The following is a 71,678-nucleotide window of genomic DNA, read 5'->3' on the forward strand; positions in this document are numbered from 1 at the left end:
ACAGTATTTTCAGTTTTTAGCAAAATAAACGGTATCCAAACACACTCTAAGTGTAGGTATTAACTATTGTTGTTAGCTAGAGTAGGGAGGTTTAGCAAAAAGATTTTCAGTTTGTCAGTAGGACGCCCATGTTGGAGGGTTTGACAACATTATAATAGTACATTTTTGGAATGATAATAAACCTTTTTTTTTTCATTTGAACCATGGATGTTATTCCCATGACTAGATCTCTTTGCAATGATTTTGTAATGCACAAATTGGCCATGGTGGGTTCGTAGCCAGGATTTATACCACTACTAGCTGCCACTCATCTTAAGCAACAATTTGCTCAACCTTATTTATCAATCCGTTGGCTTGTAGCAAAATATCAATATGATTAAATAGTATTTCAATATAGTGAATTGATTTTTAAAATTACACACCACAACAGTTTTCCATTTGATAGCTCAAAAAACCACCACAAAAGGAGTAATTTTATACAATAAGGCTACAAATTTACACCATCTTTTGCAATTCTCATCACCCACAGAGAGAGAGAGAGAGAGAGAGAGAGAGAGAGAGAGAGAGAGTTCCATTAACACCTTTCTATATCATTCTATTGTGTGTCACTGTCTAAATGTTTTTTTGAACAACACTATACACTATTTGTATATGTCCATTTGATTTCACCTAAATCCCATAGGGATTAGTTTCAAGTATACTTCCATTTAACCAGCTGCTACTTTGCTACATAGCACAACTAACCCACTCCCCTCATTCTCAATCAACATTTCTAGGGTGAGCCCTGGTGTGGACAATGGCATATCCTTTTCCTTGTAACTTTGACTATCATTCCCATTGCAGCATGACACAATCATAAATTTCAGGACTTTCTGCAATGTTAAAAGTATGAGATAATTTGGCCCAGAATGCAGTGATATGATAATAACAAAAATTGCTTCCATTGTCATCAATTGCACTTGCATGATGCATCTAAAGGCGTGCAGCAAGAATTTGAATATTGCTGCTATCATCAGTGCTTCCTCCAAATCTTCTTGGCTTTTCTTGAAAAATTTCTAACCATAACTGTGTCAGAGAATGTTAATGGAAGTTCTTCATCAACAGTCTCTCTTTGATCAGACCAGCCTGTGGAACTACTTTCTTCTTTTGAGTTGCCCCCACTAGATTCCGCAGGTGAGTTGGGGTCTTCAGGTATATCTCGATACAAGTGTTTTAATATGAAAAGAGCGGTATCATGATCCCTCCAATAGTTTCTGTATGCCAAGATTCACATATTAAAAGAAAATCAAGGCACAAAAGCAACACAACAAGCAGGCTCAAGTTACTTGTCTGTTATTATATTCCCCACTACAAAGAATGGGGATAAAAGAGAAGAGAACTATTAAATTTTTAAACCCCACAATCAAACCCCCAAATCAAACTCAAGAGGCCCAGAGTTTAAAGTGATATGATTTTAAAAGTCCAAAATTCAATTTGAAACTAACAAAACTATAAGGTTTAATTTGTAACAATCTTAAACTTCACGATTTAAATTAAAACTTTTGAAATTATAGGATTTATTTTGAAACCATAATTATTGGGTTTGATTTGAAAGAACCCCAAAAATATATGGTGTAAAATGTAATTTTCCCTAATCTTTTTCTCCAATTCTGCAACTTAATCTCTTTCTGACTAAAATTATGGATTTGCGACAATTTTTGTTGCCTACGGATTTTGCTGTTGTACTCATGTTATTAATTCAAGCCGGTGCTGCGTCTGTTCTTTATAGTTCTGTTATTAATTCAGTTTCTTTAGTCATAAAACAAGATTACTATTAGAAGTATATGGTTAAATGATTAAATTTACCATATCCTAATAGCTTAATCTTTTGGGACAATCGGTAATTTAACATGGTATCAGAGCGGGACGTCCTGAGTTTGATCTCTGTCTCCTCCATTCCACCTCCGATTTAAATTCTCATGTGTTGGGTCTCACCTATTAAAAGGTAGTTTCGGCTCACAAGCGAGGGAGAGTGTTAAAAGTATATGGTTAAATGATTAAATCTACCATATCTTAATAGCTTAAGCTTTTAGGACAATCAGTAATGTAACAATTACAAACAGATGAAAAAGATTAGTGTAATTTATCAAATGATTACGAACAGATGAAAAAAAAAAAAAAATTCTGAGAACATAAATATCCTAAACTCAATCCGACATTTTGTTAAAATATTTTAACCCTTTTGTGGTGTAAGAATAAGAAAGAGAAACGAAAAAAGAAAAACTTTTTAGCAACTGCAAGTTTATAGTAATCATTGACATTGTGAAAACCTTATGGTTAGCATAAACAGATTATAAGACAAAAACCAAATAGGATAGCTTGAAAAAACGCAAAAAAGGCCAATAAATGTAAACACATAAGAAGAATCATAGTGATAGTTGTTGCTTAAACATGGTTTGGTGGGATCAGATACATTAATCATTACATGCTAATTGCATGAACATTTTGTGCCAAATGTTCAAACGAGAAGTTAATGATGGAAGGCAGATGATAATAGTTGCACACAATGTAGAGAGTGAGTACTTGCCCAATAACAAAAAATACTTGACAGAACCAAAATTGTGTATAAAATGACTTTTTTTATAAAGTAGAAAGCGGGTACTTACGTATGTGCTCCAAGGGCTTGTAAGTATGGATGCTCAAATGTTTTATCCTGCATGAACAACATCAAACTATTATTGGAAAAACATATTTCAACATGCAAATACAACTCAAGTTCAACTTAATCTTAATCACAACATTGATATCAGTTACATGAGTCTTTTTCCACTTCAACACTTCAAAAGTCATGTTCTTTTCTAACTCTTTGGAAATCTTCTTACAACTACCCACGTATTTTTTTAATCCCCTTACCGGCTTACTCTTAACATTCCTTCCACTTGTATCAACTTTTTTAAACTAGTGCATCTGTAGATCTTCATTACACATAATGAACCATCTGAGGTGACTCCCGCATCTTATCCTTGATTGATGCAATGCCAATCTTTGCATCAATATCTCAACTCCTCATTGATTTTCCTTATGTTGTGAGTCATCCATCTGAACCCTCTTAACATTCACATCATGGCATTTATCTTAATGCTGCCATGTCTAAGACCTACATGAGCTGGGTACACAGCACCATGTCCATATCCTTGCTTTAAGATTAGCATGCAACAAGGTGGGGATACATACAAAGAATCTAGCAAGAAAGCTGCTCCGATGATCAGATTAGGTCCTTGTATGTTGAACTGGTACTACCTTATCCATTTTTAATGACTTCTAACAAGTAACAAATGCAAGATGCTAATCCCAGTTATCATTAGAAATATATGTGCAGTATCAGTATGTGCATGTGCATGACCATGTACATGGTTGTAAGATTTAGCATCAAATTGGTAAAACAACGCACTTGAAGCATGTAATCAATCCGTCCTTCTTCACTTCCAGTTAATCTCCGAATCATAAGAGAACCATATGATCTCCCCTCTTTTTCTTGGGAATCCTCTCCCTCTTCTGCAATATAAACATTATAATTTTTACACGTATTAATAATATAGATCAAAGAATATAAGATTGATTAAAATACTTCTCCACACAACCGTAGATAGGCTTAAATAGCAAAAAATGGATTTCCATAATAAATACGGATTAGTTTGAGCCACCACTCAGTGGAGCTGGATTATAGTATCAAAATTATTTTTTGGTCGTGGGGCAACAGTTTGATTTATTTTTCTCTGTTTTTCTTGTTTCTTATTTGTAAAAAAAGCAGGGGCCTGGGGAAAGGGGGGTGGGGGTTGATGTAGATACTTGGAAGAGGACCACTCTGTTAAGATATATTCCCCCAATCCTCCTTACATTTATGAACAGGAGGAGAATATGAAGTAACAATGAAAGGGGGGAAACAGGAAAAGTAATGCAAAACAGAAGGGTGAAAGATTATGTTACCTTCTAGGCTATCCCTGCTTCTGGATTGGCAAACTGTGAGTACTTTGACCTGTTTAAACAGCATACAGCTTAGAACTTAACATCTTGCATGAGTAAAAATCAAACACCACAGACATATAATATGGTAAAATGTAACAGAGCGATTGAGGGGCCCTACTGAAGCTCAACGTCACTTAGTACTATAAATGAATACGAGAACAGTTAATCATAAACAGAAACGATACGTGATTATTTATGTTTACATGATTACTTATTGTGCAAGCATTCTATCCTCCCAAACTGGAAACCAGCCCAACCAGTGTAGTCAATTTGGATGCACATACACACTACTTCATTCAAAGTTGAGAGAAATGGGAACCTGACAATGGCCATGCTAAATTATGGGTCAAGCCAAAATCGAACCCACCAATCAAGTAGAAGCTTTAGTATATGTGACAATCCTAAGATTAATTTGGAAAATATTTCAACTTCTAGGATTAGAAGAGGACGAATGTTTACTTGTAACTATTTAGCAAAAATAAACCATTTAAAAGTCACATACATAAGTATATAAGAGTTGTATTCCCAGATTAAGGCATTTCTTCCAGATTTAAATTTATAACAAGTGGTGTACAAGTGCCATTGTACTTGAAACCAACAGATTCAAGAGCTCAAACTCCAACTTTATTTTTATAGGCGGCAAGTTATACGTGCGTCTAGTGGATTTCAAAATCTGTCCACCCCATTCTAAGGGGCAAGGAAGTGCCAATTGAGCCACAGCTCATTGGCAAATCCACCTTTAAATTTCACCAAATACCATAGCCACAATTTCAAAGAAATGAAACCCCGGCCCCAGGCACATGCCCCTTTAAAATTACTAAAGAATACTCTATTTCATTTTCAATCTCACGTACCTTCAAAGAGACATTTGATTCCCCACTAATAAGTTGGGAATTATAATCCCAGTTATTGATATTAAAAGGAAAAAGAAAAATGCAAAGGGAAGGTTAAACCAAAGCAACCTTCCCCCACCCAAAGCTTTCCATATCTAGATTCTTTTTGAAGCCCCACTCAAAATGTTGTCAGCTCCTTTATGAGCCCTTTTCTGACTCCTCTCTGCCAACTTCATGTACAAGAACCGTTTAACCTATTTCCTTAATGCACCCTAAACTGTAATTAACCTAGTAATATGTCTAAAGCGAAACCATATGATCACCTAAAATCTGCTTGCTCAAAGCAGGCACAAAGGATAGAAAACTTGGTCAAAAGGCAGGTGCTGATCAATCACCAAGAGAAATAAAACCAAAGTTTCAGACAACAACAAAAAATTTTGAAGCAGAAGGGAGCATCTCCAAGCCATAGCCACATATCTACTACAATATTCTTTATCTTCCACTATTAATTTGTAATCAAGGAAGTTATATTATCTTACAGCTCTTCAGAATGTAATGCTACTACGCATTTGAAATTAAAACTTGTGGCTGACATAAAGCTTAGAAAAGAAGTTAAAGAATGTGTGTAAAGATCTAGTGACCCTGTTAAAAAGAAGTGATGTAGAGAGCACAATCAAATTTATTCAAAGTTTATTGTCAAGTTACTGATTCTCCTAAAAGCTTAAGCTATTAGGAAATGATGAATTTAATCATAATTCTAATACTCCCCTTCACATGTGGGCTTAGAATCCCCCTTGATAAATGGGACCCAACATACGAGATTTTAAAATTTTAAATAAGAGGTAGAGCGGAGACAACGATCAAACTTAGGACCTCCTTCTCTAATACCATGTTGAATTACTAATTCTCCAAAAGCTTAAGATGTTAGAAAATAGTTAATTTAATCATTTAACCATAATTCTAACATTTATTTATTACATATATTTTTCTTATTTAAGATACAAGATTTCATTTTTGAATTTTGAATTTTAAGTGTGCGTTTGGGAACCAATTAAAAATTAAAATTATTTTACTATTCAGCTTATTTTTGCTACTATTCATGAACTCTATTGCACTTTTTGGTACTATTCATAGGCCCCACTGTACTATTTCAACTAACTTTTACCTTTATCTACAATACTTTCAGCAATAAGTTTTCAGTATCAGCAAAATAAGTTTTCATTTTTGAATTTTGAATTTTAAGTGTGCATTTGGGAACCGATTAAAAATTAAAATTATTTTACTATTCAGCTTATTTTTGCTACTATTCATGGGCTCCACTGCACTTTTTGATACTATTCATAGGCTCCACTGTACTATTTCAACTAACTTTTATCTTTATCTACAATACTTTCAGCAATAAGTTTTTAGTATCAGCAAAATAAGCGGTATCTAAACATACCCTAAATTTGGCTTTAATTTTGTTGAGGATTTCATGGGATGTAATTGTAACGTGATGTAAGCCTTGAAGCCTATTAAAAAGAGATTCTAAGAATAGTTTGAGACAGTTCAATTTGAATAAGTAAATAAATAAATTTGAGTTAAGAGTTTTCTCTACAAGTTGGTGGTGATTCTAAGCACCCTTAGATGGTGAAGTTCTAGGATTTTTTTTCCCTTTTATTTATTATTCATGAAAATCCATTCTGCATCGAGAACTCTCAAAGAAGAATGGAATCACATGCCAATTATGACACAGGACTTGCATATTAGACTCGTTCTTTAAGTTCTATATCTGAAAAATAAAACTCTTGCATGTAAGAAATTAGAGAGATATATTAAATTTGGAACGGTTAATAGAGCCCACCCTTATGGAGTGTAGATGATCCATGATTGCATGAGAACGAGTTGCCAAATCTTCAGTAAATTCCTACACCACAGACCATGAGCATATTAAAAACAGGGAGAGAACGAGACTTTAATCCACATTTATGTGTTGTTAAAGAGCCGTACCTGGAATCCAATATGCAACCGCCTTCCACCCTTGTGGTAAGGTATAAGAACAGGCCGTTTATTGGTGTATTCTTTGCAGACAAGTGGTTCTATTCTGTAAGAAATTTCAAAAAATATTCTTTAATGTGTTGTAATGTTGCCATAGATTACCAAATTCAAATAAATAATATAAAAGGGAAAAATGGTAACAATTATAACAAAACTTATAGCTGATTTATACCACCATGGTTTGATGTGTATGTTTATGCAAAGTAAAAAAGGGGTAGGTGTGCGTGCGTTTGTATCAGTTTGTAGAAAGAGCAAGAGAGTAGAGGAGGAAAGAGGGCCCTTCTCCATTTCCAGCAGTCGAGTTAAAATTTATTAAATAGCACACTTATATATATATGTCTTGCTTACATCATTTTCCCTTAAAAGTAAGCAATGCAATGCCTTACATGCACCATTTTCTCTTTTCTTTTGTTAATATTCAATACGAGAAAACTTGTAATTTTACTTCATAAATGATATATAAAAGAGAAAGCAGCCACTCTAGAGTTAAGCTCACACAATCTTTTTATATTCTCTCCTCTCTAGCCATCAACACTACATCTTTTACGCAGATCTAATTAAAAGTACTTACCAAATAAGTTCATTGGAAGGTTGCAAGTTGCAACCCAAGTACACATCTAAGTATGCAAGAGGAATCAAATAATGATGAATAAATCAATAAAAATGGAACCAGAAACTAGCACACAGAAATCAATCCACCAACAAAATCAAGAAGAGGAAAGAAAAACTAGCTGGTTGAAACCACATCCGGCCCTTCATACACCCAATTCTAACAAAATACAATGTCTACTAAGCAAATGAAAACAAAACAAAAACGATAAACATCAATGTAATAGAGGAATTATGACTGACCTGTATGCCACAGGATCAAACGGGTGAAAAATGTTAAACATTTGCCGACAGGCTGGCATCTCTTCACTTATATTTTCTTCTTCCCAATATTCCTTTCCTTTTCCTGGGATGAAGACAAACAGCAAGTCATTAAATCTGGAACACGTATCTGAAACTACTAAATTTTATAAAAGAGTGACAGAAATTCAAAACTAAAGAAAAAGACACAGCCTAAAGCTACAAAGCAAATTAGGAACCCCAAGAGAAAAGACTGACACCTACCAAAATTCACCAAATCCTGAACAAACCTATGCCCATTACTAGGAGAACACAAACCACAAACTCATTTATAGATAACTAACTTTCCGCACAGACCTCTGCATATTTATCAGGTAGATTATATTTAAATAAAGTAAAAAAATAGTCAGAGCCCAACTCAAAATTAAGAAATACGGAAGCTCTTGTCCACAAATAAGTATTTGAATGAACATTGATTAGAAACTTTGAGCATCAAGTTCAGTTACATTTTAGTCTCTAAAAAAGCAGAAATTTTACATGGAAGTATAAACACATGATGTTAAACACTTTAGCTCATACTAGAAAAGAAAGTTATACTATCAGTACAAACTAAATATCTAGACTAATTAATCATAAGATAATTATAACCATTTAAGAACTTTGGAAGATTTCAGAGAGATATCAACATTCTTAGTAAAAAGGATATTCATGCACCCATACACATACAGGGTCTTAAATCCATATGCATATTAACTCTTACCAATGCCAATGCGAATATTTCGAAGGGCGAGGAATACTCCAAGAGGCGATCCAACTGCAAAGAATGTGTCAACCTGATGTAAAAGATTTTAGTCATATGAGAAAATATAACCATTCCAAAATATGAGCAGATCTGATTTGCAACTAAACATAGAACCAATTTCATTCTTCTTCAGAGATGCAAGCATTTACTTTTGAAAATCCACAAGCACTAGATAAAGTAAAGAACAAGGTACTCCATTATGCAAAAAGGAACAAAGAAATTGCACAATAAAGGATCCAGAAATCTCGCTTCTTTACCTTAAATTCAAGCTTCGTGTACTTAATATATGGGGTGTAATTCATTGGTGCATCATCTTGCCCAGATGGCAGCTTCTCATCTATGTGTTGCTCTTGAATAGTTGTAAGATCCTCCTTAGTTCCTGTATATTTTACACATCAAAACTCAGACATAAACAAAAAAAAAGGGGGGAAAATTTTATGTGAAGATTGGAGGTCACCTTGATGCAACCTTGTATCTCCACCGCCACATTGCTTTTCCAATTCCACTATTTTGGTCTTTAACGAATCAATCTGAAGCAGCAAATATTACATGTTATACAAAAGGTTCCATAGAAACCCATGAAGAAAAATGATCATTTTTTATAGTCACACCTCTTTCTTCAGCAATTTGATTGCTTTGTTTTTATTGCCTTCATCTTCACACATGTCCTCAGTCATTTTCTCCAAACCCTCAATCTGGATGCCAGAATCCATGTTCGTAGTTTCACTCAAGGCATCCCTCTTCTGAGAAAGTATGTCACTAGAATCACAAAGTAATTCATCAACATCTTTCTCACCACCTGGTTGCTTGGAGTCCATAGCCTTTGCAGTAAGTTCGTCTAAATCTGAAGTGATAGGACCCACGATTATTGAGGAATCTTCAGTATCTCCTTCCTCATTTTCAGCATCTAAATCTGTTTGTGAAGTAATCTTGTCCTCAAAGTGATCCACCCTGTCCTTAGTTTCATTAACAACCGTGAAATCTTTATCCTCCAGCTTTGTCAAAGAGTCACACAGAGAAGACTGGTTGTTCACATCAGGAGATGATTCTTCATTTCTAGCATGTTCTTTGTACATCCATTCCATTGGAAATGGGGAGGATAAATTCTCCTGATGACAGAGAATATCATAGGAAAGGACACTTCCCAACGAATGCCCATATATTGAAACCTATATAAATGTTAGCATGACTCATATCATTCTATGCACATAACTTATATTTCATTTTAAAAAATTAGAAAAACCAGGGATGCATTCCGCTGCAAACCTTTCCATCATAGCCTGGATTCCTCTTCAGAAACTTCAAGTATAACCGATTTAATTGGATGGATACCTGGAGGAGGAAGTATTTTTATCAATTCAAGCACTAATCATGCTGTTACCTCCAATGTCCTTAATAGCTTGAGTTGGTCACTACTAATTAAAAAATTTTACTTTTTCAAAGCAACAGCTGAAGTTGCTGAGGAAGAAAATAAATAGTTATAAAATATTTAATACAAATATATCTATTAATGTCATTTCAAAATAAGAATACAAATCAATGTAATCTTATATGCTCAAGATATCTCCAACAAAAGGTAATGCATGAAGAATTCCTTAATCAATAACTATGATCAGCAAATCCCTTGCAACTGTTGCATATGTATACATATGTATGCATAAAATCCTCTAATGATCCTCTCATTGATCATAACCAAATTCTTATGAGAGCAAACCCAGAACACATCTTCAGTGTACACCTTACCCAAAAAAATCCTACAAGGCTGATATGAATCTGTTTATCGAAAAAAAAAAAAAAAAAAAAAAAAAAAAAACCTGTTTATTTGTCTTCTAAGCGCCTTATGAACACAGTTTTTTTTTTTCTTTTTTCATATGATATCTGAAATTTAAGACTTAAAAAATCTCTTGTGCCTCTAGATCCTGGAGACCCAAACTCTTATACCTCTCCCTACCTTTTGCTATAATCTGGTTCTTTACTGTAAATCTGCCTCGTCATGACTGGTATTGCATCAGCTTTATGCTGCACCAGCCAGTTCTTTCTAATCTTGTTTACCTACAGTCATATGGTGCAATTGATACCCATTTGACACTTGGATGTTAGAATATCATGAATACTCTTAAATTGATTGGATCTTAATCTGATCACTGTCCCACTTCTTAAATAGAGAATAATTTCCCAAACAGTTTTTTTGGGACTAAAGCTTTGGTGGTGTAGCTATTTTAAGGAAGCCCCAACATTTGTTTATCAGGGTATTGTAGAACTTGCTGTATGATAATGTAGACCAACCTTCCTTAATAGTCTAATAAAGGAATATAAAGTTTCGATTTTTTATTTTATTTTTTTTATCAGGTAATGTTTCATTATTTTTATGGAATGAAATTTCCTCCTCTCCCACTACTTAAATAAGAATAATTGCCCAAACAGTAGAGTTTTTTTTTTTTTTAAGGAAACCCCAACAGTTGTTTATCATGGTATTTTAGTTCTTGATGTATGATCATGTATACTACTTTTAATAAAAGAACTAGTCAATAACCCATGTAATGCAAAGAAAAATAAAACAAAATATAACTCTCTCTCTCTCTCTCTCTCTCTCTCTCTCCACTAACTATGAAATTTGATATTTATGGTAACTATTAATAGGCATTTATTAGTATGGTGTTTCTATATAGAACTATATTATACTATTTAAAAAAAATATGATGTGGCAAGATTTTAACGGAGGATGTAAATAAAGAAGGTTTGTAGAATTTAAATTCAAAAAAAATATATATATTAGAATAATGACAATGAAAAAATTGTAGGCTTTCAAAAGCTTATGTAGCAACATTAGAGTTTCATTATTTCCATATAATGAAATCCCCCCAACAATTAAAAGGAAGCAAAGAACTGAGTTAATGTACCTATGTATTAATATACTTATGAATTAACCTTACTTGTACCGTTTTAGAATATTAATGTACAAAAGAATTAAGCCTCCAACAACTTAACTCAGTACATGAATTCCTATTTACCCCCCACTGGAAGGAGAAAAATTCCTATGATATAGACAGATTAATAGAAATAAAGTGTCCCTAATAAAATATGTATTATGAAGATGCTTAAGAATTGCCAATAGTGAACATGATATCTCCAACAGAATATTATAAAATGGATGGATAGTTAGAAGTGTGGAGTTGAAAAAATCCTTTTCCAATAAGTGATGATTTTACAGAAATTAAATAGATTCAACCTAATTATACATAAAGAACTAAAAAATAGAAACATAAATGACTACAAGAGTACACAAGAGCCATACCGAGTCAATTATATCCTGACAATAAATGGGGCTCATGTAGTATAAGACATCATGAACAGTTGCACTCAACGTGACACGCAAACCTCGAACTCCATCTAAAGTAATTTTGTCAACTGCAGCTTCACCACTAAGCTTCAAACCCTTTCTCCACTAGAATACAAATACCATCAAGTTAGTTAGAGTACATACAAACACCAAAAACTCCAATTAACAAGATATACACCCCAACCCAAGCACTCAAATCTTTCAAAAAAGGAGACAGAAGAACCATTATCCTTTTTGAAAACAATTTGAATTCCTTAAAACTTGCACCACTTAACATAGGGTACTATCCTGCTAACAACTTTATTTAAAGAATTTTTCTTGCTTTAAAACATTGCAAATTCTGTCCTCCAAAGATTTTTTTAAAAGCAAACCCAAAAATACTTTCAGCTTCAATCTACTTCTTACGTTGCTTCTATATTTCAGAAAATGGTATAAACATGCTCACACCAATAGATTGCTAGGACCATTGTTATCAATGTTTGCTACAATCAATGAATCAATTTGTTTTCCTTACAGGAATAGCTTAAATATTTAGGGACCATGTTTTCTGCTAATTGCATAGCCATCTCTATGAAAGTAGACAACTAATGGTGAATCTGTTAATGGCATAAATCTCTACAATGAAAACACAATGCCCAAGACAGATTGTGGAATACTACAGAGCAGTAACAAGTGACCTATAATAGAATTTGCAGCTTAAGAAACCCCTATAATTTGATGATAAATGTGCTATAATGCTCTAAGTTGAAGGAGAGTGCTTCCACCTTTTGAATGGCATATCAATTTGAGAAGATTATAAGCACATTCACTCCCCATTCATCTCAAATTACGTGACTGATTCAATATAGTCTAAACATTATGATAATCTCACATTTACCCACCAAAGAAAGAAAGAAAGAAAGAGAGAGAGAAATTGAACAGCTTTGGCTCAAATTGCACATCCTCCTCCACAAGAATGGGTGGAGGGTGAGTTTGTGAATTCAAAACCCATAGGGTTTTAAATTACCAATAAAAAGAATTTGAAAAAAAAAAGGAAAGGAGGAAGATAGTTATCACCATAACAAATAGCTTGTCCAACCTCATCCACACATTCATATTTTCTATATCCTATTTTCCTCAAATAAACAAAGGTTGATCTTGTCAATATCACAGGAAACTAAATGCCTAGGAATTCTTTATTCATGTAACCAAAAAAATATCCACAAAATAAATTGGCAGCATTTACCTGGCATGGGATGAAAAGGACTCTCTGAGTGCCACGTTGGTGTGAAGTAAGGTGCCGTTCAGCAAGACTTGATGTGACATGGCGAAAATTAGTAACATCATCAACCAAATTAGACTTCTCCAACCTTTGACCAATACCATGAATCATAAAAACTAAGTGTTGAACAGGTACCTAGAACAATTTCAGTCAGACAAAGATCATTTAAATGATATGGTAGTTTATTGTGTTGCATACTAAAGAGGAAGATGAGTTTCTGGGTCCAATACATGAAATCTAGTTATGCATATGGACTTGTCCCTTAACACACCTTTCTCAACAAAACAAGCTGGTAACATTTGCATGGAACATGTCTTTGGACATGGTTGCCATACCATGGATCCAAAAGAAGAAAGGAAAAGTTGAAACAAAGAAAATAAATATAAATAAATAATGTAATCTTTTCCCTTTTTGTCTATCACAGAAGAGTTATTGAAGGCTGCAACTGAGTCAAGCCATTTGCAAACAACTGATGCTCAGCTGGTCTCATTTCATATAAAAAACATGCAAATCCCAAGCTCAATAAAAGCAGGTCAAACTCGAACATAGTACAACTTCGCTTATGAACCTGCTCTTTAAGAAGGACATAAATAGTCACAAGCAAGCCCCAGATTAGAAAGTGACACTGAAAGCCCAAGGAAACCCAATAGCTCAAGCGATCACAAGGTCCACTTAAACCTGCTAAGGAATGGCTAATTCAATCTTACTCTTTCCTGATCAGGTTAGAATGATGCAAAGATGTAAAATTGTGGGAGCTCTCAAACTACCTTCCCATATACCCCCAAAAAAATATGAAGTACCTGAGCGAGGTTCTATCCTCTGATTCTTAAAACTTCTGTGCTTAACCTAATCCCCGCCCTACTTATGTGACCGACATTGACCAAGAGCAGATAATAGGGGGGTGACACTTTCTATAAAAACAGATAAATACTGGAAGAAAAAATGCTTAACCAAATTCCCTTGGGTGACATGGGCCCCTAAATGGTGACTGAACCTAGCTAGAGCTTAAGTTGAAGTGTTCAAGTGGAGCTCGAGCCTAGCATAAACAAGAAGTTCAATCAGCTCCATTACAGCCTACAAAGGAAGATCAGGCCATCTACGAATAAAAAACATCAAGCATGGTGTACTGCCATAATCAAATATTTGGCTTTCTAATTTGAAGTTGCTTTTAATAATTGAAACAGACCTTATCTTCAAATTAAAGAGACAATACAGACAGCCCTCCAAATATGCTGTAGAACAAATTAAGCCCAAGATAATATTCTTTACAAAATATCTCTTAAAATTATAATTTTATGCAACAATTGTGGAAAAACACAGACGAAACTATCTAATAGCCAAAATGTAAGTTGATTATAAGGTTCTGGCCACATAACTTTATGTTACATTGGATGGCCCAAATTATTAGATATGCAGCCCACAGGTTTAAAAATTGTGTTCAACATCTAATCACATTAACTATAAACATGCACAGTTTCTTTAGTTAGAAATAAAACACTAGTTGCTTAGCTACCACGGTAACACCACACCCAATTCGTTGTCCATACGCATAAAAAATAAAAAAACTGTTGTCCATTGAACTGAGGAAATGCTTAAGACTACTTAAAAGATATCACTCATATATTTATCCTCCCACACCTCATATTTGTAATATCAAAACCATTACAAGATTCTTTAGAGTTTTAATGAAGACAACATGTCTAAATTAGAAGAGGGGGGAAAAATATAGGGACAAACATACAAATATTACAAGCAAAGTGCATTAAAAAAAACGAACAAACTCATAACAAGAAGAATGCTATGGTGCATACCTGTGAACAGTAATCATCCATTTCCTCCTCCTTTTGCTGACGTAATTCATCCTAAAGAGAAATAGAGGAGGAAGATCAAATGATTGTTAAAGGAGATAAAGGAGGGGGAGGCAACCCTTATATAAATGGAAACAACTGTTCCCATATACATGCATACAAGCATAACATATGTGGGGGGTTTTCCTTTTGTTTGTGTGTGTGTGTGTGTTTTGGGGGGGGGGGGGGGGGGGGGCGCGGGGCGGTTTGTCGATGTCTGTGTTTGTATGTAAAGTATGAACACAACTCACACCCCCATACAGGAACCCTCCACCCTTATTTTCAAGGGGGAATGAGTCCAAAGACCATTGGCATAAGCCATATATGTTGTACAAACATATAACAGGAAATAAAAAGGAAGGCTATAAAGTTACTACAAAACTAAAGAGGAGAAAATTTAGAAACCTGGGTAGGTTTTGGTGAGTGAGATGGGGAATAGCCACGCCTTATCTTAATTCCACTTCCACTAAAACCCATTACACCAGAAAAACCAGAAGCATCAACATTGAGCCAAGCCTCCCAAGTATCATCTTCTCCAGTAAAAAGTGCATGCAACCACTACAAGAACGTCCCCAAGATGTATTCATGCACCAGATATTAACAATGAGTTAAATAAGGCTCTTGCTTTACAAAAACAATACACATACTGGGGTAGAGCCTTGCAAATCAACTCGAGCTGCAAAAAGACCCGATGGTTGAAATGTTCGACGATGCCAAACCTGGATACAAGAAATTCATTTTTATCATCTGTTTATAACTTAAAAAAATAATAATAATAAAAAACAAACAAACAAACAAACAAACAAATGCTCGAATCTCCGCTTAACCAAAGGGTGCAAAGATCTTATATTAACTTTCAACATTTTAAAATCTTAAAAATCTTTAAAAAGGAATATGCAGACTGCAACAACTGAAAGTTATACCATGGACCTGAAATTATGTACTCTTTAGGCTTAAAGAAGAAATCACAATCTTCAACATCCAGGTAAACTTCAAATTTTCTTACTCTAGTGTCGTACAATTACATATACATGCTTTAATATAACAGACAACTAGTAGTAATGAATAGAATACATATAAAATCCTCGTAGTCAAAAGACATAATAATCCAAAATGTCAAAACCCAGTATTGTAGCAAACCTGGCTACGATATGCAATCTCCAGTTGTTCAGCTACGTCTTCACGAAGTGGAAGCCAATCAAGGCCCCCCTTACGGGCAAACCAATGACCTCTTAAAACACGCCGATTTTCTCCATTCCAATAAACAGGGAAACAATGTCTTTTCACTAAATCTACCTGCATAAATATTGTAATTTCACTTTTACAAACAGTGATTTAAGTTAAACAATAACAACAAAGTTCTTCAAAATGCCTATAAAACCATAGAATATCATTTCGAAGAAATTTTTCAGACACTAAAAATAAATACATCAAAATTGTAAAATTAATTTAAGGTAATTGTCTATAATTACCTACAAATAATATACGAAACAAAATCAGATTCAGAGTTCGGGGGGAGGCTGGTGGATGCTACAAATTATATAAGAAACAAATTCAGACTCAGAGTTGAGGGACAGCCAATGGTTCTTGAGAGGATCCTGTTGTGAACCTTGCCATAGACAGTTGGCATTAAGGAAGCCTATCACACCAATTTTAAAGTTTGAACTGGACAGACCAAAATAGAAAATACAACTAATATAACCAGTGGAATCCACCACAATTCCCCATCACTAAGAATGGGTCCAGACAAAGCTCATTTAAAAATATGTAACTGCGTACACCTGAAGAATATGGTGACCTGATGAACCCTATTGCCCCCATCCTAACCCCACCCAAACCCACCAAAAAACAAAACTGCAGTTGGGAGCAGGTACTTAATTTAGTAAAATGTATAAAGGTGGCCCAAGGCAACCAATCAACAGGTTCAAGGGTTTCTTCCTAACCTATTCCAAACAAAATGCTCGTATAATATCATCATGGCCTCAAAGTGGTGAATGTGAGAGCTGCGTAAATTTACAATTATACCTAAAAAGCTTTACCTAGCCAAATAAACGAATAAGCTAAAAATAAGTTTAGCAAAACAAAACCTCAGATCCTTGGTCCTGATTCAAGGAAGGAACAGCGGTTCCGCCATATATCAGTCCTCTCTTCTCATTGGCATCTAATAGATCTCCACTATATACCTCTTTGATGATTGCTAATGACATAATTACACAAACCCAAATTTGATTTCAATTATGAATGAAAAAGGTCACTCTGTACTCAAAACAGTGTTACAAAAGATGGCCTTGGTCACTTCAGTCAACCACCTTCCTCTAAGCATGAGCCCAAAACAATTTTTTTGTGATGACTTGTGAGATTTATGAGTCTCCACCTCTGCAGAGATTTATGAGGGTTTGAATTATAGATAAAAGTTCAATTGAGCTCAAAAGTGACAACTATCACCAAATAAGATACAGGTCAAGTAAACAAAGCTTTGTCATCTAAAAAGGCACACTGATATCATAAGGTAGGCACACTGACATATCATAAGGTAAAACAATCTTCTGCATGATTTTCATTCCCTTTCCCCCTCCATTTTTGCCATTTTCCCCGAGAGCAACATGGTTTCTCAAATGTTAACAAAGCATTAGACCTGAATTGGTGTTTTCCGATTTTCTATAGGATCCCTTCTGTAGGTCTTCAATTTACTTCATTGAGAGAGGTGCTAAGAAATTAAAGACTCGGACAATCTTTTCCTCTTTTTCAATCATTCTATTAAGTTCTCATCTACATTGATCAAAGAACAAATATATGCTTCAAATTAAGTAGTTGTCTCAATTCAAAATGGAATTTTCAAAAAAGAAGTCACCAGAAAAAGAAAAATATTAAGATAGATTGCTCACTGAAAACTATTAATATATATATATATAGAAAGATAGAATATCTTAAAGCAGAAACAATTTTTTTTAAAGATACCTCATAGAGTCCTCCCTTTACAGGGACACCAACTCTCTCTTCAACTTCATATAGTTGGGCTGCTCGAGCACCCTCCAAAGAAGATCCACTTTGTTGCTTATCCACCTTACTAGAGCTGGGTTGTCCTCTTGGACCTTCACTACATTCTGCATATTCTTTCCACCAACTAGAGAGCAAGTCTTCTTCTTGCTGTAAATGTATATTCAAGAAGTGATTCATTTAATAGAGAAAATCATTTAGATTAGCTGCCAACTCAACAAATAACAATCTTCCGGCTTAAACCAATCACTATCAACAGATACTATCAAGCAGTTTCTGAAAGATATCCAGCAATCCAAGATGAACATGAAGGGAAAAGCTTATTATTAAACTAACTAAAAAGTCTAAAAAGATTACCTGCAAGAAAGATGCTTCTATCGCAAGAGAATCCCTCATCCCAAAACGAAAATAATCGCTCTTGCCCACTATCTCAGTGCGAGGGACCGAGGCAGCTAGCTCTGTAGAAACAAGAGCACCAAAATGTCATCAAGATGTATACTTGACCTTGATGTGCTAATGCTCATGAAGTACATTAAAGAAGGAACGAAATGAAAGTAAATATATAAAGAAGTGTTAAGGCTATTAAGCAAGCAATGCAGTTATTTGATCATAAATTAGCAGAGAATAACAGGGAGAAATATCAATCATCTCATGAATTTAGAAGCACCATGATTATTCTCTCCTTTTTTTTTTCCTAAGCATGACTAGTGAATTTGTGTTAAACAACACACACACACATATATGCTTTTTTATTCCAGACATACAGCAGAATGAGTTATGTTAAAGGGACTCCTACCACACTATTCTCCCACTCATCAAGCAAGCAAACCTGGATTAATATGTATAGGCCATATCAAACAAAAGCAAGGCACTTGCACATAGGGGTGGCAAGATTGGACACTACCCGCGAACCCGACACGACACGACACGAAATTATGGGTTGAGGCTTAATGGGTTCGTGTCATATTCGGGTTGACACGACGAACCCGTTTGATAAACGGGTTGGGTTAGGGTTCAACTTATGGAACCCGTTTGACCCGTCTAACCCGTTTAATTAAATGAAATTTTACCAATATACCATTCAAACTATAGGTATATAAACTTATTAGTTGTTGTAGTTTATTTTCTTTGACGTATTGTGATTGATTATTTATGATATTGAGATATGCTTTAATTTTGAATGATTATTTGTGATATAATTACTCATTAGTTCTAAATTTTATATTTAAAATATTTATTTGCTTGTTTTTCCATAAATGTTTTTCTTCATTTTGATAAAATCAGATAAATAGGTCGACACGACTGACCCGTTTAATAAATGAGTTGTGTTAGGGTTGAGGAATCTTGACCCGTTTAATAAACATGTCGGGTTAGTGTTGACCCATATAGTCGAATATGTATGAGTTGACACGACACGAACCCAACACGCGAACACGAATTGCCACTCCTACTTGCACAGGTAAGCATAGAGAATTTTTCAGGTAATGTACAAGCATACTATGAGGAATTTTTAGCTCATAGCATCTAATGTTTAGCTCAATTGGTAAAATCCCTAATCTTCGAATAAGGGACTTGGGTTTGAATCCCACTTACTGACCTACTCCAAAAGTGAATTGATTTCTTGGCCTAATAATAAAAAGCAATCATCATGGAGCGATGTGTAAAGAAGAGCAACTAATGCACCAGTAAGAAATAGTGAGTTTATCAAAGTTGAGGGAACGAAAACAAGTAGAGGAAGATTAAAAATCACATTACTAGAAGTAATAAAAAAGGATATGTCAATTAAAAGAGTAACATATAATATGACTTCAGATATAGTAGAATGGAGGCAAAGAATCCATATGGCTGACCCTAACTAATATGTTGAGAATCCATACCCGACCCCAAAATGAGGATCCATACCATCTTCTTATAGGTAAATACAACAAAATGATATTTCAGTGCTACGTTGAGCATCAAAGATTAAACTTGCTAGTAATTGAAGCCAATCAGCTCCTACATCTGCCATGAAACTCGAAACTCCAACGTCATGCAAGGATTAAACCATTAAAATCTACAGCATGCCATGAATCTACCTTATACTCAAGATATTCTGAACATGTCGCCTTTAATTTTTCATTTCTCTTTTCCTTTTTTTCTTTTTTAAATAAACAAACCCTTCAACTTAGATAAACTGCGGAAAGAATTTTGCTTATTAAAAAGGTGCAGAAGCTACAACTTTGTAATTATGCAATAAAGCATATAAAGACTCGAACAAAGCCATTTCACAAACTTCAAAATTTTCCACAAACATTCTCCTTCAACTTTATCCCTTTTTTCAACCAACATTAATTCCACTCTAAGAACCACCAAATCAGATGGCAAACAGAACCACCTCACATTACTTTCTAAACTATGTTAAAAAAAAGGAGGGAAAAATAACACAGTCTAGCCCATATCTCTCAGTTCACCAAGCAACTGAGGAACTAGAATGAACATCAAATTTTAGATGTTATTTTTGGCATTGTTAAACGTTTCCAAGAAATAAAAGGTATATGAAATAAGGAAGGAAATGAACTATTAGTAAGATTCTTAAGCCTAAATTTCTTTACATGTTTTTCCATTGGTAATTAAACACATTAAGTGGATCCCCACGACCTCATCCTCCACTTTGTTCATTTCCTTTTTTTTCTTTTCATGATTGGTAAGTTACACAAGCACTCAGTAGGTCTTGAACCCACAACCTCACCCTTCAACCAGTTATTATGGGAGAAGAAAATACCAGTTGCTATAGCTCATAGACCATCCTCCACTAGTGATGACATATGAGCTATAGTTCATATGCCAGGTAAGTTTGTTATCACTATGTTCTTACAAGGAGAGGGGAGATGTGCATTTGCCCATTTGAGCTAGAGCTCATTGACTTTAAGTTCTTTACATTTTCTACTCTTAACAACAAAATCAAGCATTTTGGGCTCAAACCATGCACCAGATAAACCATATGCTTCCAAAATTATTTGAAAATAAGAAAAATCTCACCATTCTCAGCCAAAGGGACCTTGTAAAAGTACCACCGAACATCACCTCCATCAGAAGGACTCCTAGTCTGCGCAAGATACTTCTGCCTGCCCTTACTGTGTTCAATCTCAACCTCCAACCTCTTAATATTTGATGGGGTGTTCCTCAACAAATCAGGGTGTGCCTCAGAACTCGCCATGATTACAAAGCAACTTCTCTAGGTGTTGAAACGCAAAATTTGTCAAAAATATCCAAAAGGGCCTTCTCCTATGAACTCCCAACCGAGTTTACCACAAAAACAACGATTAAATCCATTCTAAACCAAGAACATGCATTCTCTTAGGCAATTTATCAAATGGGTGGTGTTCAAAATGGCCAAAATCCAATCTTGGACTAAATTTTGTGAGAATTAGAGGAACCCCACAAAGAAAAAAGAGGGTATGGAAGAGAATTGCAAATGGAAGAAAGTAAAACTCGAAAAAAGCAATGATTTTGGGTAAGGAATATAAGGGAATTTGGATAACCAAGATTGAAAGTAAAGGTCTTTTTTAGAAAAAACCCAGAACCCAGACGAACGGAAGAATTGCTTTGAGATTGAAGAATGAATGACAGCTCGGTGTTGAATGTCAGGTAGGAAATAAACAACAACCACTTCGAAATGGCGGTTGCTGTGTTTTCTTTTTAGTTTTTACTCTCTTTTATATATTATTATTATTATTATTATTTATTTGACTATTTAATATTGAAATCCTCTAAGCTTACTCAATGTGTGGGATGAAAATGAAAACAAGCCGTTGTGGCAAGGGATCTCTTAAATAATATTCTTTCTTGTTAAACAAATCTCTTAGCCAAGAGTCACGTTGAATGAAGTACAAGATTGATAATTTTTTTAATTAAAAAAATATTATATCTAATTAACTCAAATAATATAATTTTAATTAGAATTTATTTAATAATTATTAGCATAATTTTTTTAAAATGATTAAAAAAAAGTCATGGTGTTGTCATGGTAAAGAATAACTTGATCATGTAACTCATAACAATCTCAAACTTATTCTATAAAAAAATGTAATGAAGAATTTTTTTTTTTTTTTTGGTTTTTATGTAATGAAGAATATAAAACTTCTATAGTTGCACCTTCTAATAAAAATTAAACTTGCTAGAAAATATTGGGGTTTCCCGAGGCCATCCTTCAACCTCATCTCCTAAATGAAAATTCTTAGTTTAAACTTGTGGCACCTCCAAACTCCAACAAGATATATCCTTTGAAACTCGATTAAATTCTTGACGACATTTTCATAATTTTTGAAAATTTTAGGTTCATTTATTTTGTTAGTGAGCCATTAAATATAATAGAGTTGATCTGGGTTATCTAATTCTTGTTAATATTATTAAAGAGAATAAAAAGATCATTGTTTGGCTTGTAAACCTAGACATTGAATGAATAAATACATCTTTCATTTTTTTTTTATTAAAAAAAAACCCAAAATATGTTTGGTAATTAAAAACAATTTTAAAAAATCTGCAAAAATAATTTCTAAGTATATAACTAGCAACAATCCCATTTATCCATTCAAGGCCCAAAATTATGACTAATAAATGGACATTTTCAGAACCCAAAGCAATCAATCTAATGGGCCCAACAAAAGGCCCACTATACCATATCCATACCCACAACCCACAAACCACAAACCCATTCCCAAAAACCCTAACCCTAAAAAAACAAAGGGGACAAAAATTGAGTCTCTTTCATACACACAGAAAAATATCTCATTCTAATATATAAAGCCTTAAACCTCTCTCAAATCTCTCATCTCATTCTAGCTCTCCCAAAAAAAAAAAAAACTCACTCGCTCACTCAATCACTGACACGCAAGCACCAAAAAAAAAAAAAAAAAAAAAATCATCAGAGAGAGCTAGCTCAGGTAGCACAGAGTTTCCGTGCACCCTATAATGGCGGAGGAAGGGTTTGTTGTTGTTGGTGGTTCGGAGGCGGAGGAGGTGGTGGTGGCGGCCGACCCGAACCCGAATTCGCAGCCGGATCACCACAAGCGGAAGCTTGAGGATCTGGAGCTCGGAGCTCCGGAGCACGGCCACATCGCCGATTTGAATGCCGACCCCGAAGAAGTTCCGGCCGACGGAGGCGGCGACGGCGACGGCGACGACGATGATGACGAGGACGACGACGGCGCTGACGTGGCGGAGCACGTGAAGCGGCAGCGGCTTGATGAGAAATCTGACGGCTCAGGTGTGTTGTTGTTGTTGTTGTAATTAGGGTTTTATTAGGTTTTGGTTTTTGTGTGATTTTTTTTCTTTGGTGTTGAATTTGTTCTCTTTTTTGTAATTAGGGTTTTTTCTAATCAATGTCTGTGATTGATTTTTTTTTTCAAAGATTTGATTTTTAAATTTAGTTTGTGTTTTTTCTTGAAAAAAAAAGGATTACATTTTGATGTTTTAAGCTGGAAAATCAATGTCTCCCAATTAGATTAAAGGAAAATGAGATGGGAAAATTGTTGGGTAAAGTATATTCCAGTTTAGGAAAATGTAAAGAAATGTAAGCACACTTTTCAAGAACTTAAGAAAGAAGAAATAGAAGAAAAAAAATTAAGAGTGAAAGAAATAAAAGAAATTTAGCTCAGGTAGAAAATGGAATCTTTGAAAAGTGATAGAATTTTTTATAATGTGTTTTTTTATACAACATATTTACTGTGGGCGAATTTGGTTCCGTGTTTTCGATTAAGTAATGCCCAAATTTTCGTGTTATAGCTAATGAAAATGGGTACCAACAAAAGGAAGAGAATGGGGATGAGCCTGTTGGTGAGAACAATGAGGAACCTAATGTGGAGGGTTTGCAGTCAGAGGATGCCCAACCTCTTGCTGAGGAAGTTCGGCAAACAGTGGCTGATGGTGAGGAAGCACCCTCTGTGGAAAATCCCGAGATGGGTGATGCCCAACAACCATCTGTTGAGGATTCTGTGACGGAAAATGCTCAAGACCCATCTAAAGTGCAGAATCAGGAACCATTTACTGAGGGTGCTGATACTACATCACGCAAAATGGAGGTGCCTAATAATAAGGTGTGTTGACTAATCATGCATCTTCTGAAAGATAGCCCTCCAAAGAGTTGAATAAGTTTATGACTGATAGATTGTATTATGCATGCTGGTGCAGGTTGGAGTTCTTATTGGAAAGGCCGGGGATACTATTCGTTACTTGCAGTACAATTCAGGGGCAAAAATTCAAATCACAAGGGATGCTGATGCTGATCCACAATCTGCAACAAGGCCTGTGGAAATAATAGGAACTTTGGATAGTATAACTAAGGCTGAGAAGCTTATAAATGCTGTCATTGCAGAGGTTTCCTACTGTCTGAATTTTAGTTTTATTTTCCCACTGTTACTCCTTTTTCATCTCACAATGTGCAATGTTTTGGTATTTTGGTTGTTTCTTTTGGTGATTGCTTGATTTGGATGTGTTTTTCTGCAGGCTGATGCAGGGGGTTCTCCTTCCCTTATAGCCAGGGGCCTCACTACTGCACAGGCTGCTGCAGCATCTGAACAAGTACAGATACAAGTTCCAAACGAGAAGGTTGACAGTTAGTCTTTTGATGACTAATGTATTAATTAATTTGAACCATTATTTATGTAAGCCACAAGCTTTCTTGGTACAGGTTGGCTTAATAATAGGCAGGGGTGGAGAGACTATTAAAGGTCTGCAGACCAGAACAGGAGCACGCATCCAGGTAGTTGTAGACTAAATGGGGGTGTGACCTATTTCTTTATTTTGTTGAAGTTTTGTGATGCGACATGTGTGCTGATGGTATTTTTCTGTTTTCTCCCTTTAGTTGATACCTCAACATCTTCCAGAAGGAGACGAATCTAAAGAAAGAACCGTACGAGTGACTGGTGACAAGAAGCAAATTGAAATGGCTAGAGAGTTGATAAAGGAAGTTATGAGTCAGGTTTGTTTTTTACCTTATGCTTTTCTCTAGGGAAAGAAATGCAGTTAAATTGTGTTATGATTCTATAATTGTTGTCACTGATATTGGTTGTTCTGCTCAACAATTACCTGTGTAAATTGTCCTTCACATCTCCTTTTACTGAAATCTCTGGGCAAGCCGATGTAAGAAAAAAAAGTATAAACATTTTGGAAAATGTAGTAATAGTATTCGCATGTATTGAGGGCGATTATGCTGGTCATTTTCTAACAATCAGTATTGCTATGTATATAAATTGTAATACTACTTCAAAGGCTGACAAGTGGAGTAGCTGGGATAGTTACTTGACTTTTATGCAGAAAGCTGCTACATATTAAGCCTGCATAGTTGTACGAGAAGAATTTTGCACGTTAAGTTCTATTGATGTTTCGGTTAATCTTATATTATTACTTCTAAGTAGTTGACGATGGGAAGAATTAAATGATTATGGTGGTGCTGTTGTTGTTGTCATCTACCTCTGTTGTCCTGTTTTTCTTTTGAATAGGATCTAGTAACTATCAATAGTGCCTGTTCATGCCTTGTTTAGGTTAGTGCGGATGTGTTCTTCTCACTGGACTGCTTGAGCAGCATTTCTGTATCTTCAAATCTGGCAAAGCAACATATACTGTGGTCTTGACATGATTATCTGTCCAAACAACTGAATTTGCATGTCTGTGTCACCTTTTCATTTATTTAGGCTAGAATTGTTTGATAATCTTGCCATGGGAGTGAGAGATTGATCACTTGAATAGTTCATAAGAGTTTGCGATATTGATGAATGATCCATGCCAAGGTCACTTGAATGCTGTTAGGAAGATCATATATTCAATCCAAGATGTCGGTTGCCATGATTTATTTATCTTGAAGGTGCCGATTTCGAATTGGTTGGCTTTAAAAATGCAGATTTGGCCATTGCCTTTTCCATGGGGTCGGCATTGCTTTCGTGGTGTAGCAATAGACAACCACTCTTCACTCTCAACCATGAAAGAAAGGTATCAGGCATTAAATCTCAAGATTCCAGGATGTTAATAGTTGGTAAGACTGCTTTGAGACTTGAAAGTTAAAAAAAATCATAATGCAGTAAAACTATATTATATTAACCTTAGTGCTCATTAGTGAGACCCATGTTCTATGCATGAGATGTGTTGGAAGAAAGCAGCATGTTTGGTGAAGTCATAATGATTAAAAATGCGTGTGGGAGAGTACCTCAGAACTTGTGTCTAATTCTATGTTTGAAGAATATGGTACATGTCATTTGATATTACATGAAGCTGCAGTGTAAATGCTAAAAGCATGGCCATTATGTTACGTATAAGACCTGAGCTGAATTAATGTTGAACATCTAGGATATATGTGTGAATGTTATTTAATTATAATTGTCTGGGAGACCTTGCATCTAACCAGTGATGTATCTGTGTTGAGAAACTTGGAATTTTGAAGGTGCATTAATTGCTAATGTCTTGTCCTTTTGAACATTTGATTAAGTTATGAATGTTATGATCATGATTTCTGTTTATTATTATCAAATTTGAGATGTCATCTGAATGACTTGGTGTTTTGTACTAGTTGCATAGTAATAGAAGTATCTTGTTTTTTCATATGTGCCCTTTTATTTCATGTAATCATTCTAGTATTCACCTTAATGATGTGATGGAGAGCGAAATGGTGTGATGTTTTTAGTTTTTGGAGTATTATTATACCATTTAGGAAACTAGAATTAGGTTATGGAATATGATTATACCATTTAGGACGCTAGAATTATGCAAGATGGGAAAGTATACTTGGATTGTTTTACAAATTTGTTGATCCTTAAGAGAAAGCAACACAGAACATTCAAAACTTGTGGAGTACACTTTGATATCGTTGTTGACAATACACTTTAATATGTTCAGGTATAGTTGATAATAGTTATTGTTTCATAAAAACTACTCTTTCCCCCCTCCCCCCTGTAAACTTCTATGGACGTTCTCTTCCCATTAAACCATGGCCATGATGTCATCCTCAGTCACTCTCCAGATGAAGGTAAATATATTTACCCTCTCGTATTAGCATATATATGTTAGACTAATAGCAATTTAAATCACTCTTTAACCGGGAATGATCCTTGAATGGATGGACAAAGGAGGTAAAATGAAGAATAAGATTAAACATATAAAGAATTGGTAGTTGTTGCTTGATTTTTATTTAGAAGCATGATGATTCTTTTCAGGACCAAGTTAGCATTGGCTATTGATGTATAATTTTTGCATATTTTGAAAAACCGGATTATGGTTTTGCTTTTGCTTTTTAGATGTGTGACCAAACCAGCCATTATGTCCTCAAAACATAGGAGTCTCATATTCATGGAGAGGTCCTGGCCTTGTACAATGAATAGAGGATTTCCATTGATGAGTGGGAGTGTTGATGGACTGATTAGTCTGGTTGATGAATGTCTATGGTCAGGTTTAAATCTAATGGATGCAAGCTTAAAATTGATTGAAGCAGAGCTCCTCCACCCCCCTTCCCCCCAACTTTTTTTTTTTCATGTTCTCTTCATGGTTGAAATGGAATAATTGTGATAGTTTTACTATTGGTTTTTAGAAAATTTTGAAATGGTATGTTCTTTGTAGCATTGCAAAGTTTAAATTGTCTGGAAAATGTAAGATGTTATTTGTTTTGTTATATGTTTGTATCTTGTTCTTGGCCTACTGCATCTCTTATATTTGATTTCTTTTTATAGTAATATTCATATATTCTGCAATGAACATGTGTCTTGCTTGCTATAGTACCTACTCTTTCGAAGTTGCTGTTGTAATTATAGTATTAGGAGTACAACTCATAGCACAGTTTTTTCCTTTTGTTGTTGTCTTTGCTCTCCTTTTTCTCTCATGTGATTTTGCCTTAATGACATGTGATGCATATATATATTTATTCTCATTCAAACAAAATGATTCCAACGTCTTGAACAGGAGATGTGGTTACCAAGCTCAAGCAGCAGTTTTTCATTACCTTCTACCTTGTTAATGTTCTTAATTTAACTGTGAATGGATTACTAATATTTTATTTCTTTATGTGATTGCTTGGAATAGCCTGTGAGGCCATCATCTTTCTCGGGTGGTTTCAATCAGCAGGCCTATCGGCCTCGTGGATCTACTGGACCACCGCAATGGGGTCCACGTGGTCCTCATCCTGCAGCATATGATTACCAGCATCGAGGACCATATCCAAGTCATAACCCACAGTATCCATCTCCAGGATATGGGGGTTATCATCAACAAGCCCCTCCAAGGGGCAACTACAGTGGTGGTTGGGAACAAAGGCCTAGCATGCAGGGTCCACCCTCACATACTGGTGGTTATGATTACTATGGGGGACAAGGAGGCCACATGTCTGATGCCCCCGCATCTGCCCAACATTCTGCTCCAATTCCTTCACATGGTCATGGCCCTTCCCATGCTGCTGCTATGGGTCCACCATCATCCCAGGCAAATTACAATTATGGACAACCACAGGGGCCAGATTATGGACATACAGCTCCTTATTCTCAGGCAGCACCTCACCAGCAGAGCTATGGCCATGGATATGATGAACCAAAATATGAAAGTCATGCTCCAACACAGCATCCCTATGGAGGACATGGAAGTGCTCAGCCAGTGTACTCACAGACTCAACCGGGTTATGCTGCACAGCAGTATGGTAAGCCACAGCCATACGGACAGGGACCACATCCCCAATCCTATGCCCCTCCTAGAGCTACTCAACCAGGGGAAATGCCTTACCAAGGTTCTGCTCCTGCTCAATCATATGGCCCGAATGCAACCCCTCAACAACCTTACCCATATCAATCCAGTGGGCAGATGCAGCAATCATATCCTCCATATGGTTCTGCACCTGCTGCGGATGCTTATAATCAGCCACCACCTGCATCTGGTCCTGTTTATCCACAGCAAGGAGGGCAGCCAGGTTATGGTCAGCCTGGTGCACAGCAGGCTCAAGGGTATGCGCAAGTGGGTCCTACTGGGGGTTATGGCCCATACGCAGCTTCACAACAAGGTTACCCAGAGCAGGCAGCTCCTAACAATGCAGCTTATGGTTACCAAGGACCACAAGATCCTGCTTACAGTGGTGCCCCTGCTTCAGCCTATAGTGCACCACCAAGCGGTCAGCCAGGTTATGCTCAACCAGCTCCAACTCAACAAGGTTATGACCAGTCTGTCCCACAATCAGGAGGTTATGGAAGTGCACCAGCAACTGCTCCGGTTGCTTATGGCAAAACTGTGTCACCTCAGCCTGGTTATGCTCAGTATGACTCAACTCAAATGTATGGCGCACCTCGTTGAAAATTTTTAGTCAGTGTTCTGTTGAGTTCAGCGTTTATTGTATTAGGTATTTTACTTAGTATTTTCTCGGTGTAATGTTGAGTTTAAGGCGGTTATTGTATTAGGTATTTTACCAAGTATTATAGCTTGATCATTTAGGTCTCTGTCTGTCGATGCAACTTCTGTCATTTGCTTTTTCTGATGTAGTGCTAATATTTGTGATTGAATATTATGAACATTTTAACAAAAGAATTATGAAGATGACGTCTGGTAATGGCTTTTGCTATGGGATCCAAAAGAAAAGAACTGAAAAAATATGTATGAAGAAATTGCCAAAAGAATTTCGATGGACATTGATCAGGACATGCCTTGTCCATGTTCTATACAATATCTAAAAATTTTGTAAGTTGAAGCAATAAACACACATTGTTACTAGGATCGTGTTAAGTTATATTAGAGGTCATGTCATTATTCTTCGTCTCTAATTTTATTACACTATTATGTATATAAATTATTAATATTGAAACAGCTAAAATTACAATCATTAGTATTCACATCCATTACTATTATACTATACCTTTACTTGTATAGACAACACTATCGTTGGACGAGTTCTTCTAGAAATGAATAGATCAGTGTTATTAAACCTGGTCTGGTCTGGTCCGATCGGTTGAACCGATGACCTGGCGACCTAGTGCATTGACCAGGCTAGGTGATCAATTGGATTGGAAAAGTATGTGACCTGGTCAAAATCGGTACACCCCGGTGGGTTTTAAGCAACCCGTGTGATTCAATTGGGATTTATTAACCCGGCCGGATTTGTGAATTATGTCAAATTACATTAATAGATTCACTTGATTGATTTTTTTATTATTTAAATGTGTGATAATATGGTAATTTATTTATTTATTTTTTTAAAAAAAAACTCCCTTAAGAAAACCTTTAAAAATCCAAAAAAAAAAAAAAAAAAAAAAGCAGCATTGTTCTATGCGCCCTGCCCTGAAGATTTACACTCTGTAGTTTGTACGTGTACCATCATTATTCAATTTTCACAATTCTCAAAATCTACTGTTACTATGCGTAAGTTTTTTTATGCTTTGATGAAGTCTGAACAAATGTACTTGGCCAACAATTAGCATATAAGTATGACCATATAACTCTATGCCACCAACTATCTTCTTTTGTTTGTATAGGTTTTTTTTTATACTTTATTTCTTGATTGCTTTTAAGTTTAAGCATCTTTGGTTAATTTTTTTTTTTCTTGTACAGTGTGAGTGTGTTTTAGCTGACTTTAACTTCACTGAAAAATATAAATTAATTTGTTTGTTTCTTCTAATGCTATGGCTTATGAAATATTGATTTTCAATTACAATGGTGAGATTAATTTAGGCATATGCCTTCTTCTTCTTTTTTCTTTTTCTCTTTCTAATTTATATATTTAGTTATAATTTCTCAAACTTAATTTTATATATATTTAACTTTATAAATTCTTTTATTTGACCCTTTGGTTCGACCGATGACCCATTAGTCAAACCAGTGATCCAGTAACCTAGCTCATAGACCGAGTCAACATTCGGTCTGAGTTTAGTAAAAAGGCAACACAGTTGGCTGCACTATAATGCTGAAACGGCTGGCAGCACCACAGAGTTGAGAATAAAAAGACTAAAAAGCCCCCACTTGTTCTCTAGCTAACAAATGAAGTTACAAGCAACAAAGTAATTTCTACCAAATATGTCAATAGAAAATTATAAAGGAAAATACCAAAAAGTGGGGAATAAGCATCGGCTAACTCTATGCCAGCAAAGACCTAAAGTGCTCCAAGCTCCAACGTTTTTTTTTTTTTCTCAGCTCGCATATATCTATAGGAGCAACAATGTAATTTTACCAATCTATTGAGTCTCTACCGTTTTAAGTTTTTTAGTGTCACTTTACCAAACACAAGCAGCTCAACTATCCCTTTTTATATAGAGTATAGACACTTTTAACCTACCCATGTACTTAAGAGTGAAGATGGTAATTTAACTAAAAAGGCAACACAGCTAGCTGCACTATAAAGCTAAAACGGCTGGCAACACCACGGAGAATAAAAAGGCTAAAAAGCCCCCACTTTTTCTCTAGCTAACAAATGAAGTTACAAGCAACAAAGTAATTTCCACCGAATGTGTCAACAAAAAATTATAGAGAAAAAGACTAAAAAGTGGGGATTAAGCATCAGCTAACTCTGTGCTGGCAAAGACCAAAAAGGGCTCCAAACTCTTAACATTTTTTTTCTCAGCTCACATATATCTATAGGAGCAATAATGGAATTTTACTAATCTGTTGAGTCTCTACCGTTTTAAGTTTTTTGGTGTTGTTTTGCAAAACACAAGCAGCTCAACTTTTCTTTTTTTTATATAGAGTATAGATACAGGAGAGTATAATCATAATCATCTTACAACCTGCAATCTTGTTTTTGCTCATTCTAGTAGTAGCCATGATCAATTCTGTTCCCGTTCTGCTCTGGGATTGTTGTTGGGCGCATGATCTAAACTACGACAAGTGGAATGGTCTAATAGTTTTTCAGGCTGGCATATATGGCTTGCTAGAAATGCCTTTATTTTTTGTCGATAAATTGTGTCCCTGAGGGATTGTATTAATTGGGCCCTATCCTTCAGAACAGCCAAAATATATGCTGGGTTCCTCCTGATATTTTCATTAAACTTAAAATTTGATGGAAAGTAAAGTGTTTTAGGAAATCTGGGATGGGCTGGAGCAAGAAAGGTAGTTAGAGATAGGACGGATGGTAAATTGATAATAGGATTTTCTATGGAAATTAGTATTACCATAAATAATGCAATTGAACTATGTGCTGTTTGCCAAGGGATATCTTCTTGTTACAAATTGATAACAATGATTTATACTGGATCCTCAGATTCTTAGTTCAAAATGGTGGATGTATCCATATTTAAAGAGAAACTAATTGATTGGTTGACCATGCTGATCTCCAGCATAAGCAAGTTTTTGAGTAAGCTGCTTCATGTTAGTAAATTCAACCTGCATCTATTCATTGATGTGCAGACTTTCAGCACAATTCTGACAATCAAATAGAACATCATGATACCAGCTTTTACAGAGACATGTTCTGTCTGGTTATAAAGACTTTCTGCACAGAACACCTATCAAAGTATAAACAAAAATTTTAGAGCAAACCATAGTATGCATTACATGCATCAACAAGTGGAGAAATTGCAGAAAATCACAGAAAGTAATATTCTCTTTATAAGTATATTAATTGTGCGACATTACATCTTTGTCAACTCTCTTCATCAATAAGAATGGTTGACCCATTCCCAATTCCAAGGTCCATCAAAGATTCCATTTCATCGTCAAGCAATATCGGTAAAGGAGAACCCTGAAAATTCAGGAACACAACTTATTAGCAAGAGACATTAGTTGCTGATGTACAAAATTCTCTTGGTTCTTATGCTTTTGAAGCACAGGAGGCAGTGAACAACATGAAATTTTAATTAGATTGATGGTAGGTTGCTATACATTCATACATACACACACACATATATAGTCAAAATTGAGACAAAATTTAATTAAATTCTAAATTGGAGTCTAATTTTGGCCACATGTCTCATCTAATTTTTAAATTTGTGTGTCAAGTGAATTATTAGATGCAAAAATCAAAGAGTCTAAATTCAATTAGATTCTAAGTTGAATTTTAATTGGAGTTTAATTTTACGCCATGTATCCTTCTAATATTTTAATTTTTGTAACAAGTGAATTATTTCGTACAAAAACCGAATAGTCTAAATCCAATTAGATTCTAAATCATATATATATATATATATATATATATATATATATATATATATAAAATTGTGATTGTTTTAAAATTTACATGTGTATATACACAGGGTTACACACTACTTTTATTAAATGAATGTATCAATTTTTAAACACAAAATAGAAAAATAATTAGGAAATTGATTTCTTACCTTGTTGACATGACACTAATTATATCCATTACCATGTTAGTTTACAAGATTTTTATAATATAATTGGTAATAACTTTTACTTCTTAAAAAAAGATAATGTAAAAAATTGACATTTGGCTTTTTTTTTTTTTAATTTTCATTTTAAAATTAGGTAAATGGTATGTTTTTCAGATGATATTCATGAGAACTTTAACTAAAAAGTCAAGACTTAGACCTCATTTGGTTGCCAAGAAAGCAAAGGAAAAGAAAAGAAAAGAAATTTTCAATTTCTTCCAATAAAATGACATCTCATTTACTTATGGAGATGCAATTAATATATTTTCAAATATTTTATTTTATTTTCTAATTTTAGACACGTGATAATTCAAAGGATAGCTTAGATAGCTTAAAAATATTATTTTGTTATTAATCTTAGATACATCAATTCTTTTTATGTACCGCTTAATAATAAGGATTATTTTGACACAATACCAAAATTTAGAAACAAAATTGACACGTTTAAGATGTCAAAAACCATTTTGATACATAGTACAAGTGTTAAAGACTAAAACGGTAATTAAACATGTTTTTACATATTTTTATTAAAGATTAAATTCTATAAGGATGTGGTTTAAAACCTAAGTTTTTAATAGAAAACTAAAAAGTGAAAATGCTTGGGACCATTACAACACATATTAATATAGAAAAACTTAATAAAATAGGTAAAAAAAAGCTAAATGCAAAGTTAGAGCGCCACTTGGCAAGACCTCATACACTACCATATGAGGTCTCTGCTTTTATATATATATTGAGTTGAATAAGAATCCAAATCCAAAATGTAACTTCTCAATATATGGTGTAGAGTTATTATCAATGAATTTCAAAAAGCAAAAGACGGAAGGGACAAACCTCTTCTTGAAGAAACAATTTAGGCTTGATAGACTTCAACTTGAAAAAGCTTTCAGATAGACTCTTTAGCTTACCAACCTAAAGTAAATGAAATCATTTTAATGTAAAATCCTAAAATTCATCCAACCAGACACAATTCAGATAAAGGTTGGAATTTAACCGTGGTGGTTGCTGGCAATTTCTTAGTCAATGGAGGCTTCTCGCCCATAGTTGCTCCCACACATTTCAAAGTGATAGCTACATGAATATGTATAGACCAAATGATTATAGATATTGTAAGAGCAAAAGAGACACTCATATCAGAATGTTGGATCCATACACAATAGTCCTGAAGCCATTTTTTGTAGGCTTGCTCCTCCAACGGATGGCCTTTCATCCTCAATTCCATGAAAATTTTTAAGCTCAGCAAACCTGTAATTTTAGAGCGAGAAGTCCATATCATGAAAGTTTACAATGCCGAAACAAAATCAATTTTTTGTAAGCCCATGTGAAATCATATTAGGAAATAATAGTCCATAAGGTGACAATTCCCTGGAATTTACATCAAGATTGGTGTTCTATTCTATTAAATCTACCCATAGTTGCTATCCTTGGAATAAGACATGGCAACAGAGTCTGAACTTTTCCTAAACCATCTGAATTACTTTGTTTAGTTATTTGTGTTTCAAGGAGGAACACTAAGCAGTTAGTTAGACTTGTAACAGAATGGTTTTTTATTGTAGATAAACCTAACGCTAATACCTTTACATCAAAATGTTCAGAAAAGTTCAGGAAACAACATACATATCTTAGGACACAAAAAATATTTAGGTATTCCATACTTATTTACAACCCTGCTCAATATCAAAACCCTGTAAAGGTTAATTGGGCAAACACTTGACTGGAGTAAATTTACCTGGGATGCACTTGTTTGATTTCTTGAGGATCATGCAACTTGGACATAACTAAACGAACATACCTGCGAAAGAGATCATGAGTAAATTATCTTGTGAAAATAATCTACAATACACCTTACCATACCATCAAAGCCTAGTTTCTCTCCATCACTCCCATCAGAAACCACTAATGTATGAAATTTTGGGAACCATGAATCATGTGTATTTTCTTTGTTAAACATCATATAGAGCACATAATGCCATATAAATAGATAACCCTGTTAAACTGAAAAGAAATTATGGTATTCAAAAGATTTCTCAAAATCAATACATAGCAAGGATTTTTTTTTTTTTTTTAAAGACCATAAAATTTAAACGTTAAACATACAGCAGTAAAATAAAACATCCCTGCCATATTTATCCACTCAAACAGGCTCTCTTTATATTATAATTAGAAGAATGCTTAATATTTATTAAAATAAAAACAGTAAACCATCAAAAGATCAAAAAACTAGAACACATAAAAGAATATCACTTGTTATAAATATGAAAGAGAGTAAAGGTGAGGATAATTGTCTATATAAATGCATGCCTTTAGTGCAGAAAAGGTAAACTGAAGGATTGGCTAGGAAAAACATACCGAATCTCAGAGTCTTTCCTTTCACGAGGGCTTACCTGAAAAGTAAATTAGAAAAGAGTACATTAGATAAACTTCGTAAAGAAAGCAATGTTGACTGCATAGAACTTCAAAAGTTTACCTCACTCCCATTTAGTATTTCAACTTTAGCTAAACGTGCAATCAAAACAAATCTTGGAATACCCCCTCTTCCAGGATCAGCTACTGGATTCTCGGAAAGCCTGATATCCTTTGAATGTAACCCAAAAAAAGAAAAAAGAAAATATATATTTATATATAATAGAACGGTAGTGATCAGAAAGGAGTTTGCTCAAGCACAGAGGGGAAAAAGAGAATCATTTAAGATTTTGTAGTAAACCATTGAGACTTTAAAGTATTTTGGAGTTCATTATAATCAATATCATATGGTTCAACTGTAGCAAACTATTTAGTCCTCCTAATTGGCAGAAGAGGCCTAGTCTTCAGTTACAAACAAGAGATGGAATATGCCATCAAGTTCATGTATGCCCCACCAACATAACTTATATTATATATATATATATATATATATATATATATATATATATATATATATTGATAACTACAATGGAGAGGGGGGATTTGAACCTTGGATGTCTCAGTTAGTAACACCAAGAAGTGCCAACCAATTAAGCCACAAGGCTCTTGGCTTACTTGTATAAAACAAAATAAAACTGAAGCTTGAACTATACTCCATGCATGAGGGTCTAGAAAGCTTATAAATAAATGTCTAGGTTCTGAATTCTATCTAGTAGCTTCTTCAAGAAAATGCTATCTGAGAGATTCTTCTTGAATTGGCTCGAGGTTATTGTGTAACCAGAATGATGCAGTAAGCACAATTAATCCAGCTGGAACAATTTATAGGGAGAAAAAAAGGCCCCAGCCTTGCAAGTCAAGAGTCAGTCAAGAGAAAGAATTAAAAAGATCATCGTATGCTACCTAATTGACAAATGAGCCAGTCCTAAGATTTCCTATTTGTCCTTTCTTTTCTTTTTTTATAGGTAAAAATAAATATATTGATAGGAGACTACCTTGTGAAAATAATCATGAAGTGGCCTAAAGAATTACAAAAGGAAAACTATCTACATATAAATCGATTCTATTTGTCCTTGATAAAGGAGTGTAATATAAATGTAAGCTATTTTCTGGGTACCTAGAAAAAAGGAGTCTGAACAGCATGTCAAATGTACCTAATCAGATATTGAACATGTTTAATGGCATAACAGATGACTATCATAACAAAATCTTACCACCAATTTAGTAAATGAATTTAACACGTCAATAGAGGCAAGATCCTCGATATTGTTACCTCCTGAAGCATGCAATGTGTAAGCCAACAAATCAAGAACGCTTATAAGAGAGTCAAATAAAGTCAGGTGTTTACTAGTTACATATATTTACCCAGAAGAAGACAACGCAAATTTGTGAATAGCTTTCTTTCTTTCTGTGATTCATTACCACCAAGAAATTCATGTATTCTAGTGTTATGAGGATAGTAGATGCGGTTCAAATTGTTCTTGTTCAAATGAAGCTGCTCCAAGCTGAAACAACATTGCAACAGTCCTCAAGAAAACTTGGTAGCTCAACAGAAGATTAGATGTTGAATTGAGAGAAATTTAGATGGTAAAAAGTACCAACAGAAGAATACAAACTTCACTTTACCCTCTTATCTGAGAAAGCTTTAAGATTTCATCCCACTCAGCTATACAATTATCTTCCAAATTCAGAAGCCGCAGAGAATCAAATCCCTGGACTACAGAGGATGATGTAGGCTGCAAAGCAAAACGGAAATAAAAACAGGGTTGTAGTGTCTAAAAAATTATTTTCTTTATATAGGTAAAAACATATAAAGATACAAAGATTAGAGGACCATTCCACAGTATATGAGTATATCCATAACACAACACCATAACCCACAACAAAAAAGTTTAGAAAAAAGAATGATAAGTACATTTTCTTTAATAATATCCAAAATATGACCTAGTAACTTCATTTAAGATTACAATTTGAACAAATTCAACAGCATCATAAAAGGGAATATAATGTACCTCTATTGTGCTGATATTATTCCCCATTAGATGTAGTTCTTCAATTGCTGGGAGTGAATGTTTAAGTTTTTCAATCTGCCATAGACAATAAAACAACATATATCACATTGAGGGAACAAAGGAGTACTTCTCCTTATATAAGTTTTTGAAAACAACATTTTAAAAAGAATTGTATGTCTCATGGCCAGTCCCCAGAGGTAAATGCAGCAAAGCTAGACCACAAGGCTATGGAACATGAGACCCCAACATTGACAGAGGAGCTCCCCAAACAGGGAGGACCATCAACATCAACAAGCATTTTTATGTGACAAGAAAAGGAGAAAAAATCAAGGCACCTGTGTCCACTTTATGCCAGTATCGTTTAAGACCAAAATACGGATGCTTTTTAGCTGTGCCAGCCCACAAATATCTAAAGACATTAAATTGTTAGATAAGTTGAGGGCTGCAAGAGCTGGTAACTGCTCACAGATGGTGCTAACATCCTGCAAGAAAATAAGAATCCACATGAGGTCCAGAACTGAAATCAAGTAGCACTTAATAATAGTAAATTACAAGGAAGAATTAGAAACAATCAGAATGTAGTAATAAGTATACAAATAACTTGGTAACATAAATGCAATGTGCAATGACAAATTGTTTAATCTAGAAAGCTCTACTCCACTCAAATTTAGCCTTTGGTGGACAAAAAGGGGCAATTGATCAGTGTTTTAAAAAATGTACCTTCCATTCTGATAGTAAATTTCCGGTCAAGTCAAGCTCCTTTAGATCTGAGATAAGAGCATTATAAATTAATAACAGTACCGGAATTACCTGGATGTAAAAATTTATAGTAACAGAAACAAAAAGGTCAAATCCACAATGTAGATTTATTGTAGACTGATTGGTTTTAAGGCCTATTAGTAGAGGAGAAACAATAAAAAATATAAATAAATAAAATTGTTTATTGTGAATTTAGCCTTTCTTTTTAATGTCCTAAAGATGTGCAAATCACAAGGACTATTCCTGTGCATACATGGATGCTCAAGCACATGCTCACACGCATTTTTAAGGAAATGAATAGTAACCTGATCTAGCTTATAAAATCCTCACCAAAAATAAAAATAAAACGAAGTGCTAAGTTCATATAGCAAGCATGGGAAGGGGATTCAAGGATCAACACGAGGCAGCTAGTGGAAAACCTCCGAAACAAAGACTCAAAAGAGTATAACTATGATCATGGATATTGGTTGCAGTATGTGACCTGAACTTAGGGAATCTGAACCTCAAAAGTCAGATAGACCAATTTAGTATAAATATGCTCAAGCATAGGAAGTTACCTCAATCTAGTCATCTAATAATTTGATTCTGACCAAAGCCATTTTCATTTAAATATTTTTATTTTTATTTTTGGCCTCAATAAGGAAAGAAAAATCAAATATATCAAGGAAAAACAATCTTGACCAATTTCTCTATTAAAGACAAGAAGCTCTGATTGCTTTCTGGTCAAGCTAATTTTTGTAATGTGGTAAACTGCTAATCAGCTATATAAGCTGCCCAGATTTAAAAACAATTGCATAAAGGTAAACCTAGGTATCCAGGGAACATAAATCTCAGGGAAAGGAAAATAAAACCAACTTACTTGGCACAGCAGTACCAATTTGACCAGGGTCTCCAGGAGTACTAACACCCAAATAAGATAGTGATGCACCAGTTAACTCCTCAAATCGACTTAGCTTGTCTTGAATTTTATCTTTACCAACCAGTTGAACTGATACACGCTTATTGCTAGCTGAAAATACATACATTTCATCTGCAACACAACAATCAACACATATTCAAAACAGAATTTCCAAAGTTTTCTAAATGTTACTTATATCCAACAAATCATAAGCTTATCATGTCTTTAAACTTTCACCAAATACTTCACATTGCAATTTTTCTAAACGTCCCATGATTATAAATCTGAATCAGGTCGGAAACATAAATCTGATATGAGAAAAAGAATTGATAAAATACTTTGCCAAAAAAAAAAAGAGCATAGTGTATAGATCCAAAACTAGAAATAACTTAAACTCACTTAAGCTCAAAATTTTAGCAATGCCATACGATTTAACAACTTCATACACTGTAGCATAACTTGCATTTGAAACCAAAACTGAAATCAACTAATTTCTCTTCCTTCCTTTCTTTACCACTAGTTTCTTAGCAACCAAACAGAAACCAATACAATAAGAATAGATTTAGAGCTAAGAATTCACTTCATACACTGTAAAGATTGTAACTTGCATTTTTTATACCAAAAATGAAATCAATTTCCTCTGATTTTCCTCTCATGTCCACTATTTTCTCAGCAACCAAACAGAAACCAAGAATATAATCCATTAGATACATCTAACTTAAACTAAGAATCCACTTCATTCAATGTAAAAAAAAAAAAAAAAAAAAGCTTAACCTTACTAAACAAACACAAAAAACTCTTCCTTTTCTTTTTCAATATTTTTTCTCAGCAAGACAGCAACCTAATCGAAACCAAGACAATTATAATGTGTTTGGAGATCACAACAACTTTAAACCAAGAATTCACTTCAAACACTATAAGAACCGTAACTTGCATTTTTGAAACCAAAAAATGAAATCAATTTCCTTTCTTTTCCACAAATTTCTCAGCAATCAAACACCAACCAATAAAAAAATAATGCATTTAGATATTTTTATACAATTATAATGCATTTAGATATATCGACCAGCTTAAATCAAACATCCACTTTATACACTGTAAAAACAATAACTTAACATCCCAAAACACGCACCCAAAATCAAATTCAAGCTCTCCATTTTCCTTTTTCTTTTCCCACTATTTTCTTAGCAACCAACACAAACCAAGACAATAATACTGCATTTAAAGATATATCAAACAACTTAATAATTCACTTCATACGCTGTAAAGACCATAACATCTATTTTTTCAAACCAAAAACGAAATCAATTTCCCTCTCATTTTTCTTTCCCTCTCCACTACTTTCTCAACAACTGCACACAAGCCGATAAAATAATAATGCATTTAAAGATATCAACTAACTTAAACCAAACTTCCAATGAACTCAACATTCCAAAACAAACACACAAAACACAAGCACTACATTTTCCCTTTTCTTTTTCTACTATTTTCTCAGCACCCAAACACAAACCAAACCAATAATAAAGCATTTAAAGATATCGAACAACTTGATAATTCACTTCATACACTGTAAAGACCATAACTTTCATTTTTCGAAACCAAAAATTAAATCAATTTCCCTCTCATTTTCCTCTCTTTTTCACTACTTCCTCAGCAACCAAACACAAACCTAGAAAACAATAATGCATTCAGATGTATCGACTAACTTAAACCAGAAATTCACTTCATACACTCTTAAAACAAGAACTTAACATTCCAAAACACACACAAAATCACTTTCAAGCTCTCCATTTTCCTTTTCTTTCCACTATTTTCTTAGCAATGAAACACAAACCAAGGCAATAACACAGAATTTAAAGATACCAAACCCCTTAAAATTCACATCATACACTGTAAAGACCACAGCTATCATTTTCTGAAACCAAAAATGAAATCCATTTCCCTTTCCTTTTCCACAACTTTCTCAAACACAAGCTGAGACAATAATAATGCATTAAGAGATTTCAACCAACTTAAACCAAGCATCCACTTCATACACTCTAAAAATGATAAATTAACATTCCAAAACAACAAACGCGCGCGCGCACACACACAAATCAATTTCAAGTTCTCCATTTTCCTTTTATTTTTCCACTATTTTCTTAGCAACCAAACACAAACCGATACAATAATACGGCCTTTAGACATATCAAACTACTTAAAAAATCACTTCAAACACTGTAAAGACCATAACTTGCATTTCTGGAAACCAAAAAAGAAATCTAATTTCCCTCTCATTTTCCTTTCCTGTCTACCATTTTCTCAGCAACCAAACACAAACCAAGACCAAAAAAAAAAAAATCAATTTCAAGCTCTCCATTTTCCTTTCTTTTCCACTACATTGTCAGCAATCAAACACAAACCGAGACAATAATAATGCATTTGCACACATCTAACAACTCAAACCAAGAATCCACTTCATACACTTGTAAAATCAATAACTTAACATTCCAAAATCAGAATTTCAAGCACTACATTACTATTTTCTCAGCAACCAAACACAAACTAAGACCAAAAAACAACAATGCGTTTAAACACATAACAACAACACACTATTTACCTTCCTCTTCTTTCGTGGAATCGGTTCGGTACCTGAGCTCCAGAGCTCTTATCACCGAAATCCCCGGGCTAATCACTTTGGCCCGAACAAACGACCCGGACCGATCCGACCCGGCCTGAAAGTATCGGATCCCGTTGACGGATCCATCGTGCTTGGCTTCTCCAGTGTCCCAGTCCACGCCGACCCACTCGCCAGCGTGGCCCTCGATGGGCCCAACGTACTTCACCGTTCCGATTCTTCTTGGATCGTTCGCTGAGTGGACTCGCTGGCCCACTCGGAACTCGGGGCTCGACTCGGCCGAGTCGTCCTGCATTTTCTTCTTCTTCTTTCTTCTCCGGTGAAAGCTCTCAACTGAACATTTTATTATATTCGTTTTATCAGTTTATTTTTCAACGGAAGCGTCGTCGTTTTGGGGATTTTTAATTTTTTAAATTGTTATGATGACTTTGTTGTTCCAATAATTTTTTTTTTTTTTAAAGTTTATCAATTTACTATTTTTGAAACTAAATTGATTAATTTGTTATATTCCTATATTATAGGGACAAAATGTAATTTTATAAAAGAAAAAAAAATTATTTAACTTTTTGGAGACGAAAAAGTTGGAAGACAAAATATTATAATCCCATAATAGAATGAATGAGAAAAATGTAACTAATAGGAAGAATTTGAAAAGAATTTATTTGACCTTTGGCTCTTTATTTGTTTATTTGAAGTCTTCTTTTTATTTTATTTGGAGGGTTTTCCACTAAATACCATTCTTCTTTATATTGAGGCTATATTTATGGGTCAATTGTTTCTATTTAATATATTTGATTACTAATGAATGGCAACTCTGCCAATGTTTATGCTTAATGCCATATATTTAGTCCATAGCCAGTTCCAAGCTCGAATAAAGGAGAAGGGTTGCGGTAGGTTGACAGTCAACGTAAAATTTAATAAGTGTCTTATGATCGCTAACTCCGTTTATATTTGTGCCTAGTGTCTTTTTTTTTTTTCTTTTTTTCTGCTAGTCCCAAAGACCCAAACCCAGACAAAGGATGAAGGTTCCAATAAGTTGACAGCCAGTATAAAATTTAATAACTTTTAATGAATGGATCTTATTTGAATAGAAAAGTTGTTATATGTTTGGTCACTAATAACAGGTAAATAATTTGTTATGTAAAATTGCATTTGAATATGAAAGTCCAAAAATGCAGTTACATATTAGATGATTACAACTCAACCAGGCTTGTACTTCTACACCCTTTAATTAAATTACAATATCATGAGGAAAAATTATTTGCCGATAGAATCACAATCTCTTGCAGGTGTACTCATGAATAACTTGTAGCAAACTTTTAGCAGATTCCTCCTTTGGCAACTTTAGAAGGCGTGCAACTTTCTCAAACCCTGCATGGTGACTATGGCCCTGGCTTGCTTCATGTCTGAACTCTGTTTTACTGAGCTTCGGCTTTGACAAGGCCCACTGCATTGACCATATGGCCAATGGCCGCATGTAAGAAAGAGCTCTGTACTGGTCGTTGTTGTTCCAGCCTTCTGGTGTTTGAAAAGAATAACTGTAACAAGAACTAGAATGTAAGTGAACTGGAAAGTGGGGGTCAAAATAAGATGTATATGACTATGCAGATGCAGCGTCAAGATAGATTGAGGGTAAGCTTAGAAAATAAGAACTAGCTTTCTGCAGTGGTAAATGGTAGCGTGACGCCTTGAGTTAAGATTATAGTATGTCAATGTGGGAATCACCATGGACAAATAGAAAAATAAGTAAAAAATATTTGGAAAATAGAGTAATAATAAGTCTAATGTAGTGAAGGAGAGTATGCTGGTAAATTTCCAAAAAATCACTATTGCTATGTATAAATTGTAATACTACTTGAAAGACTGTCTAGTGGAGTAGCAGACTAGTAAGGATAAATACTTGACTTTTATGCAGAAAGATGCTCAATAGGAAAACTTTACTTACCCAAGACCTTCTTGGGACCAGGCTGTTTCATAGACACCAACAGCAGTCTGAAATGCCATTTCCAGCATGTCCTCTTGAATCATTGTAGCAGCAAGAGAATATGTAACTCCAGACCAAATTTCTCTTGATTGCATTGCAGACAAATCAACCTTTCCATTTGGCAGCATCCCATTAATTGCTCCACGCATTCCTCCCTTCACCTTTAAGACATTGTAATTATAAATCTTTTCAAGTGCAGTCCTTCTCTTGCCTTCGTCAACAATTGGAGAAAGACCACATGCTGAAGTGAACCTATAATGTTATGTATAATGAGTCCATACCAAATTTTCAAGAAGTTGAAATCACAATAAATTTATACACCATAATATGTTTGCTTTCTGATGAAGAAATTATATAGTTATAGTGATCTTTGAATTTGATCATATATATGCAATAATTTTATAAGAAAGTCAATACTCAATAACATCTTAGGGATACTGCTATCTTTCTGCCCTGTTGGTTTTGATGATGAAATACAAGAGCCCATGCTATTTTAAAAATAGATCTTTTACAAGAAGATTGGCTGGAGATTTCTTGTAAAAACACTAGCCCCTTCGGTTCATGCATAAGATGAAACAGTGTAACAAGTTTGTTATGATAGGTAGGAAGGTATGTCACTGAAAAGTTCACATAACAAGAAATGGAAAAAGTTATTCCTGAACATACTTTCTTATAACACCAAAGAATGACTCCCACCAAATTCAATTTTTAAATAAAACAAGCTATGAAGTTTTTGGTCAATCTGTTAAAAATGATCTGTACACCGTGTGGTCTTTCTTGAAGCCAACAGTCTAGGGTTCAAACCTCAAAATATCTTCATAAAGTAGATAACATCAGAACAAGAGGCCAGTGGAAGATCAGCCATGATTTATTTAACAGAATATGAGCAAACATAAAAATTCAGAACCACCATAGCAAGGTGAGCATATCAGTTGATTAAGAAAAAAATGATAGGAACTTAGGATAGAAATATGAAAGCAATATAGAAACAAGTGACAAGGAAGATTTAGATGAACCACTAGTGATACATTAGGAATAACGTGTTAGGGTGTGTAAGATGCAGTGAAGAGGAGCAGCGAGAAGGACGGTATATGCAACATGTGAAGGACACATTATATTTTAAGGACAGTAAACTAAAGTCCCATGGTTTAATTTAGGACATGACTTACTAAAATATGGGAAACTATTTTCTTGTTACCAATCCCATGTGTTTTGTAAAAGGCACTGGATAGTGGATACACTGCCTTCCTAGTGCTACATGGTGATACTTGGATGGATTATGGATGAAACCACTGATATAGCCAATTCAACAGTTCACACAACTCATATAATCACCAATATGACGTTTGTTCTCTGTGCTTTTGAATGTCTACTTTAAATATAACATAAAGAATGAGTACTTTGTACTCACCATTGTCCAGCTAATTGATCAGCCTGGATAGATGCACTTGAACTACCACCACTATTGTCATAATTGAAGTAAGAACCATTCCATAACGTGTCATATACAGCTTTTGCCTTTTGATACTTAACCCAAAAGTGATTCGCAGATGCCTTATCACCTACTTCATCTGCCATGGCTGAAGCAGCCTGGAGGGCTGCCACCCAAAGCCCACCACTATATGCACTCACACCCTTAACAGACCACGCATCATAAGTCTGATCAGGGAATCCCTCATTCTCAATCATCCCATCTCTATCTTTATCAAACTGATCCATATAAGCCATTGCTACAAAGACCGAGGGCCAGACAGCTTGTGCAAAATTTTTATCACCCGTAGCTACCATATCCCTGTAAACTTGGAGAACAAACTTAGAATTCAAGTCTTTCCACCTAGATGAATTAAACAAGTTATAAGCATTTATTTCGAACCAAGGGTCATTGAGCCCAATATCATGGGGTACAGAACCAAGAACCTTTCTTGGAACCCACATTCCATCACTCATAATTTTCATCCTTTCAGGATCATGCATCATTACTGCTGCTGCAAAGTCTCTCTGGATGCTAAGTTCAAGTTTTGGGAATAACATGAGTAGTGCAAAAGACGAGTAGAAGTGGACATCATAAGTGTTATACATGAGGTATTCTGTTCCCTCAAGATAAAGAAACTGGCCAACATTTTCCTCTCCATCTAGGAGCAAATAGGTTCCAAAGGCTGAATTTGATGCTACTGGAGTATGACATTGCTCGAGTTTGGATGCCATCCTTTCAAGGATATCAACAGCAGTGTCATTTTGATGGGACATATCAACTGTATTTGTACAATTTGATTTGGGCCTATCAAGGCAAAACTTCCTCTCACCAATGGTTCCTAAATTCTGTGTTGGAGGTAATCCATCTGCAGAAAGAAAAATATGGCCTTCAATAAAAAGAATAAAAAGATTGAAGCACATTTTGAATAGATTTTAAGTTCCATAAGTACCTGTCCATATTGTCCCCCCTGTATTGAGATAATAGAGCTCATTGAAGAGAGTGATTGGGTACCTGGGGATGAAACTCTAACCAATCAGAATTGATCAAAAAAGCACAGATTTTGTATTCTTTCTCCAGCACAAGTTTCATTTAATCTCACCATTCAGGAAGCCTTTTGTCTTCAAGAATTGGTCTTTGCCATGCTTCAATTTGGGATTCCCAATGGGCATGCTCTAATTACAAAGAAGAACAAACATATTCAATCAAATGTGTTCCTTTCACTGTCAAAGTACACTACCATTGTCATTTTTTTCTTGGTTGAAACTGCAAATGGTAATTCTATATGAATAACAAAGATTTGAAGAATTTAACATGTTCTCTTTGTGTAGAAAATTGATAAGAAACAAGGGTAATATAAAAAAAAATGGCCAGATGATTCCAAAATAATATCAGGCATTTCCAAAGAAGAGGTATTTTGTTGGTTAGTGAGTGTTCCTACAAAAGGAAAATTAATACATCTTGAATTTTAAGGGTTATTTTCATAATTAAAGGTCATTCTTGATAATATCTGCAAATAATTTACTAGTTCATGAACTCTAGTTACATCAACAGAAAGGTAAATTTTTTCCTAGAGAATACATATGTATGCTAAAATACTATATACTCAGGAAATTAATGAAGCTGTATAGACATACCAAGAATAGCATCGTGTGCAATACTTGCTGCAGCATCCCCATGAGCGCCATAAAATTGGGTGTAGCGCCTGGTATTAAAATATTTTGTTAAAAAGATTAGTATACTTTAAGGACTAGGTTTCCACACAAGTGTTTTAAGGGCTGGGATAACCTACCTGTGGTAAGTCTTTTGACTAAACCTCAATTCTGGGCAGTCCCATGACAATGAAAACGTGACAGTACGGATGGAATCAGAAGGTATTGTCACAGAGGCTGCAATGGCTGCTCCAATAGATGATCCTGGTTTTGAAGGCATTGGAGTTTCAACGTGGTCAAGGTGATCAAATGACCCACGCTATAAGAATAAAAGTAAAGGCATCAAGATTTTGGAGGATAAAAATATTATGATTGTGCTGAATTGGATTTTAACCCTACAATAGATTTGTATTAATAGAAATTCTTGCTCCTCTATATTATGCGTATCTCTATAGCATGTGCATTATTTGGTTTTCAAGGTTGCAATTCACAAAAATCACATCAAGGTGAAGCATCCCTTTCTCATTTCAAATTGAAGGAAAAATGATGTTATGACAAAGTCCCCTCCTGGTCTCTATTGGAATGACAAAAGACCCCATCCTTGATCTGCTTATGTGCCCAGTAGAAGCCCTTACAGGAATGAATGTATTTCTCATCTAATACTATTCTTAACAAAAACTCTGATGAGGTAAAGAAATGAAAGAGTTGCAAAAACAATTAATAGGACTGCAGGTAGCCACTATTATGTAAACATTCAACCTTGTTTAGAGAAACAGTGGTGAAGCAACATTACTGGAACAAAACTTTGCAAGTAATTAATTCTCAATATCCAAATCAAATTCAACCTAGACTAAACCCTCTCAAATGCCTAAATTGTGTACACTAATGTATTAAGATCATAGTGTCAAACTTTGAAAGTTTGTATCTGACCGAAATACTTGGAATTGATACTGGTAAACATTATGGAAACAATGAGTGATAATGAGCAGAGCGCAAAAGATTTTTTTTTTTTTTGTCTGGATACATCAAGCTAACAAGAAACAGAGGATCCTAAAACAAATAGCTCCTCTCCATTGATTGTTAATGCAAAAAAGAGAAGGTTATCTAACCTTTTTAATTTCGTGCCACATGTCTTTAGCCGTGATGCCATGGGAATCACCAGAAATCAAAAAGCAAGGACACTCAGAGACATGAACACCATCTGTTTCTTGTGCAGCAATTGCAAAAGTAACTGGAGGTTGATCATTTACAGACCTGAAAATTTATATACTTCGTTTTAGAGATAATCAGACATCCAGCCACAATATCAGTCGTATAGAATCTATGTTTGAACTGATGTATGCAGAATCAAAACTATCTTCTAGAGTTAATGGAGAGAATTACTTGTGGTGTAAAAGTACTCCACGCACTCCATCTTTCGCCCTGGTAGGAGTTCAGTAATGGTAAATTGCTAAATTATTAAGATAAATTAAAATTTAAGTAGAATAGCACATAAATAATATATGGTGTATTAGAGTAGGAAGTTTCTTCTGCCAGAAAAACAAATTCCATTTCTGTGAAAGCTACTTATACTTAAAAAATCAGACATTTCTAAAAGTCCACTATTTTGTTCTTACACCATCTTTGAGTTGAAGTGATGACCAGAAAATCCAGAGTTCCCACCTACAGAATTCTGAAAATTCAGGCACAGAAAGTTCAGATATCAGAAATTTTTATAAATCATGCCAATCTGATAACCAGATGAGGAATCCACACATCACAGTTAGACTATGGAATGTTGTAAGATAACTCTATAGGGATTAATTTTGCATATTTGCCCAGATTATAACCATGTTTCACATAAAAAAATGGCACAAAATTGCTAGTACAGTCTGAGAATCCCATGATTAGGTTGGAAACCATGCAGTGAGGAATTATAAACGCATAATTAGTGGAAGGAAAATTACATAGTTTTCGAGTTTCTTGAATTCAGACTGGAATATCAAAATGTAGTACTCAGATCATTATGATAGTTTTTTGATTATCCCAAAAAAATCTCATACATTATGTTATTTTGATAAGAATTATTTTTAACTTGAGGAATGCATTCAACTCTGAGTGAAACCTAATGTAGTATAAAAATATGTCATTGTGTTAGCTTAATAACTAAGCCTTCTTTTATTTAAAATATTGAAGAACTTTTCCCCATTCAATTTCTATGAAAAACAGCTCCTAGATTATCATTACTAAAAGAAAGCACCTAAAAAAGGGTCAATGGAATATGCAGCTGGAAATTATTAACTTACAGCCCATGTAAAGACCAAGGTGACATCTGCAGAAGTCCTTCCTTTATTAGACAACTGAAGAAGGCATAAAGCACTACCTTAGAACTGTGGTGACATGATCAATTCTAATATAAATGAAATTTCTTGCATTCTCTTTCGTACCGTATAAGTAAATACTGATACTGGGAAACTGCTCTCCTTATAATTGTGGGGAATAAAAGGTGAAATTTGGCGAGAAACAATTGTAAGTTCTGGGTCAGGTTCACCTGCTTCAACAAATCAATACAAAATACAGAATGTTGTAAGTGATATCACAAGTTTGAACTGTTTCCAGTGGGAGCAAAAAATTTACCCTCATAGGTTGTCCAAGCCCTTGGAAACAAAGCATGGTATGTACACTTCTCGCCATTCAGATTCCAATCCCAAGTTTCAATACCAGAAGCAGTGTCATCTCTACATAGTGATTGACAAAGCAATAATGTGATGTCTCACTCACGGTTTTGGTTGGCATGTACTAATTTCAAAAAAATTAGAGAAACACAAGTCCTGGATAATACGTTACTTACTTGGGTACCTTTGGGCTTTCAGTGCATAATACACTTGAGAATTTTCCACCATTTGGGCGTGAAACAAAAACCTAAATGAGTAAAGGAAACCTAGAGATTCACTACTGCTTGATAAGAAGTACTAAAGATAAATCTATAGCATTTTTATTCATTCAACCAAAAAATATAATTTTGAAAGAAAAAAGGACAGTTTGTTCATGGTAAAATTCAACAGCATGGTGTTAACATACATATAAAACCTAAGTGCAAATGGATAGATGCATAGTTGCTGGCTGATTGATTCCTTCTTTTCCAGTGATTGGTGGATTAGTTTATGCAATTCTCATTCGCCATTTCACTATTTTTACTAATATCCACTTGTGCTTATCTTGTTTGGAGTAATAGTGATAACATAAGGGATAAACTGTCCTGATAATCTATTCAAATCTGTAAATGATCTTCTAATCACCATATCTGAGCTTGTCCATCAAACTTCACTGTTCCAAATAAAAATTATTCTTCTATGTCATACCAATTAATATATCTCACAGAAATATTTCAGCAACTAGTGGCACTTCTATAAATGAAAACCTTTTGTTTATGATGTTCATTTTCACCCCAAAACATGTGAACACATTCTGGTGCCCTGAAATAGTTTCCATTGTTTAGGGGATAAGTGATAGATATGGCTTCAGTAGATGCAAACTCACAGAGAATTGATTTGCTAAAATGGGGCTTTCTTCGCATATTCTAGGGAACAGTTGAAAGCGTTGAAACTGGCCTCTGTAGCTTCTTCCAATGCTTCCTGCACTAAAATCATGCTTTCAAACATAAAAATGATATTGAAAGAACAAAACAAAATAGCTGTATTCATATATGCTTGAACTACTAGATTTTTTTATTATAAATACTTGAACTACTAGATAATTGCAGCTCATTTCAAATAATAATAGCTGATTAAATTTCTGATTCACTATATATATAAAAATGTACAGTGTCCAACATCACTTATCAGCATAAGTCTATTTTCAGTTGTAAAAATTTGGCCACATACCCAATACCACCTAAAGAAACACCATGATGTCCTGCAATGGTGCGCTTATTGAAAAAATCAAATATTGCCATCTGATTGAAGGACAAGTGTTGTAAGAGAATAGGGGGAAAAATCACCAAATTCATAAAGAAGAAATCATTTGAGGTAAGATATATTACTCTTCCTTTTGCTGCTTCTTCCTTGGCATGACGGAATAATCGAATGCCTATAGGAGCCTTCAAAACCACATAGCAATAATGAAAAAGATTATAATTTGATATCTACTCTTCTCATCCAGTGACTTAACTTCCCCATGTTATTAATTGGATTTCAATTTAATGATATAAGATGTGACTTTATCTAATGTTGTTTTGACCACACAATACATCATCTAGTTGGAGAATAAAGCATGTAGCAAACGCTACTTTCAGCATATAATTGAGAAAGAACAGTCAGAACCTTTTTTTTTATATAGGTAAGAATAATTTTATTGAAGAGAGGCTACTTCATGTATAAAAAACACAAAGAAGCCTAAAGAATTACAAACATAAAAAATATCTACATACGTAAGGACTCTATAAAGGCTTAAATGGAGTTACAATTTATAAGAACTAATTTTATGATAACTTCTCCAAAGAAAACATGTATGTTTCTCAGTTCTCAATCTGTTCTGTGACAATTGTCACAAGCACAACTTAGCTTATAAGTGAAACTGTCTCATCCACAAAATTTTGAAAGGTACAAATATGGTTACAGTTACAGACATACCAAATGCAATTTCTCTTGTAATGTCAATCCAAACTGTGAAGGAACATTTCCTAGATAATTTAACTTCCGTTGCCAAGTCAGTGGAGCTGGTTTCCCTGGGTCAACCTAATAATAGAAAGAACAACAGATTTAATAAAAGAAAGAATTCGAAGGTTGATTTATTCATGATTCCCAGAAAAATCAAGAATTTTTTTAGATAACAGATTATAGACATTAGTACATTACAATATATCATAGTTTTATTGACTGAATAGTGTTTAAGCAGAGAAAGAACAAGTTAAATCAAGTCAACAAGATGGATTGTATTTAGATTTGAGAAACCCCAAGACATCAAATTGAGTAAGGACAGAGATGCACATTTGATTCAATGCATAATTGACTGAACATTGTTGATTTGCTCTTGTATGTTTGTGCTATACAATAATAGCATACCTTGAGTTGGGAAAAACTGGAAGGAGGCTCCGTTTCATGTTCATGTTTGAAACCATTCTCCATTTTGGCTAAGAAATATGGAAAAAAAAAAGAAGAAGGCAGAATATGAGTTGCCATAGCAATCTAACAATTCAGATATAGAAGGACATCAACAAATCATTATAGGCATGACCCTTGATCTGACCTCCCAAATGGAACATGCTAGATATCTGTCATATCACATCATGCCTAAAACAGCAATAACAAAGGTATACCCAATACCAACATTAAATATGAAATCATCTTCCAACCATCAAAGACGATTCCTCTCCATTTTAAATGGTTTAATATTTTAAATAACATGATACTCTGTACACAATTAGATCAAAATCAAAAAAATCCTAACCATGAAATGAACTCTCTCCAATTCCAGTGGAATGGAGAGGCTACTGTTCCCTCACACACCCCCTCATAATATATACAGGAAACTGGGTTAAGTACAAAATAAGAATGGATCACATACTTTGAAATTTCCTTGAATTGCTCATGTAATTCAAAGTGTTTCCAAGAATAAAACACAGTCCTTGATTCTAATCCTCTTTCTTCTCACAAAAGCTGCGTATGAGTATATATCTCAACCTGTAAAGATCATCATAAACCATTGTTCACTGAAACAGAGGAAAGTTTTGCCAAACAGTCTATCCAAGAATTATTTTCTGTAGAAACAAACATTAATCATTAATGTGACTCAATGTCTCTCATCAAGCTTCAATTTTTCATGTTGTGCAAAGGCAATACAGACCCAGATTCTATCATAGCCTTAATGCATTGATGTGAGTCTGTATCTCCTTTCAAAAACAGACTTTTCTTTATCAGGTTCACAAATAGAGACATTTGAAAGGCTTAAACTTTAATGGGTATCCTAATTTTAAGGATTTTTCATTAAAAAACAACAACAACAACAACAATAAAAGCAACAACAAAGGAATTATTAATTCAGACAAGATTATTAAAACCAAGTTCTGAAAATGAGAAAAGTCTAACCTGGAAGAGTGAAACTACTCATTTGGCAAAGACAGAGACAGAGGCTCTAATTTATAGATAGCTCCGTGGGTTGAAAGCTGAGAATAACATGGTGAAGGTTGTTGTTGAATGTTGAAAGTTCTGTTAGAATAAAAAGATTGTCACGTAGAAAGAGTTGGCTCATTTTGTTTGGATATAAAAAAGTTTTGCTTAAAAATAAATAAATAATGATATTTTCCTTATTTTTAAAGCATTCGGTTTGAAATGAATCAATTGAAGAAAATATTTACCACCGAACATCTTTGGTGCGATGGTCACTCTACAAGTATAATTGTTGGTGGAGTGTGAAGGCAAGGACCGGGGTTCAAGTCTCGAGAAGGGAGTTCACACACACACACATATATATATATATATATGTTAAAATAGAATTCTATCTTGTATCAAAATATATATATATATATATATATATATATATATATATATATATATATATTTGAATCTGATTAGGTTTAATTGATATGACCTAAAGGTTAAAAAGACTCGAATAATCATTCTAAGATAAAAATAGAATAAACATCTGATTTGTGTCGTGTGCATTACATAGTCGGTATAAACTTTACAATCAAATAGAAAAATTTCTCATGCAAAAATTTCGATCTATTTTAATATAAGAACTTACTTTTTTTTTTTATACTCAATTTTCAAAATATAGTTATCTATTTTACAATACATTTCATTAAAAAAAATTTAATTTTTTTAATTGTTTATTTTTCTTCACACACAATTATTATAATCTACTCTCTTCTTTCGGCCTCTATTATGAGGAAAAAAAAATTTTAATTGTTTATTTTTCTGCAAACTCATCATTTATTCTCTTTCTTCATTGTACATGTGTAAATAAATAATAAAATGCTAAGAGTCCGTTTGGGAACAACTTATTTAGTTGAAATTGAAAACTTTTTGTTGAAAGTATTGTAGATAAAGCTAAAATATAGCTGAAATAATACAGTGAGACTTATAAATAGTACCAAAAAGTACAATGAAACCCATAAATAATAGCAAAAATAAACTAAATAGTAAAAATAGTTGACTTTTTAAGCCAATATCAAACACAACCTAAATACAAAATTAATTGTATCAACTATATATTTTTAAGAGAAAAAATATATAAATATTTTTACACAATATGACCTCATCACGATGGATTTTAAGTTTTTTTTTTTTTTTAATGGGACGGTGGATTTTATGTAAAAATCGGCTAAAATGTGGTGGTTTAAAGCGGTGAAAATGATTGATTTTATAATAATTTAATCAAGTTGTCTTGAAAGTAACGTAAAAATAAAAGAGTGGGAGAAAGAAACGTGTTTGTTAAGATTCTCTCATGGTCCCATTGGATTCTTAAAAAAATAAAAAATAAAGGTAATAAAATTTTATTTGATACAAATTATTTTAATACATACAAGATATGATGAAAACATATTGTGCGACTCTTAAATTAAGTTGGTATTTTGATTTGATAATAAAAAAATGACATGATGAATGAACAATATATATTAAAATTACATTATATCTATTAAAAACTCTTGTATTGAATTGAGCCGTATTCAAAGCACACAAGGTATGGTATGTGTTCGTGCACGGATATGGTTGTTGAGCCTGAGAGATATTTGGGCTCACAATTTATTTGTATGGTGGGCTTTTAGATTTTTTACAACGGGCGATGCTATGCTCGGTAAACACGATACCCCCGTTTCCCTTGTTAACCTAATCACTCTCCCTCTTCTGCCGGGATGATCTCTTACTCCAATCTCCCCTCTTCGTATCTGCCAATCCTTTCTACTGAAACTTCCTTACCTATTTATAGCCAAAGTTAATGGAATAGTCACAATCATTCTCTTGGTGGGTGGAGGGAGAGGTCCAATATTGTATCTCCTAAGTGGAGTCTTAACTGTGAGTGGGAGAGGGAGGCAGTGTCATTGGAACTAGTTCCACCGCTGGACTTGATGCTCGGCAGGGGCACTCCCTAGGCAACAGAGTGAAGGTTCAATACAATTTCATTTAAGTGGATGTTTGGTGATGGGTGGGAGAATGTGATAGTGGCGTTAGAACCTGCTCCACCAGTAAGCTTTATGCTCAGCAGGGACATCCCCTAAGTGATGTCGCGCATTTCGAGCTCAACCCGCTTGGATGACGTATTTGTCGGAGGGGGTGTGACTTCACGCCTGCTGCCCACTCCGTAAATGTTTTTACACGTGATCGGCGTAAGACTTTCATACGTGTTATTACCTTCCTGGGCCTCTAAGTGGGCTTGAAGGAGGGAGATGCCTGTACAGTATGTAAAACTCATATTTAATTATTAAAACAATAAAGTATGAAAAATTAATATAAGAATTTAAAATGAATGATGAGACTTCTTTTGAAATTTGATAACAATTTTGATAATTGATTTTAATTAGAACTATAATTATTCTGAATTACTAAATATTTAAGTTTTGGTTAGAGTAATAATTTGACAAAGCTACAATTTATAGGAGCCAAATTTTTTTTTTAAAAAAATTTAGGAGAAAATTAATCCATTTGTTTTGTTGCTAGGTTTTAGACAAATATAAATTCTTTAAAATATGGGTACTCATAACGCAAAGTGATGCAACTATAATTTTTAATACTTTTTTTTTTTTTTTGTGTGGATTCTAGTTAGTGTCACTAGTAAAGTCTCTAATAGTTGTTTAAGAGATATGAGATTTAATTTCCGCTTACACAAAAAACTGATTGGTGTCTTGGTCTGATGATAAAAAGGTATCATCATGAGCGGACGCTACAGGTTGAAACTCTCTAAAAAAAAAAATACCCAATTTTTGTTATATCATATATGGTTTGATACAATTTATATTTTAGCTATTTGAAAATGAGGTTATTTAAATATATAACTTTAAAATAAATAAATAATAATAACAACAAAACAAAAATAAAGTTTGGGTCCGTTTAATACATATATTTAATCAAATATTTTCAGTTTTTAAACAACATTAAACATATTTTTACACATTTTATCACTAACACATATTTCTAAAAAAAAAAAAAAAAAAGGCATAAGTACCAGTCGGCCCAAATATGAAAAGTACGGTTTCAAACGTTTGTGACAAACAAGCACACCTAGTAGGTAGAGTACGGCTGCTCAGCATGATATCTGGACCACGTGTAATCTCTGTGTTCATGAAAAACTACTCCTTTGGCACAGAAACAGAGGCTCTGTACTGTGCCCTGTGGGGTTGAAAGCGGGGAATAAAATGAAGAAGGTGGTTTCCCTTCAATAATATTTCCCTTTTAAGCCAATAAAAAAATGGAGAAGGTGGTTAAATGTTGAAAGTTCTGCTCTTATAAAAAAAAAAAAAAAAAAATCACATAGAATTGCCACCTTTTGCATATAAAAAAGTTTTACTTAAAAAATGATTAAGGATATTTTTTTGGGACAAAATTTAGCTATAAAATTAATTATAACTTAATGTTACAATCTTATTCAATAAAATAAATATTACTATATATTTTGAAAATTCAACCGTTAAATTGTATGTTTTTTACGCTCATAATGCACATGTTAAATTTTATGTTAATCGGATATTATTTACTATATGATCTATAAACTTATATTTTATGCATAATTTTAAATTACAAAAACTTACAACTTAAACAATTTATTGATAACATAGCTATTGATCTTTAATTTTCTAGAAATTTTGCAAGTATGGAAGATATAAGTAAAATGTGTAATCAAACGGTGGATTTGTTAAAATTTACCTTTAATGAAAATATATTGAGTAAGATTGTAGCCTAAGGCTATAATTAATTTTGTAGCTAAACTTTGTATTTTTTTAAGCATTTCATTGGCTTTTAATTGCAAAAATTCCGTTCTATTTTAGTATAATAATTTACTTTTTATATTCAATTTTCAAAATATTATTATCTATTTTATACTATATTTCATTAAAATATAAAGCTTTCTTTTTATTTTAGTATTGTGTGGGGCAAAAAGATCCTGGTGGGAACGTGGGCCTTTTGGGCCGTGTTAAGGAAAGCCGACCTGACCCTGGGGTTAGAAATTGTTAGTGCTATGGGTCGGCCCGTACGCTGAGGATCCGAGGATCCAGCCGAGGGTGAACTTACCCTCGGATGAACACCGAAGAACTCGGGATTTCATAGTGAAGATTAGGGGATGACACAGTTAAGGCCAATGGTAAAAAGGGGTGAACCTTAGAACGCCCCAGAAGCACCGGTGTTGAAGAAAAGTCAAAGATAAAGGCTGCTACCTCCACATTAAAGACCCTGCATCTACCACCTTGGCCGCATTTATAGGGAAGTGACACCTGAACAGTGGAAGAGAAACTTCTGGTCACTATTCAAAGGCACTGAGAAAAGAAATATCTAGGCTAAAGGAGGAATTGGGGCGACACGTGTATAAAGTATTAAAAAGAGGAGTATTTAAGGGGGGACCTAGGACAGAAACGGGGGAGAACTTTTTGTAACCTAAAAAGAAAAAAGACAAAGAGAGAGATATAATATAAGAACAGCTCTTGGCTTACGTCCGAGGAAGCCTATTTACAATATTCCTTGTTGTTTCCAAGTACTGGCAGTCTTTGGTTTGTCATTTAAGTCCCACCCATTTCTAACCTAGGTTTCAAGCCCACACTCTACAAATCGTATTGTTTAAGGCTCATTGGGCCTGAGCCCATAACTGTTCTTGGGTCCAGGTGCAATTGTGCACTTACAATTGGCGCCGTCTGTGGGGATCTAGTCTAGAAGAGGTAGGGATATTATGGCAGGCTTAGGCTCTCACCATGCAGAGTCACAAGGATCACAACCGGAAGATCATTTCGAACGTCTTGAACAACGTAGGGATCGTGAGGGAAGCGTCCATACAGAATACCCAGGCGCTAGCCATACTCATGAAGGGGGTAGCACTACCCACGATGAGAGTTCTAAATCCATGCAGAAGGAAATCAATCGTTTGAAGAGGAAGTTACGCCGTGCTAAACGTAAGGTTTCCCCGTCCTCGTCTAGTTCTTCCTCAGAGAAAGATAGGGGACTTGGCTACAGTTCAAGGTCATATTCCCCCACCAGTGCAACATCCTCTGGTGAGGAGAACGACCAACCAACCCGCAGACGTAGGAAGCTTCGTTCTAGGGGCTTAGGCAACGATACCATGAGTAGGGCGTTGCACCAACTCTCTAAATCTCCGTTTTCACGGAGGATTAAGAGGGGGAGGCTTCCCAGGAGGTTCACCCAGCCCACGTTTACCATCTATAATGGCCGGACTGATCTGGTGGAGCACGTGAGTCACTTCAACCAAAGGATGGCAGTGCACTCTCACAACGAGACTCTGATGTGTAAAGTCTTCCCCTCCAGCTTGGGACCTGTGGCTATGAGATGGTTTAACGGACTCAAATCGGGGTCTGTAGGCTCGTTTGGGGAACTAACTAGGGCATTTGCTTCGCGGTTCATTACGTGTAGCAGAGTCCCTCGGCCATTGGACTCGTTGCTATCCATGGTCATGAAGGAAGGGGAGACACTGAAAGCATACTCCGACAGATACTGGGAGATGTTTAATGAAATAGACGGCGACTTTGATGAGGTGGCGCTTAATACCTTTAAGGTGGGCCTCCCTACTGATCACGATCTAAGAAAGTCTTTGACGAAAAAGCTCGTCCGCAGCGTACGTCGTCTTATGGATCGTATTGATGAATATAAAAGGGTAGAGGAAGACCAGCAGCAGGGAAAAGGAAAGGAGAAGGTCATCCCGCAGGAGAGAAGGGATTTCAGGTCGGACAGATATCACAACAACAAGCCGAGGAGGGATTACTTTGGACAATCCGGCTCGGCAGCACCTCAGGCTGTAAATACTGTGTTCCGAGAACCAGTGCATCAGTTGTTAGAAAAAGTTCGTAAAGAGCCCTTCTTCAGATGGCCCGGCAAGATGGCAGGGGACCCTGCGAGAAGAAATCAAAATCTTTTCTGTCAGTACCATCAAGATGTGGGTCACACTACTGAGAACTGTCGGACCCTGTGGAATCATCTAGAGCAGCTCGTCGGTGAGGGAAAGTTAAAGCAGCATTTGTGTCAACCTACTGGGCAAGTCAGCCAAGTTGGTTCAAACAACCAGAGGAACAGTTCATCTCGGCCGGCATTGGGAACAATCAATGTTATCTTCGCTGCACCTGGTAGGACCGGCTCAGGTCCCACTAGGGTTATGGTGGTTTCCCATCCGCAGGCCGAGGATGTGGGTAGCAAGCCGAAGAGGTTAAAGAGTACTTTACCTGTCTTGGGTTTTTCCGAGGAGGATAAAGTAGGGACTATTCAGCCCCATGACGATGCTCTTGTGGTTACCCTCAGGATAGGGAATTATGATGTGAGGAGGGTGATGATAGATCAGGGCAGCGGTGCAGATATCATGTACCCTGATCTATTTAAGGGGCTAAGGTTGGAGTTGGAAGATTTAACTCCTTATGACTCACCTCTTATAAGCTTTGAAGGGCGAGCCGTTGTGCCGAAGGGACAGATCCGTTTACCCGTTCAATCCGGCACAGAAACGGTTGAGGTAGATTTCATTGTGGTTGACGCGTACTCTCCATATACAGCCATTCTCGCCAGGCCGTGGCTGCACGCTTTGGGAGCTGTCTCTTCTACCTTACATGTTAAAGTGAAATTCCCTTCGGGGGAGTACGTTGAGGAAATCCTCGGCAGTCAGGTAGTGGCTAGGCAATGCATATCGGCTGCGGTGCTTCGTCAGTCAGAAATTGAGTCATCAACCTTGCCCATCCAGGAGTCATAGCAATTAATAGCTCCGGAGACACCTGGAGCGATGACAGGAGACGAGGCTATTTGTGAGGAGTTAGAGAAGTTTGTAATAACAGATGATCCAGAGAGGTTCTTCCAAGTTGGCATACTTTTGCCACACCAAGAGAAGATGGAGTTGTTGAAATTTCTGAAAGACAATTTAGATGTTTTCGCGTGGGACCCCTATGAGGCTCCAGGCGTAGATCCGAATTTTATTTGTCATCGTTTAAACGTCAATCCTGCCATTGTTCCGAGGAGGCAGCCACCTCGGCGATCTTCCCGAGAGCATTCTGAAGCTGTGAAAGAGGAGGTTCTTAAACTCAAAAGGGCGGGGGCTATCAAAGAAATTTTCTACCCTGAGTGGTTGGCTCATACTGTTGTTGTTAAAAAGAAGAACGGCAGGTGGAGAGTGTGTGTAGATTTTACTGATCTGAACAAGGCCTGTCCTAAAGATTCGTTCCCAATGCCACGGATTGATCAACTGGTAGATGCTACTGTTGGACATCCTCGGATGAGTTTCTTGGACGCCTTCCAAGGTTACCACCAAATTCCCTTGGCGTTAGAGGATCAGGAGAAGACTGCTTTCATTACTTCAACCGGGAACTATCATTATAAGGTCATGCCATTTGGGTTAAAAAATGCTGGGGCTACTTACCAAAGAATGATGACCCGAATGTTTGAACAGCAACTGGGGAAAACCATAGAAGTATATGTGGATGATATGGTGGTGAAGAGTAAGACAGTACCTTCGCACATGACAGATTTGGCCGACACCTTCCAGATTCTAAGGAAGTATAAGTTGCGCCTTAACGCCTCCAAGTGTTCTTTCGGCGTGGGATCTGGAAAGTTCTTGGGATACATGATCACTCATAGGGGCATAGAGGTAAACCCAATGCAGGTTAAGGCTATTCAGAATTTGCAGCCGCCTCGGAACCCAAAAGAGATTCAGAAATTGACTGGAATGATTGCTGCGTTGAATAGATTCATTTCTCGGTCAGCCGACCGGTGCCGTCCTTTCTTTCAGTTGTTGAACAGGTGGAAAGGGTTTCAATGGACCGAGGACTGCGAGTTAGCCTTCCAACAGCTTAAGCAATATCTTTCTCGGCCACCCATTTTATCTCGCCCAGAAGTGGACGAGGTTTTATTCGCTTATCTGGCCGTGGCTATTCACGCGGTGAGCCTAGTCCTTATAAGGAATGAAAATGGAGTACAGAGACCGATCTACTACGTTAGTAAGTCCTTGAATGAGGCCGAGGTGCGCTATCTGCCCTTGGAAAAAGCACTTCTGGCTGTAGTCCACGCCACGCGCAAACTCCCTCATTATTTCCAATCTCATACTGTGGTTGTTTTGACCCAGTTGCCTCTCAAGGCTGTGTTGCGTAGTGCTGATTATTCTGGCAGGGTGACAAAATGGGGAACCATTTTGGGTGCCTTTGATGTCAAATACAAACCTCGCACTTCGGTAAAGGGACAGGTCCTCGCTGATTTGGTGGCAGAGTTTACTGAACCATTGTTGGAAGAAACTTCAAAAGAAGCACACATGGGTGAAAAATCAGTTGGTGTGATCACAGCCATATCGCCCTCGGTTTGGAGAGTTTATGTAGATGGGGCTGCTAATCAAAAAGGGTCTGGTGTTGGACTTGTTCTAACGTCCCCTGAAGGAATTGTCTTTGAAAAATCTTTGAGATTGGCCTTCTCGGCTACTAATAATGAGGCCGAGTATGAAGCGGTCTTAGTAGGCATGCAAATGGTACATAAGATGGGTGGCAAGGAAATCCATTTGTTCTCGGACTCTCAGTTAGTGGTCGGCCAAGTCATGGGTACCATGGAAGCTAGAGATCCCAGAATGCAGGAATATTTGGCCCAGGTCAAGCGTCAGCAGGCTGAATTCGACTCCTTTGCCTTAGCTCATGTCTCTAGGAGTGGAAATACTCATGCAGATTCTTTGGCTACGTTGGCAACATCCTCGGCTCAAGGTCTACCAAGGGTTATTCTCGTTGAGGATCTGGTAGAACCTTCTCTTGTAGCTGCTAATGCACCTCGCATCCATCTAATAAGGCCTGGTCCTAGTTGGATGGACTCGATCATATCTTTTCTCAAAAACGACATTCTTCCCGAAGACAAAGTTGAAGTAGAAAAGGTACGTCGAAAGGCGCCGCGTTTCTGGTTGTCCGAGGACCAAAAGCTATACAAACGATCCTTTTCAGGACCTTATTTGTTGTGTGTACACCCTGAATCAACAGAATCATTACTGGAGGAATTGCATGAGGGAATTTGTGGGAGTCACACTGGGGGAAGGTCCTTAGCCCATAGAGCCCTGACTCAGGGTTATTGGTGGCCCAATATGCAGAGGGAGGCTCAGGACTATGCCAGAAAGTGTGATCAATGTCAGAGGTTCGCCCCTAATATCCACCAACCTGGAGGGGTTCTTAACCCTCTCTCCAGCCCTTGGCCTTTCGCACAATGGGGCCTGGACATTGTAGGGCCATTTTCGAGAGCTGCTGGAAACAAAAGATGGCTGCTCGTAGGGACAGACTACTTCACTAAATGGGTTGAAGCTGAGCCCTTAGCCAATATCCGAGATGTTGATTCCAAGAAATTTATATGGAAAAATATTGTTACTAGATTTGGTATACCGCATACGCTTGTCTCAGACAATGGCGTTCAATTTGACAGCAACGCCTTTAGGCAGTACTGTGGTGACATGGGCATCACAAATAGATACTCTACCCCAGCTTATCCTCGAGGAAATGGGCAGGCCGAGGCCGTTAACAAGGTCATAGTCAACGGGCTCAAGAAGAGGTTGGATGATGCGAAAGGCAAATGGGTAGAAGAGCTCCCTCATGTCCTGTGGACATATCGGACCACACCGCGCAGGTCCACTGGAGAAACACCATTCTCTATGACTTATGGAGCCGAAGCGGTGATACCACTAGAATCTGGTTTTCCTACTTTAAAGACAAGTTCTTTTAGCCCAGAGAATAACCAGGGACTTCTAGAGAAAGATCTTGATTTACTTAAAGAACGGCGTGAGGCAGCTATGGTCCAATTGGCTTATTATCAGCAGAAGCTAAAACGAGGATATGATGCCCACGTGAAGCTAAGGCCACTTGCACCTGGTGATCTTGTATTAAGGAAAGTTGTAGGCACTTCTAAGAACCCAGCATGGGGTAAGCTAGGACCTAACTGGGAAGGCCCCTATCGCATTGTTTCAATAGCAGGCATAGGGTCGTATAGGCTAGCTGATCTAGACGAACGAATTGTACCACGTCCATGGAATGTAAATAATCTTAGAAGGTATTATTATTAATCAAATAAGCTTTTGTCAATTAATATTTCAAAGTTATGGCTAGCTCTCATATTTGAAGTTACTGTTCTAAAGAATCAAACAGAAACTTGGTTAAGTGCAGTCCTCGGACCACAAATCTTGTGGAAATTGATGTCTTATCATTTGTTAAACAGAACCTTAGTTATGCCGGGTCTTCGGACCTCCTACTTTGGGAAAATTAACATTTGAAGTTACTGTTCTAAAGAATCAAACAGAAACTTGGTTAAGTGCAGTCCTCGGACCACAAACCTTGTGGAAATTGATGTCTTATCATTTCTTAAACAGAACCTTAGTTATGCCGGGTCCTCGGACCTCCTACTTTGGGAAAATTAACATTTGAAGTTACTGTTCTAAAGAATCAAACAGAAACTTGGTTAAGTGCAGTCCTCGGACCACAAACCTTGTGGAAATTGATGTCTTATCATTTGTTAAACAGAACCTTAGTTATGCCGGGTCCTCGGACCTCCTACTTTGGGAAAATTAACATTTACAGTTACAATTTTTAAGAATTAAACGAAAGATTGTTTAAGATTTATCTTCGGACTGTGACTTTGATTAAAGTTAATTTCTGATTGTGACTGGATGTTAATACGTTACTGTTTATTAACTCGGATCTTAAGTTTTATATCTTTAAGTGTTGAGCAAAATTTGTGTAAGGAATGGTCCTCGGATCTTGCATCTTACTAGATACTGTGATATACCTTACAAGGGTTTAATCATTATATGAGGTCCTTTCTTCTTTTTAATTGAGGCTTTGTTCAGATGTATTAACTATGTCACCTTTTATTAAATCTTTAATGATGTGTATAAGATTATGTGAAAGTTATGATTGTGCAATCCTTGGAGTTAGATTTTTATGCTCTGAGAAACTTTTGATGTGACTTAATGGGAAACTTTTGTAATAAGTACAAAAAGAATAAAGTAAAAACAGACACAATCCAAGTGAAAAGTAAACGAAATCGTTCTTCATTAATCAATTGAGTATGCATTACATATATAATTCAAAAAATGGAAAAAGAGAAGCCCTAAGCTAAGTCCTAAGCTGTTGGAGGAGGATCTTGCTGAGAGGTACTAGTGCCCTCGGTCTTTCTCAACTCCAGCTCAAAAGGAGTCATAACCTGCTTTCCTTTATCCGCTGTCTTTGTTGGAAGGACATTGGGTTCCACTGTCTGGATCAAGTCCATCTCTGCATCCACTCCTCCTTCCTTCTCTTTGTTGGAACCAAAAGGTTCTGTAGGATCAGGAATTTGCTGTGGGACCACTGGAGGTAAAGCAGGAAAAGTTGTCTCAGGGGTAGGAGCAGCCACAGGAGCCTCTTCAATCTCCTGTATTTCTAGGGGAAGCCAAACGTTCTCGGACTTCCTCAAATCCGAAGATTGGGGAACTCCTGCTGCGTTTAAAGCTTCCCCCCATACTTTTTGACAGTATTCGCGGCATAAAGCCGCGAACTCCTCTGTCAGCTGCTCCTCGGTGGTTGCTACCCCTTCATCGAAACTTGCCTGCTTGGCAGCTTGAAGAGAGAGTTGGAAGGAGCTGGCTTCTTCCTTCATCAGCGCCAGTTGCTTCTTCAGATCCGAGCACTCCTTTTGAGCTTGGGAGAGCTCTTCATTTCTTTCACGAAGGAGCTTGCGCTGTCCTTCTATCTGGGTCTTCATAGTCTTCAAGTTTGACTCGACCCCATTTTTCTCTCTCCTCAGATCTGCTACCTCCGAGGTCAGCTTCTCGTTCTCGGCAAGGGCTGTGCCCAAGGACTTCTCAGTCTCCAGCCTTATTTCGAGCTCAGTTCTGGCTACTTTCCGAGTGTCTTCAATAAACTTTTCAGCTACAAAGACCTCCTGAATAGCCTGTAACAAAGTATGATGGAGTTAGGAATAACAAAAACAAACTTACTTATAAATATTGTTAAAAGGAGAAACACTTACCAGCGCTAAGTCTCTTTTTAGGGAGAGGAATAGTTGTGGCTGGCCCATTTTTTCCAAGGTCTCCATGTCCTTGGGCAGCAGGAGAGGGCGTTCCAGGACCTCGGCCAGGTGGTGGGCATGGCCTTGTTGAACCGCCCTTATACTGGAATGGCAGGAGATGGGAGCGCCGTCCAGCCTTAGATCGGGGGACCAGGTGGTCGGTGCTCGGCGCACTACAGCCTCATCCCTGATTTCCCCGAGTTCAACTGAACGGGCTCTACCCTTGCCCTTGTCCGGCTTCTGCTGCTGGGCCGGTGGGAGTTGTTGGCGTGGTTTCTTGGGGTCTTTATTAATCGTCCCCTCATTATCCCCCTTCCTCTTCTTCTTGGGATCCTCGGCTGGCAGTTTTGGCTCAGCTGGAGGAGGAGGAGGAGGTAAAGCTGGGGGAACTTGGGACGTCCCCGTTCTTTTTTTTTTTTTTTTCTGCAACCTTGGCAGCCCTGTTGGTGAGGAGACCCTCCATCCTTCCCATGTCTTCTTCAAGTTCGTCCTCGGGAAGGGCAACTACAAACCCTGCAATTCCAGAGGCCTCGGTGGCTTCTTCCTCCTCGTCGGAAAGTACCACAAACTGGTTCCCGCGAGGTCTCTCGGTGTCTTCGAGATGGAATTGATCTATCTCGTCGTCAAGTGTGTGTGAAGAAGACACCTGCTCCTCTGGAATGACAGTTGTTTGTGAATGCACAGCAAGGGGGATTGCTGCTATAGGCTGGTTGTACAAAACGGTGTCGGGAGCGTCCGGGAGGTCACGATCGTCCAAAAAGTGGGGCCGAGCTACGTTTATCCTCTTTCGTCTTCGGTCGCCTGCAATTATGGCGTCCTCTATCTCCTGGAAGTCTTTGGAAAGGGGGGTGTACCCTAGAATAAGGTGAGCAGCCCGGAGTTGTAGGTCTTCACTAATGAACACCTCGGAGCGAAGTACCCGGTTTAGATCTGCAATGTTACAGTGACTCAGACGAGGACGCACGTGTTGCTTATCTGCAAAAAAGACATCAAAACAAACAAACTTGATCAGATTTACATAGATGTTTAACAAATTTAAGCAAGTACGAATGTGCATTTCTGTGTGTGCTAGAAGAAGTTGTGTTGTGGGAAGATTAATCCTACGGCGTCGCACCTGGATCCCCCCACTGAACTGGGCAGTGGAGGCCGTCGTGCCAGTTCCCAGACACGATCAAGTAGTCGTCCTTCATGCCTTTGTTTGATTTGGGCAGACAGGAAATTAGCCTAACGGTGCTGGACCGAGATTTAATATAATAACCTACCTTAGAAAGTTTATGGGACTCATATAGGAACACGACATCGTGCCATGTGAGGTTTAAACCCATCTGCTCGTTTAGAGCATCTACACTACCTAGAACTCTAAAAACGTTTGGAAGGCATTGATCGGGACACAACCGATGGTTGCGGAGGTACTCCCTAGTTACAGGTGTCATTGGTAGGGTCATCCCACCCTCTATAAAGGCTATCATAGGAATGATAACCTCTCCCTCTTTCCTAGAACCGGCCACGGCTGTTGCCGGGCAGTATTTTAGCCCTACATCGCTGGGAATATGGTATTTAGCCCTAAAGCCCTCCATCCCAGAGGCGGTATCTACTAGACACTTAAATTTACCCATTAGAAAAGAACGAAAAGTTAAACTCTAAAGGGGAGGGTGTTTACGAAGACAGCCGAGGACAAATATCGAGGAGAAAAGGTTAAGAATAGGAGCAAGAACTTACAAGGTTGAAGGTGTGCAAATCTTCACGTTTTTTTGCAAAGTAAGGTATGATGGCTGATGTCTTGATGGGATTACCCCCTAAAGAATTAAATGAAGGCGCAGGTTCCCGAAGCGTCACGACGTGCGAAAAGGCGGCCTCAAAATTATGTTTGTCCCGCCTAAAATTTCGTGGAGTAATGAGGGCCGTTGGATGTCCATCTCACCGTTGAACGTGAGGGTCAAAGTGTAACTGGCAGTAATAAATACGCGCGTTGTTCAAAATAAAACCGCCAAATGGCATTTTCTGGGACGCGAAACGATTTCCACACGTGCCATTACTCGCAAAGTGAGTAGAGTAGGTTCTCGTCGGATCAAAACCCTATTTTTCTCCTCGGACATTGAAAATTAGAGTTTTGAGGGGCTATTGTGTGGGGCAAAAAGATCCTGGTGGGAACGTGGGCCTTTTGGGCCGTGTTAAGGAAGGCCGACCTGACCCTGGGGTTAGAAATTGTTAGTGCTATGGGTCGGCCCGTACGCCGAGGATCCGAGGATCCAGCCGAGGGTGAACTTACCCTCGGATGAACACCGAAGAACTCGGGATTTCATAGTGAAGATTAGGGGATGACACAGTTAAGGCCAATGGTAAAAAGGGGTGAACCTTAGAACGCCCTAGAAGCACCGGTGTTGAAGAAAAGTCAAAGATAAAGGCTGCTACCTCCACATTAAAGACCCTGCATCTACCACCTTGGCCGCATTTATGGGGAAGTGACACCTGAACAGTGGAAGAGAAACTTCTGGTCACTATTCAAAGGCACTGAGAAAAGAAATATCTAGGCTAAAGGAGGAATTGGGGCGACACGTGTATAAAGTATTAAAAAGAGGAGTATTTAAGGAGGGACCTAGGACAGAAACGGGGGAGAACTTTTTGTAACCTAAAAAGAAAAAAGACAAAGAGAGAGATATAATATAAGAATGTTTCGCTTACGTCCGAGGAAGCCTATTTACAATATTCCTTGTTGTTTCCAAGTACTGGCAGTCTTTGGTTTGTCATTTAAGTCCCACCCATTTCTAACCTAGGTTTCAAGCCCACACTCTACAAATCGTATTGTTTAAGGCTCATTGGGCCTGAGCCCATAACTGTTCTTGGGTCCAGGTGCAATTGTGCACTTACAAGTATAATAACCTACTTTTATATTCAATTTTCAAAACATTATTATCTATTTTATACTTCATTTCATTCAAATATTAAAAAATTTTGATTTTTTTTAATTATTTTTCTTTTTTTCATACACAACAATCATTATCCACTCTTTTCTTTTATCATCAGTATTTATAAAGAAATAATGAAAAAATTAAATACAAAATTAATGGTATCAGTGTAATGTAACAATTAACGATCATATATTTTTTTTACAACTCTGTATAACTATAAACAGATGTGGGTGAATTTTAAGTTTAGTCTGCTAAAATGCGCTGCTCTAATAATGGTGAAAATGAATGGTTTTATAATCCTTTAGTCAAATTGTGTGGTAAGTAACGTCAAAATAAAAGGAATGGGAGGAAAAAAAATGCTTTTGTTAAGATTCTCTCATGGTCCTGGTCCCATAGGATTCTTAAAAAAAAATACAGGTAGTAGAATTTTATTTGAAACAAATTATATTAATTATTTTAAAATGTTAGAAATATGGTGAAAACACATTGTATAACTCTTATAATGAATCGGTGATTTGGCCTAATGACAAAAAATAATTATCACACAGTGGACGATACATATTATATTTATATCATATCTATTAAAAACTCCTATATTGAGCCGTATAGAGCACGCATGGTATGCATGACTCGTATTTAATTAATAAAACCAAAAAAAAAAAGTATGAAAGTTGATTAAAATAATTTAAAAAGATTGATGAGACTTCTTTTGAAATTTTATAATAATTTTGATAATTGATTTTATTAGAACTACAATTATTCTAAATTTTTAAATATTTAAGTTTTGGTCAGAGTAATTATTTGAATTTCTTAAAACTTAGTAAAAAGGGAGTTTTCACTTCACACAACTACAACTTTAGGAGCCATGTTAATCAATTTGGATTTTTTGGGGGGGGGGGGGGGGAATTAATTATTTAAAATATAGATACACTTGACACAAAAAGAGGGTAACTACTTGATGCAACTATAATTTCTAATACCCATATTTTGTTATATCATATATGGTTTTATACAACTTATATTTTAGCTATTTGAAAATGAGGTTATTTAAATCTATAACTTAAAAAAATAATAATAATAAACAGCAGCAGCAACAGTAGCAAAAATAGAGTTTTAAAATTTGTAATTTGAAAAGTACTATTTCAAACTATTGTGTCTGATAGACCAAAAACGTATTGACCCCTTGTGATTGATTAATTTGATTAATTAGCAAAGTTTAATTAATTAATCAATTTATCATGCAAACGCGTGGTAGCACAAACAAATCACTAATAAACTAAAGTGTAGCGGAAAAAAAATTTGACACGGTGATTTGTTTACGAATGGAAAAAACCTTTAAGGCAAAAATCCCACCAGATAATTTTAAGATCATCACTCCCGAGAATCCACTATTATCACAACAAGCGGTTACAAGTAAAAGAATCTAAGTATCTTATACCGACCTACAATTGAACCCTTACCCTAATACCCAATTGGATTTGTTCTATAGTGACAATCTCTCTTTTTGATGTGCGGATCCCAGTACGCGGCTTACTCCTTTGCACGAATCCTAGTACGTGACTAACTCCACAGCAACCCTTTGATTATTGTAGTTGGTTTGCAGCAGCTTCACATAGAAACACCAATAAAATTTTCAATGTTGGTGCAAGAGACTTTGCTAGGTCACGAAATCCAAAGGCGTACAAGAAACGCAGCAAGAATTCTTTCTTCTGTAAGAGGAGGCTAGGGTTTCAAAAAGAAAACCTTATGAAGCTCTCTAAAGTTATGTTTTTCTTTTTTCACCTCCTTTTAAATAGGGGCTTAATGGGCTCTTCTATTCCAAATAGGTTTACACAAATCTTGGGTTTTCCTAGTCCAATAAGAATTATACAAACTCATAAACAAATAGCCTTTTAGAGTAAAAACATTGCTGGTTATAATCTGAATCTCGTAAGCTCGATCAATCGAGACATCTGTCGAGCTTTAATGAATCTCGACAGATCAAGCTTCTGTTGAGGAGGAATCGAGGCTTGCAGTTTGCACTTTTCTTGAGCAGTTCTTGAGTAATCTTCATGTCTTCAATTTAACCACTTGTAATGATCATCTTAAACCTACTTAGATTTACCCAAATACAAGTAAAGTGCGTTTTGTCAAAAGATATGCCAATTACATAAAAATATGTCCCTAACAGTGCTAAAAAAGCAACACCTTTAGGTAGAGTAAGGCATCTCAGCATGACATATGAACCGTGTGTCATTTATGTTTTCACGAGAGTCTCACACCATCCATTTATATATTGTAAAAGAGACATAATAAATTAGTGATAAAATAATAAATTTAATTATTTAGTTTGTCGTATTTGTATTAGTAATACCAAATTACATGGAAATTGTTTACAAAATAATTGAAGATTTTATCAAATCACAATACGTCACTTTATATATATATATATATAAAAAGTAAGATTTATTGATAAAGGGGAGGCCCAGGTCCAAAGAGGACAAAGACAACAATGGGGTAATCGACCCATCAATATCCTTAAAAAAAAAACCCACTAAGGGATGGAAAAGATGGAAAGGGTTCTCCAAGATGGGGACAAAGAAGCTGAATCAGCCAAAAGATAACTAGTCTCTTCAGATAATCTATAATAAAATTTGTAATTTGCAACTGAGAAACAAGGAAGGAGGTTGCAAATGTCAAATAAGATGGGAGAGATTTCTCGTGGAGGATCAAAATTAGAGCAAATAATAGAATCTATAGCCACTTTAGCATCACCCTCCAAAAACCAAACATCACCTCTAGCTCTAGTTTGTTTTCATAATGCATATGGTTATTATGCAATCTGTTTTATATACTGCTTGCAATTTAAATACTAAATATGCTCTTTGCATGTTACAAGATGGTATAACATATCTTTGATCAACTATTACAAGCATTTTTTATTTGAATAGTATGGTTGAGTGTAATGAGATGATATCTCACGGACTCATAAGACTATTCTCTCAAGGGGCCACAAATCTTAGTCCATCTCATAAGTCGTAAGAGAAATTCCAAAGATGTGGCCTACATAAATGCCTGATTGCATGACTAGTCCGGGCGGCAAAACTAGACTAGGCAAAAGTATGTTTTATACTTTTATTTCATTGTGGGGTCGAAAACAAAACTGTTACAATTAGTACTTCTCCTATATGTTATTGTGCGAAGGAAGCAACCTCAAGTAATTTTATTGAAATAGACTACACATCCATCATGGCTTTTCAATGCAACTTTTGATTTCAAATGTTGAAAGAGACTCCAGTACATCCATCATGGCTAATGGCTTAGAAGGTAAGGTCAGCTTGTATGGTTGTAAACAAGGAACCTTTTCCCATTGTCATAAACAATCTTATCTTAAATTGAACTGACTTAGCCAGAAATTTGCCCTTAGTGCTTAATATGATTTTTTATTTATTTATGAAAGCTTAATATGATTATTAATTGAGATGAGTAGGTATTCTTTTTAGTATATACTATTCGGAATATGTATATATAGATATATAAAAGAAGTATTATAAAAA

General features: G+C 35.9%; 4 protein-coding genes across 7 annotated transcripts; 1 reads left to right on the top strand and 3 right to left on the bottom strand.

The window, feature by feature from the left end:
• Positions 1 to 354: 354 nt before the first annotated feature.
• On the bottom strand, positions 355 to 21,489 carry LOC142619830 (phospholipase SGR2-like). Its single transcript, XM_075793133.1, has 21 exons — positions 20,990 to 21,489; positions 18,329 to 18,429; positions 17,933 to 18,121; positions 16,115 to 16,270; positions 15,622 to 15,693; positions 15,380 to 15,532; positions 14,939 to 14,989; positions 13,092 to 13,262; positions 11,822 to 11,971; positions 9,793 to 9,858; positions 9,138 to 9,695; positions 8,984 to 9,056; positions 8,784 to 8,905; positions 8,485 to 8,557; positions 7,728 to 7,830; positions 6,828 to 6,921; positions 6,682 to 6,744; positions 3,967 to 4,015; positions 3,431 to 3,534; positions 2,646 to 2,692; positions 355 to 1,253 (listed from the first exon to the last, which is right to left on the bottom strand). The coding sequence occupies exons 1-21, from the start codon at positions 21,165 to 21,167 to the stop codon at positions 1,013 to 1,015; spliced, it is 2,814 nt and encodes a 937-aa protein (XP_075649248.1). The 5' UTR covers positions 21,168 to 21,489; the 3' UTR covers positions 355 to 1,012.
• A 1,246-nt stretch (positions 21,490 to 22,735) lies between these two features.
• On the top strand, positions 22,736 to 29,528 carry LOC142618755 (uncharacterized). 2 transcript variants are annotated; one of them, XM_075791767.1, is made up of 7 exons: positions 22,736 to 23,216; positions 23,735 to 24,045; positions 24,140 to 24,325; positions 24,455 to 24,556; positions 24,639 to 24,713; positions 24,813 to 24,929; positions 28,013 to 29,528. In XM_075791767.1, exons 1-7 carry the CDS (start codon positions 22,922 to 22,924, stop codon positions 29,261 to 29,263), a joined length of 2,337 nt encoding a protein of 778 aa, XP_075647882.1. In that variant the 5' UTR covers positions 22,736 to 22,921; the 3' UTR covers positions 29,264 to 29,528. The 2 variants fall into 2 exon arrangements, with proteins under 2 accessions (XP_075647882.1, XP_075647883.1); XM_075791768.1 differs by having other exon boundaries at positions 24,639 to 24,710.
• Positions 29,529 to 32,259: 2,731 nt separating this feature from the next.
• LOC142618251 (tubulin-folding cofactor E-like) lies at positions 32,260 to 42,342 on the bottom strand. 2 transcript variants are annotated; one of them, XM_075791156.1, is made up of 16 exons: positions 41,948 to 42,339; positions 39,310 to 39,480; positions 38,412 to 38,458; positions 38,027 to 38,173; positions 37,692 to 37,766; positions 37,306 to 37,415; positions 37,045 to 37,184; positions 36,894 to 36,955; positions 35,747 to 35,854; positions 35,629 to 35,663; positions 35,009 to 35,071; positions 34,433 to 34,524; positions 34,274 to 34,350; positions 34,114 to 34,191; positions 32,528 to 32,633; positions 32,260 to 32,397 (listed from the first exon to the last, which is right to left on the bottom strand). In XM_075791156.1, exons 1-15 carry the CDS (start codon positions 42,258 to 42,260, stop codon positions 32,535 to 32,537), a joined length of 1,617 nt encoding a protein of 538 aa, XP_075647271.1. In that variant the 5' UTR covers positions 42,261 to 42,339; the 3' UTR covers positions 32,260 to 32,397; positions 32,528 to 32,534. The 2 variants fall into 2 exon arrangements, with proteins under 2 accessions (XP_075647271.1, XP_075647270.1); XM_075791155.1 differs by having other exon boundaries at positions 32,260 to 32,633; positions 41,948 to 42,342.
• Positions 42,343 to 43,083: 741 nt separating this feature from the next.
• LOC142619459 (uncharacterized) lies at positions 43,084 to 53,273 on the bottom strand. Of its 2 annotated transcripts, XM_075792556.1 has the most exons (21): positions 53,138 to 53,273; positions 52,617 to 52,732; positions 52,115 to 52,182; positions 51,683 to 51,787; positions 51,094 to 51,150; positions 50,936 to 51,006; positions 50,592 to 50,691; positions 49,903 to 49,973; positions 49,689 to 49,789; positions 49,499 to 49,602; positions 49,358 to 49,411; positions 48,689 to 48,744; positions 48,456 to 48,494; positions 48,182 to 48,326; positions 47,213 to 47,391; positions 47,058 to 47,125; positions 46,523 to 46,595; positions 46,373 to 46,434; positions 45,361 to 46,288; positions 43,911 to 44,201; positions 43,084 to 43,503 (listed from the first exon to the last, which is right to left on the bottom strand). In XM_075792556.1, the coding sequence occupies exons 2-21, from the start codon at positions 52,639 to 52,641 to the stop codon at positions 43,239 to 43,241; spliced, it is 2,862 nt and encodes a 953-aa protein (XP_075648671.1). In that variant the 5' UTR covers positions 52,642 to 52,732; positions 53,138 to 53,273; the 3' UTR covers positions 43,084 to 43,238. The 2 variants fall into 2 exon arrangements, with proteins under 2 accessions (XP_075648671.1, XP_075648670.1); XM_075792555.1 differs by having other exon boundaries at positions 50,936 to 51,150.
• Positions 53,274 to 71,678: the final 18,405 nt, after the last annotated feature.

The sequence above is a fragment of the Castanea sativa genome, chromosome 12 (assembly GCF_040712315.1).
Source record: "Castanea sativa cultivar Marrone di Chiusa Pesio chromosome 12, ASM4071231v1".
In the NCBI taxonomy this organism is placed as follows: Eukaryota; Viridiplantae; Streptophyta; class Magnoliopsida; order Fagales; family Fagaceae; genus Castanea; species Castanea sativa.

Excerpts from the sequence above, each read along its gene's own strand:
- LOC142619830 (XM_075793133.1), bottom strand. The coding sequence starts at position 21,167 with ATGGCGAGTTCTGAGGCACACCCTGATTTGTTGAGGAACACCCCATCA. Across the intron at positions 18,122-18,328 it reads TAGAAGCATCTTTCTTGCAG|CAAGAAGAAGACTTGCTCTC; the intron begins GTAATCTTTTTA and ends ATACATTTACAG. Across the intron at positions 7,831-8,484 it reads AAATATTCGCATTGGCATTG|GAAAAGGAAAGGAATATTGG; the intron begins GTAAGAGTTAAT and ends TCTTCATCCCAG.
- LOC142618755 (XM_075791767.1), top strand. The coding sequence starts at position 22,922 with ATGGCGGAGGAAGGGTTTGTTGTTGTTGGTGGTTCGGAGGCGGAGGAG. Across the intron at positions 23,217-23,734 it reads TGAGAAATCTGACGGCTCAG|CTAATGAAAATGGGTACCAA; the intron begins GTGTGTTGTTGT and ends TTCGTGTTATAG. Across the intron at positions 24,930-28,012 it reads TAAAGGAAGTTATGAGTCAG|CCTGTGAGGCCATCATCTTT; the intron begins GTTTGTTTTTTA and ends TGCTTGGAATAG.
- LOC142618251 (XM_075791155.1), bottom strand. The coding sequence starts at position 42,260 with ATGCAGGACGACTCGGCCGAGTCGAGCCCCGAGTTCCGAGTGGGCCAG. Across the intron at positions 37,416-37,691 it reads ATAATATCAGCACAATAGAG|CCTACATCATCCTCTGTAGT; the intron begins GTACATTATATT and ends TTTGCTTTGCAG. Across the intron at positions 34,525-35,008 it reads ATCAAACAAGTGCATCCCAG|GTTTGCTGAGCTTAAAAATT; the intron begins GTAAATTTACTC and ends CTAAAATTACAG.
- LOC142619459 (XM_075792555.1), bottom strand. The coding sequence starts at position 52,641 with ATGAGCAATTCAAGGAAATTTCAAA. Across the intron at positions 51,788-52,114 it reads CCAGTTTTTCCCAACTCAAG|GTTGACCCAGGGAAACCAGC; the intron begins GTATGCTATTAT and ends TTCTATTATTAG. Across the intron at positions 49,603-49,688 it reads GGCTTGGACAACCTATGAGG|GTGAACCTGACCCAGAACTT; the intron begins GTAAATTTTTTG and ends TTGTTGAAGCAG.